Source organism: Podarcis gaigeae (genome assembly GCF_964106915.1).
Source record: "Podarcis gaigeae genome assembly, chromosome: 13".
In the NCBI taxonomy this organism is placed as follows: Eukaryota; Metazoa; Chordata; class Lepidosauria; order Squamata; family Lacertidae; genus Podarcis; species Podarcis gaigeae.
Window position 1 is genome coordinate 49333791 of NC_139689.1, and position 72089 is coordinate 49405879.

Here is a 72089-nt window from a genome sequence, read left to right on the forward strand (position 1 = left end):
GCAGAATTCGAGACCAGGGGAGAGAGACAGCGGAAGAAGATTGGAAGAAATTCAAGGACTATCTCAAGAAATATTGCAAAATTTATTAATGTTAGAATGACGTTGGTTTAGAAATTATGTGGTTTCCAGCCGTAATGGATGAGTAAAAAGAAAAGAAAGGCCAAAAATTAAATGAAAATTAAGGGAAAGGATTTGCTGAAATAATAAAATAGAAATTGGAATACAGAGAGGGGAGGTACGAGGAAGTCGGGAAAGTAAGTTATAAGAAAAAAAGGGATTGAAACTATACTTGTCTTTTATTTTTGTCTGTTTTTTATTATTGTTTTGTTTTGTTTTTATATAACTTTTGAAAAACTTAATAAAAATCTTTAAAAAAACAAAAAACAAATACAATCACTCACACGGAGGGCTACAGTGGCATACTTCCAGAAGCACTGCTATACTTCAGGAAGCTGTGGTTCTCCTTGTGCATTTGGGGCATGTGGCAGCTGGCCAGCAAGGTGTGGAACCTAAAACGTGTGTGGAACCCAAAGACATATGTTTTTTGCTTCCGCGCTCTTTTGATCCCCCTTGGCTGAAATCCTGGGACATCCTGGGATGGAATCAGTAGCCAAAGTGGGTTCTGTAATTTCAGGATGTGCCAGTAAAAATTAGACAGTTGACCACTATGATCACTTCCCCGCTGCCACCAACCCGTTTCTCTCGGGTACACACTGAGTCCAGACAGCTGTTAACATTAAAACAAATAATCAAGTTTATTTTATAAGCATGAACAAGATTATGGTTTCAGATAATTTTTCTTGTCAGTTTCTTAATCTTAGTTTCTTTTCTGACCTATACCTTCCTAATAACTCCTAACTAATCATCCCAACTGCCTATCTGACTCCTCCTCTCAGTTTCCCTAACTCTCTCACATCAAAACTAGACCAACCCACAGACTTATCCTCCCTCTTCCTTCTCCAACTCCCAACTGACTTCCCAACAACTCCAACTCTAACTCCTCCCCTTGGGTTCGCACTTGCCAATCACTTCACACTTGTTTAACCCTTTCCTTATGACCCAGCATGATGTCAGCTAGGAGGGCAAATGCCACAGAGGGTCTGCATTTTCCTCTTCAGTGCTCCCCTCTCTCTTCTCTTCTCTTCTCTTCTCTTCTCTTCTCTTCTCTTCTCTTCTCTCCTCTTCTCTTCTCCTCTCTTCTCTTCTCTTCCCAACATGGTTTAGGTAGGGGCATGGCAGGTTGCTGCCAGCAGCTCCTGGCTGGTTGCCCAGCGTATGAATTGCATGGTTTCACTGGAATATGGTGCAAACTAATGTCTTGCCATGCAATCCATTCCAAGCCAGGACTGGCCCAAGACATTTTGCTGCCTGGAGGGAATGACAACCTGATGTGCTCCCTTCATTCCATGTACACAGAAGCCAACTTGGCAGATCTGCACACTGCCTTACTGGCCCTTTCCCATCTGCACTGGGAGAGTGGAGTGCTGACTGACTCCAGCTACAAAAGCTGAGGCTGTTGAACAGATTCTTGGGCTGGAGTATTGTTTACGGGGGGGGGGGGGTTGAAAGAGCTGCTGCTGATATTGATATTATTGTTGTACAGTGGCACCTCGGGTTAAGTACTTAATTCGTTCTGGAGGTCTGTTCTTAACCTGAAACTGTTCTTAACCTGAAGCACCACATTAGCTAATGGGGCCTCCTGCTGCCACCACACGATTTCTGTTCTCATCCTGAAGCAAAGTTCTCAACCCGAGGTACTATTTCTGGGTTAGCGGAGTCTGTAACCTGAAGCGTATGAAACCCGAGGAACCACTGTATCTTTAGTTTTAGATCATGGGTAGGCAAACTAAGGCCTGGGGGCCGGATCCGGCCCAAGCACCTTCTAAATCCGGCCCGCGGATGGTCGTGTTTTTACATGAGTAGGGTGTGCCCTTTTATTTAAAATGCACCTCTGAGTTATTTGTGGAGCCTGCCTGGTGTTTTTACATGAGTAGAATGTGTGCTTTTATCTAAAATGCATCTCTGGGTTATTTGTGGGACATAGGAATTCATTCATTTTTATTTATTTTTTCAAAATATAGTCCGGCCCCCCACAAGGTCTGAGGGACAGTGGACCGGCCCCCTGCTGAAAAAGTTTGCTGACCCCTGTTTTAGATCTTATGAGTTATGTGAGAAATGTTTCCATTAGGTTGTGTACTTTTTGATGTGTTTTATTTATTGTTTTTGACTTCTGTCATGTTTGTAATTATGTAAATCTTGTCATGTTGTAAGCCGCCTTGAGCGTAGTTTCAACTATGGAACAGTAGCATACAAATAAAATGATGATGAAGAAGAAGTTGATGGCCAGCACTTGAACGTTATTTCAGATAATGGAAGTGGAATAAAGTGCAGTGGGTAGGGAGATCGTTTCACATTAAGAAGGCATCTCTTTCGCTGGCTGTGGTGATATTTAAACTGTTTCCCACAAATCAGATTGTTGCCATGTATCAGCATTGCCATCTAGTGATTCCGAAAAGCTTTTGCAACTTTAAGCTGGTTAGTGAATAGAAGAGAATCATGAGTTTGCCTACTTGGTTTCAGTTTTCCGATCATTTTTTTTTTTTTTTAATATGACCAAATGGAAAGAGATAATGCATTAAATTAATGTGATTCCTGCTTGTTGCCAGAGGTGTAGCAATAATAATATAAAATAGACCCACTACAGTGGACTAGAGTTTCTCTTGTTCCTGTGTCACCTGTTGTTGGAATAGGGAACTTCAACAATAATGTGTGACAGAATGTAAATTTCCCATATTTTTCCAGGAGGCAGGACAGCAGAAATTCCTTAAAAACCTTTTATTCCAAAGTGATTGCTTTTTTTAAAAAAAAAGGTCAGCCAGGATGTACTCCCTTACTAGTTGTTCTCCGCACACAGCCTTTGCATAAGAATCAAGCCTCATCCACTCATCTCATGTTCTTCTTACATTTTTAGAAACGCCAGATTTTCAGAAAGTATTGACCTGTTCCCTTCTCCCTGGCTCATGCAACTAGACAGCTCAGTCTGTTGGGCAATTTCCTACCCTCTGGTGCACCAGGTAACATTCCATGTGAATCATGTATTGTAAACAAGTACTCAAAGTTCCCCCTCTGTTTAGAGGAAACAGAACCTCAGAATCTGGAAACTTAGGGGCGCAAATCCACGGGTTAGGGGGCACAAATTACTTGCCTTGCCCCGGGTGCTGACAACCCACGCTACGCCACTGCATATGCTTCAGGTTACAGACTCCGCTAACCCAGAAATAGTACCTGGGGTTAAGAACCTTGCTTCAGGATGAGAACAGAAATCGTGCTCTGGTGGTGCGGCGGCAGTGGGAGGCCCCATTAGCTAAAGTGGTGCTTCAGGTTAAGAACAGTTTCAGGTTACAGTTTCCGGAACAAATTAAGTACAGTGGTACCTCAGGTTACATAAGCTTCAGGTTACAGATGCTTCAGGTTACAGACGCTTCAGGTTACAGACTCTGCTAACCCAGAAATAGTACCTCAGGTTAAGAACTTTGCTTCAGGATGAGAACAGAAATTGTGCAGTGGTAGTGGGAGGCCCCATTAGCTAAAGTGGTACCTCAGGTTAAGAACAGTTTCAGGTTAAGAACGGACCTCCAGAACGAATTAAGTTCTTAACCCGAGGTACCACTGTAATTTAATATTGTTTTCTCAAAGATCTTTTTGAAATCATGTTGGGCAATTTCCTACCCTCTGGTGCACCAGCTAACATTTCATGTGAATCATGTATTGTAAGCAAGTACTCAAAGTTCCCCTTCTCTTTTGAGGGAACAGAACCTCACAATCTGGAAAGAACCTCAGAAACTGAGTGTCGATACACAAGACAGGGACTTTGTTGAACAGCTAACATAAACCACTGTTGTTTCTTTAGAGAAACACCACACCAACCTAGGCAGAGGCTAAATCACAGTGAGCAATATTTTTGTGTTTTCATCCAGTGGTGTCCAAACGTTTTTCAAAGAGGGCCAGATTTCATGAAGTGAAGGGCCATGGGAGCTGATCAAAGGGCCGTTGTTGAGCTTTTTATTTTAGGATTTTACCCCACGGTTGTTGAGATTTTTTTAGGATTGAAGTTTAAGGTTTATAAACAGGAAATGAACTACCACAGGGGACAGATTAAACCGACCGGCGGGTCGGATTAGATTTGGACATGCCTGAAAAGTCTGTCAAAATTCCTAAATCCACAGCAGTACTGCATGGAACCTTACTAAAGTGAGTTGACTGAGTAAATCTGGAAATTGAAAGTGCATTCAAAACAAAAGTGCTTTTGTACTGAGGAGGAAATTATTATTAGAACTCTTTGGCCCGGGAAAACAATTTTTGAGGAGTCAAAATCTATTTTGTCCCTGTATTTGGCTTTTGTTCAAATTGCATGCATGTTTCACCCTTGGCAGTTCACTGAGTGTGAGCGTCCCTCATTCCTTGTCATGCCAAATCATGTAGCTTTTTAAAAAAAAAAAAAAAAAAATCTGCATCAGTGGATACGAGAATGAGTTCATGCAGTCCATTCTAAATGTAAACCAGGACTTAAGGTCATGGGCTTCAGAGATTCAATCAGCTGCCTATTTGGCGATATCTTGCAATCAGATAATTTAGTGGAAAGGGGACACACAAACAGCTTAATTGCACACGAAAGCTCATACCAAGAACTAACTTAGTTGGTCTTTAAGGTGCTACTGGAAGGAGCTTAATTGCTGTTACAGATAGGTAGCCGTGTTGGTCTGCCATAGTCAAAACAAAAAAAAATTCCTTCCAGTAGCACCTTAAAGACCAACTAAGTTAGTTCTTGGTATGAGCTTTCGTGTGCATGCACACGAAGAAGAAGTGTGCATGCACACGAAAGCTCATACCAAGAACTAACTTAGTTGGTCTTTAAGGTGCTACTGGAAGGAATTTTTTTTAGCTTAATTGCTGTCTGACAGCCTGCATGGAATAAGAAAATGGCCTCGAGTGCATTAGCATTTCAAAGACCAAAAGACAAAATATTATTACATATGAAGCCCTCCTAATGCACTAAGTGCAGCACAGCAATAAGATTTGTTTCTGTTTCTCAGTATGTGCATGTTTGCATGTTTATGCATAGAATGTGGTTAGCAGACCCCTTAATATTTGTCTGAGCCTTTGTTAACTGCATGTGAACAGAAGCAGCCCTGGGCGAAATCAGTACCTTCTGTAATATTTTCCAAGTTTAATATAGATACAGCGGTACCTTGGTTCTCAAATTTAATCCGTTCCAGAAGTCTGTTCAAAAAGCTGATGAGATGAGATTTTGTTTGCTGCAAATTGGACCTCATATAAATTAGGCTACCCAGCAAAAGCAAACTCACACCTCTCGTTGAGTTTGCATACATACTTAAGGTACATATGTAAGAAGCTTGTTTCTAATTATATTTTGAGAAAGATTCGTGTTCTTATGTAGCTGCATTGTTTTATACTTTCTGGAGGACCCCTGATTGTATTATAAAGCAGTTGTGTTCTATGGTATAAATCAAGCACTGCTAGGTATTGCTTCTTTTTGTTTTCCAGTGTATTTCTTATCAATAAGATACTGGTGTACTGGTGTGGCATGAACAAGCTTCTATTCTGAAAGATTAAAAAAAAGTTTGAGAACCACTGATCTAGAGTCTGGTAGGCTGAATTGGTTTGGTAGGTCTCAAGTTACTTCACATTACTATGTGAGATTTGCCCTTCTCTAGATTCCAAGCTCTGCAGAACCCTGGGCTCCCCCATCCCCACCATAGCTGTCGGCTTTTCCCTTTTCTTGCGAGGAATCCTATTCGGAATAAGGGAATTTCCCTTAAAAAAATGGAAATGGAGAGCACGTGTTGCGGTGGGGGCCGACAGGACGCTCCAAAGTTGTGGGGTGGGCTAATTGATCGTTGGCCACTGTTGTGATTGGGCTTCCCTTGTTGTTGAGAAGATGTTAATGTTGCCATTTGATGATTGACAGCCAGAAATGCTAAAACTCCATGCACAAGGCGTAGAGCTTCCTCTTTTCGCCCCGTGCATCAGATTGCCCGTCCCCCCTCCCTATATTTAGGGTTGTTCGCTTTGACCTTACTATGCCTGTCATGGGATCGTCTGCTCTTGGGGCAGGGGCCCGGTAGGAATTTGATTGGCTGGGGCCATTTGGTTTTTGCCTACTGCGTAGCAAATCGTCACAACTTGTAAGGTTGCGGTTAGGCATTGGTTTATGGTTTGGTTTGTTGAGGGGCATGGATTGGCTGTGCCTGCCCCTCTAATGCTGCTGCTGCAAGGGATTCTGTTAAAGGAATACAAGGGTTCACTATTGCTTTTGTCCGAACCCTGTCAAGGGGCTAGGGCCACGCAAGAGCCCCTGGTTGCATTTGGGGAAGGCTGAGGGCAGCTTCCCTGCTCTGTCACTACCCCCAAGTGCATTCCCCTTTTCTGACTTTTGCAGGCGTGCGGAATGTCAGTCTGTCCCCCATGGGGGGGGGGGGGCAGATAGTCAAAACCAATGCCTAAGCAACCGCTCACATTTTTGTATTTTAATAAAGTTGTGGCCAAAATTATGCCGAAAACACACAAAAATTATGTGCGAGCTGTGAGTTATTTTGAGGGGTGGCTTGGGGACCTCCACACACAACCACTGATCTAGGGTCTGGTAGGCTGAATTGGTTTGGTAGGTCTCAAGTTATTTCACATTACTATGTGAGATTTGCCCTTCTCTAGATTCCAAGCTCTGCAACACCCTGGGCTCCCCCATCCCCACTGGCCAACTGCAAACTTCTGGCCTTTGCTGAATCTCTTTGCAGATTCAAAAGACATCATAAACAAATCCTTCCATGTTCAGTGGAGGGTTACTGCTGCCTTACTTTTGGCAGTGTATTTACAAAGAAATAGACAGCTCTGTGCTCCTAGTTTATCGATTCTGCTTGCATAAAACAGCAGCTTTTCTCGCAAAAGCCATCTTCTTTCAGAAATTCAAAGTTACTGGGTGGGTTTGAGTTCCATGAGAGCATAATCACACAGCCTTCATTTTTCAAGCCCTATTTATTTGGGGAAATGGAACCAACCATCCAGCATTTGTGTTGCTTTGAGGCAGCAAAGAAAAGAAGAAGAACTGTCTGACTTCCAAAAGGTTCAATATTCAAACTGTCAGAGTTTACAGTAATTTTCTGCACAGGATAAACACAAGTTAATGTGCACCGTAAAATATTTTGATTTAACAATTATCACAAAAATGTTATAAAGTGATGGGAGCAGGACACCACTGTAATTTGAATGAATAAACCAATGAACCCCCCCCCCCAATGGCAGTGCTATATTGCTGTGCATGGCTGTTCTATTGGCTTTGTTTGTTTAGTGGTTTTATTTTACGATTTTGACACATATTTTAATGCAAATTATATTTGTTCGAATTGTGACATTCTTGTAACATACGCTGAGATCATTTGGTGAAGGGTGGGCTAGAAGCCCAAATAATAAAGGAAATAAATCAGTTTTGCTTAAAAGGTAAAGGTAAAGGTACCCCTGACCTTTAGGTCCAGTCACAGACGACTCTGGGATTGTGGTGCTCATCTCACTTTACTGGGTACAGCTTCCGGGTCATGTGTCCAGCATGAGTAAGCCGCTTCTGGCGAACCAGAGCAGTGCATAGAAACACCGTTTACCTTCCCGCTGGAGCGGTACTGATTTATCCACTTGCACTTTGCCGTGCTTTTGAACTGCTAGGTGGGCAGGAGCTGTGATTGAACAACGGGAGCTTACCCTGTTGTGGGGATTCGAACCACCAACCTTCCATTTGGCAAGGCCTAGGTTATGTGGTTTAGAACACAGCGCCACCCATGTCCCAAGTCGTGCAATGGAGCTGTAATCCAAAATCTGTTTTGCTTTCTCTCTTTCTTTTCTAGGGTTGTCATGCAGCGAGTTTGTGCAAATCATGTGGCCGTCTCAAATCCCTTTGAAAGTCATGTGCATTGCGGGGAGTTCTTCAGTTTCAGTTTTGAACTGTGGAGGTGGTGAGTGAGTGATAGTCAGCCACCCGAATGTTTAGAGTGATGAGTAGTCTCTATTGGCAGTGTGAGATTGCATCTATGTCCTGCCAAGTTTTCAGTCTCTCTAGCAGCCGTGGTTTGCCTTGCCACATGCCCACCCAAATCAACTAGGAGAGGCACGTCCAACTCCCAAGAGATTGTAGTCTACTCCCAGTATAAAAATTACTGGCTGTGATCTACCCACTGTCATTAGAGAGAGAAGGAGCGTGCGTGGGTTGGGTGGATTGCCCAGAGTTGTTGAGCCCATAGTTGTTGAACTTTTTGGGGTAGGATTGCCCAGAGTTCTTCAGCTTTTATTTGTTAACTTTCAGTAAACTTTATTTAATCCCACGATCGATAAGGGTCCTGCGATCTACCAGGATTAGCCGGGGATCTACCGGTAGATTGCATGGTTGCATGGTTGGACATGCCTGAACTAGGAGACTCCTTTCTCCTTTGTGTGAATGACTATCTTCTTTGCTAGATGCTTCCTCACTCTTTCAATAATACAAATTGTTTCCAGAACAAAGCTTTGTATCATAATTGTTCTGCATCCTGTAAACAGATTAAGGAAGCGGGTGGTTGGCAGACAGGCATTAATAAAGGCCAGATTTTATATTGTGCTGCCCTGGTTGTAGTATAATTTCTATATCTTTTAAAATTGCAGTATACAGTGATACCTTGGTTTTCGAACGTCTCAAAAGTTGAACGTTTTAGTTTTCGAGCGCCAAAAACCTGGAAGTAACTGCTTCGGTTTTCGAACGCTTTCTGGAAGTCGAACGTGCCATGTGGCTTCTATATTGAGTTTTCCAGAAGTAAATGCTTTGGTTTTCGAACGTTTCGGAAGTTGGACGGTCTTCCAGAACGGATTACATTCAAAAAACTGAGGTACCACTATATTGAGCTTATGCTTAAATAGATATAACAGCAGTTTGACTAATTGAATAAAAGTTATTGCTCAGGGACATATTTGCTACATATCTTCACCTATCTCTGTATATAATGTGGGTGAAATGATTACAAAGTCACCTGCTTGGGTTTTTGAATGGTGAGCATGCCACAGGCAACATTTGGCCTCAATTGCCCTCTCCTAGCCATGCTGGATAGCTCAGTCTGTAAAGCATGAGACAGTTAGGGTCATGGCTTCAAGCCCCACATTGGGAAAAAGATCCCTGCATTGCCTAGATAACACTTGTGATCCCTTCCAACTCTAGAATTCTATGATCCTGTGATTCGACACATGCTTCTCACAAGTGTGTTGCAAAGTGACACAACATCGCTCATTTAAGAAGGATTGAAGAGTGCAACACAAACTGTGCGCAACTTGTGTGACCCGCCAGGCCACAAGGCAGCCCTACAGTCATGAATGGCACATAAAGAGGCTGTGGTTGCTGTTTGTCAGGAACTGCAAAAACAGGCATGTTGTCAAGGTATTGGCAGCCCACACTACAATGGCTAATGGGACGCAGCAAAGTTGGTGGATCAAAAGGTTTCAGGCCTGGTGTAATATTATCATCAAATGTAACATATACATTGCTGGAGGCTGACCCTAACTTTTTGAATGTTCAGGAATAACTTAATGCCTTTCCACTTTCTACATGTTTCTCAGTCATAAGATTACAGTGCGGGGTGGGGAATGGCATCCAAATTTCTGACTCTTTAGAAATTCTACAATTACATTGACCTGGATTATTCCCAGACATAGCCACAGAAAATCTTGCCTCCAAACTGGGGACAAAGGTTGCATCCCTACACACACTTTCTTAGGCAACGAAACTTAACTTCCGAGTAGGGGTGCAAGAGAAATTCACCCAGCACTTTCATAAAACTTAGGGAAGTGCTGGGTGAGATCCCATGGACAGTAATACTAAAAGGAAAGGGAGTTCATGATGGCTGGGAGTTTGTTAAGAGGGAGATAGTAAAAGCACAGCTTCAGGCAATACCAATGAGATGGAAACATGGAAGGTGCCTAAAGAAGCCAGGGTGGCTATCTAAAGAACTTTTAACTGAGTTAAGATTAAAAAAGGATGTGTACAAAAAATGGAAAAGGGGGGGGGAACCACCAAAGAAGAATTCAAACAAATAGCCAGCAAGTGTCGACACAAAGTCAGAAAAGCTAAAGCACAGAATGAACTCAGGCTTGCTAGAGAGGTTAAAAGCAACAAAAAAGGCTTTTATGGGTATGTTTGTAGCAAAAGGAAGAACAAAGAAACAGTGGGGTCACTCAGAGGAGAAGATGGTGAAATGCAAACAGGGGACACAGAAAGGGCTGAACTCCTCAATGCCTTCTTTGCCTCATTCTTCTCTGATAAAGAAAACAATGCCCGACCTGAAGAATTTGGAGCAAATGATTCAGCAGAGGAAACACAGCCCAGAATAACTAAGGAGATAGTACAAGAATACTTGGCTAGTTTAGATGTATTCAAGTCTCCAGGGCCAGATGAACTGCATCCAAGAGTATTAAAAGAACTGGCAGATGTGATCTCAGAACCACTGGCAGTCATCTTTGAGAATTCCTGGAGAACAGGCGAAGTCCCAGCAGACTGGAGGAGGGCAAATGTTGTCCCTATTTTCAAAAAGGGGAAAAGAGAGGTCCCAAATAATTACCGCCCAGTCAGTCTGACATCAATACCAGGGAAGATTCTGGAGCAGATCATTAAGCAAACAGTCTGTGAGCACCTAGAAAGGAATGCTTTGATCACCAATAGTCAGCATGGATTTCTGAAAAATAAGTCATGTCAGACTAACCTGATCTCGTTTTTTTGACAGAATTACAACCCTGGTAGATGAAGGGAACGCAGTGGATGTAGCCTACCTTGATTTCAGCAAGGCATTTGACAAGGTGTCCCATGATATTCTTGTAAAGAAGCTGGTAAGATGCAGTCTTGACTATGCTACCACTCAGTGGATTTGTAACTGGCTGGCTGACCGAACCCAAAGGGTGCTCATCAATGGTTCCTCTTCATCCTGGAGAAGAGTGACTAGTGGGGTGCCACAGGGTTCTGTCTTGGGCCCGGTCTTATTCAACATCTTTATCAATGACTTGGATCATGGACTCAAGGGCATCCTGATCAAATTTGCAGATGACACCAAACTGGGAGGGGTGGCTAACATCCCAGAGGACAGGATCACACTTCAAAACGACCCCTTGACAGATTAGAGAACTGGACCAAAACAAAGAAGATGAATTTTAACAGGGAGAAATGTAAAGTATTGCACTTGGGCAAAAAAAATGAGAGGCACAAATACAAGATGGGTGACACCTGGCTTGAGAACAGTACATGTGAAAAGGATCTAGGAGTCTTGGTTGACCACAAACTTGATATGAGCCAACAGTGTTGACGCGGCAGCTAAAAAAGCCAATGCAATTCTGGGCTGCATCAATAGGAGTATAGCATCTAGATCAAGGGAAGTAATAGTGCCACTGTAGTCTGCTCTGGTCAGACCTCACCTGGAGTACTGTGTCCAGTTCTGGGCACCACAGTTCAAGAAGGACACTGACAAACTGGAACGTGTCCAGAGGAGGGCAACCAAAATGGTCAAAGGCCTGGAAACCATGCCTTATGAGGAACGGCTAAGGGAGCTGGGCATGTTTAGCCTGGAGAAGAGGAGGTTAAGGGGTGATATGATAGCCATGTTCAAATATATAAAAGGATGTCACATAGAGGAGGGAGAAAGGTTTTTTTCTGCTGCTCCAGAGAAGCGGACACGGAGCAATGGATCCAAACTACAAGAAAGAAGATTCCACCTAAACATTAGGAAGAACTTCCTGACAGTAAGAGCTGTTCGACAGTGGAATTTGCTGCCAAGGAGTGTGGTGGAGTCTCCTTCTTTGGAGGTCTTTAAGCAGAGGCTTGACAACCATATGTCAGTGTAAAGGGAATTGGGGTTGCTTGTGCATAAGTGGCCGCTGCTCTTGGCAACGTTCTCTGGCTAAACTTTTCCCTGGCTGAACAGCACTTTCTCCGTGGCTGTGTCAGTCACTGGCAGAATCCGTCAGTGGGCGTTTCCTGAACTTCTTCCAGCATAAAAGCTCTTTGACACCAAGTCGCCGCCTAGCCTCCCTGCACGGAAGTTTTCTGCGCAGAGTGGGTGTGGCCAGCGGAGGTCCTGGGCTCTCCCCGCTGGTCTCTGTGGAAGAGTCTTGGAGCCATGTCTCCGAAGTCCTTCCCGGCTCCCTTTTCTTCCTGGTGTCACGCTGATCTCCTTCCTCCGAGGAAGTGTTTCCTCTCTCCCGGCTGGGCCCTTCTCCTGCATTGCTAGGGAGCTTTACCTCCACTCTTGGCTCCGATGGCAGTTCCCTGACAGTCAGGAGTGCTCTGATGGTGTTTCCTGCTTGGCAGGGGGTTGGACTCAATGGCCCTTGTGGTCTCTTCCAACTCTATGATTCTATGATTCACTTAAGTTTGCATTTAAAAGCAAAGCACCTAATTCATGCTTTCTGAAACAGAAAACCAAAGCACAGCCATCCTTCGAAATTCGTGCTTTTCCAATTTTTTCAATGCATCTAAGTAACGTGTCACCACCTTGCCAACAAAGGTCCGTATAGTTAAAGCTATGGTTTTCCCAGTAGTGATGTATGGAAGTGAAAGCTGGACCATAAAGAAGGCTGATTGCCAAAGCATTGATGCTTTTGAATTATGGTGCTGGAGGGGACTCTGGAGAGTCCCACGGACTGCAAGAAGATCAAACCTATCCATTCTGAAGGGAATCAGCCCTGAGTGTTCACTGGAAGGACAGATCCTGAAGCTGAGGCTCAAATACTATGGCCACCTCATGAGAAGAGAAGACTCCCTGGAAAAGACTCTGATGTTGGGAAAGATGGAGGGCACAAGGAGAAGGGGACGATAGAGGACGAGATGGTTGGACAGTGTTCTCGAAGCTACCAGCATGAGTTTGACCAAACTGTGGGAGGCAGTGGAAGACAGGAGTGCCTGGTCCATGGAGTCACAAAGAGTCGGACATGACTCAACGACTAAACAACAACAACAAAAAGTAACGTGTAAGGGACTTGGGTGGTACTGTGGTTTATCACTTCAGCGAGAACTGGAGCTTCCAATCGACATCATCATGTCTTGTAATTAAGACATGCCAGAATTTATTGCTCTTAATAATCACTCACTTTTAGCAAGCCACAGTGATAGCCATATCAGCACATTATTTAAAGATCAATGGAAATGCTTCAGTAAGCTTACTCCTACTCATGCCAAAAAACAGATCTGAGGACAAGTGCATGACCCAGCTATTAAAATGCAAGAAGTAAATTCATTTCTCAAAATTATTAAACATTAGAGCTACCCTTGGGGAAAACCAGGGGGCTTGGGCATGCCTTGTGTGAATTTTGACTTTCCCTCTTCTAGTGAAAATCTTCCTGATGATACCATGGAGAGCTATTGTTTGAGAAAAAAACACAAATCCCCCTTGGAGCACATGGAACCAGTTGTGTTGTTCACTGAATCCTGCTCATGTCTTTCTTATTCCATAGGCACAATTTCTATAGCAAACGATTTGTCCCAAATGCATGATCAACAGCAGTTGCTTGGACTCCCCACCTCTGAAACTGGACATCTACTCAGGTGCCTAAATATGTCGCAAAAGTGTTTAACTGTGGACTAATCCACACTTAAACCCTGGATCAGTCATAATAGATCTATTTCCCAGCATGAGAAGGCAGCATTCATTCAGTGATTTCCTCTATCAGAGCTTCTGCACAGTAGGAAGCAATCTGTTTCCAAGAAGAAGCTTGGAATGTGTGGGGTACCTAGTGATGGGTGATGTGCCACTGACAGGAGCAGTGAATGACAAGGCAAGTCCAAAGTGCCACGGATCAAAAGCAGAACAGGCATTTCTCCTAAAAAAGGAAAGAGAGAAAGGAATTTACGCTATGCTATGCTACACAGCAGTAGGCAAAAGGAGACAGTGCTGATTGCTATCCACCCTGAGATTGCTATACAAAGAGGTGTTCGGAACTCATTTTCATATGGCACTAAACTTTTTAACATATTTTCTAGGGTGGAGTGAAAATGGCCTCTCAAAACTATCCATCTGTATTCCTGGTTAGCAAAATGGGAAGTGATGAAGTGGAGGGATTTTGCTGACTATTCTTGAGTGGGGTGTGGGGGAAAAAATTTTTAAGGGAAGGGGAGAAAAATTACCATAAAATCAACATAACTCAGGTGGTCAGAAAGGCCCAACAGAGACTCCATTTCCTCAGGGAAATGCGGCAGAATAATGTTAAACAACAAATGATGAACTCATTTTACTGGTCCAGAATAGAAAGTGTCCTTTCATATTGTATCACAATGTGGTATGCTGGCCTGACAGCCACAGACAGAAAGTCTCTACAGAGGGTGGTGAATACAACACATGATATCATGGGCTGTCCCCTGAGCCTGCTAGATGACATCGCAAAGGATCATTGCCTTAGGAGAGGGAGAAAAATTCTCAGGGATGACTCACACCCTGGCCATCACCTCTTTAATCTTCTACCCTCAGGCAGAAGATATAGAAGTATAATCAGCCATACCAACAGGCTAAAAAATAGCTTCTATCCATGAGCTGTTAGGCTGTTGAATGAAAAATAACATAGTGAAATTGACTTGCAAGGTGGTGTGTTTTTTGATAAGAGATTGAGTGTTGAGGGGGACGGAGGCTCGTTTAATTTCATTGTACACAGGTTGTACAATGACAATAAAGGTATTATTATTATTATTATTATTATTATTATTATTATTATTTTATTATTATTATTTACTACTAATAATAATTTATTATTTATACCCTGCCCATCCCCAGCCACTCTGGGTGGCTCCCAATCGAGTGTTAAAAACAATACAGAATAATAATAATAATAATAATAATAATAATAATAATTTATTTGGGGTCAATTAATAGTGAAATAAACTAATTCATTCCTATTTGCTGCAACTGCATTGATGTCAGAGTTGGAGTCCGGTGTAGGTCAGCAACAAAACAATACATCACCCAAGGACAGTGAAGTTAACTATTCACGGAACCAATCCACAGCTCAGGCCTAGTGGTCTCAACAAATCTTTTTAGGAGGTCTTGCCCCAATGAAGTGGTTGTGAGGACTGAAGGCTCCTGCCTTCCTGTGCTCATTAGGACTCCTCATCTCCAGGGTCTTTCCCACGCAGCCCCACGTTGTATGTGTCTGTGTATAACCGCCTTCTGCACTGCCTGTTCATGTCTCGTTGTGTTCTAGGAGACCAGAGGGAGGGGAGCTGGTCACAGGAGGAGGGGGGACTCCCTGGATTCTTCAGCAGGCCAGTCTCTCTGTCTCCTGGCCCCACTCCTCTCCAGCCCCATTTGCGTGTTCAGACCCAGAGACCTCCCCCCTAAATAAAGACACATTTGACTCAAATTTGAGTTTGGGTTTTTGGCAGAATTTAGGCCACAACTTTATTGATTACAGAAAGTGACTGGTTGCATAGGCTCTGGTTTGATTAGCTCCCTACATCCTTGCAGGTAGCGCTGACCCAGAGCTCTATCATAGGTCAGAGAAGGGTGAACACCTGAGGAAGGTTGAAAGCCTGGGAGCAGACTCTGTTCACTCCCCAGATGCTCCCCTGGACTCAGGCACGGGCACAACCCCCTTTCGGGGGTTGACCAAACCAAGTTGAGCTCCTGGATTCCTTTAACGGAATACCCTTCACCATAGGGATTGCAAGAGCATTCTCCCATCCCTATCACCTGAACCAGAGCCTTTCCGCAACCTTACAAGTTGTGACGAATTGCTACGCTGCAGGCGAAACCCAAATGGCAACAGCCAATCAGTCAAGTGGGAAAATTCCTGCCGTGCCCCTGTCCCAATGACAGACAACACACAACGGCATAGCAAGGTCAACCACAAAATGCCCTAAAATTAGGGAGAGGTGGGCGGGTGGGCATGAGCTGAAAGAGAAAGGTTTGGGACACGTGCATGGATTTATATAGGTCCCTTGATCCATTTGGACTGCACCCCATTGGCCAGATTAAACCCAGTAACGAGGGACCTACCAATCGGGTGTTGTGGCTATCCAATAGACCCACCCACAACCAGGAGGTCAGTCTCCAGGTCTCACTGCAACACGTGCCCTCTTTTAGGGAGGACACAATTTCTGCCTCAGAGTCTGAACTGTGCTCTGCCGCAACCTCTTCCTGTTCACTAAACCCCATTACCTCTTCAGCTTCCGACACCTCCTCCTCTCATTCTGCTCCTTCTTCTCCCTCTAACCACTCATCGTTGTCCCACCACCAATCCCCTGGCCCTGAGTCTTCTTCCGGGGTGGGGGGTGGGGGAAGATTCCCTAGGGAGTTCCCTGGCTGGTGCCTGGGAACCAGCCAGTCCGGCAATGGAGCTTTCATTTATTTGAATGTGTTCTTAATACTACTAAGGTGCTCAGGTTTGTACTGTGCTTTGGCTCGGGGAACTCTTCTCTGAACCATGTGTCAGTTCAGGGCACTGATGCCAGCAGCAAGAAGCAATAACGCCATATTCTCTGGGTCACGACCAGGCCATTACCCAAGGACAGGAATGTGACAGCCTCTAGCCTGATGTCTGAACTGGGGTGCTTAATCCTAGGTGAAATGTGTGAGAGCATGCAGGAGTCTGTGTGCATGTCTGTATCTCGATTCCTGCAAGGCTGGGAATCAGGAAGCCTTCTCTCCTTTGCTTTTGCTATCGGATGACAGCACGGCACAATTAAAAATGGAAAGCCACCACCTACACATTCCCTCATGGAACGTTTGGCAGTCATTTGACAATATTTGACCGGTTAATTGATCGGCATGCCAAGCTTAGTATAGACGTGCTCTGCATTAAGAAACATCTCCCACGCAGATGACATTTGACTTGCATTTTCATAAATGGACCTGTTTACACACCCGGCTTCTATAGATAATGATGACATTCCATTGCATATCACTTCTGGTTCCTTTATAGCTCTGGCTTTTTTTCTTTAAACGGACTGGCTTGTAATTATTAGCAAATGAAGATAAGCAACTGAACAGGACATGTTGTTTCAAACATTGTGTTTAAAATAAAATAAAAAAGGTAACACAGCACATTACAATAGCCCGCTAAATATAGTCACGGATTAGAGAGCCATTGTTTCCAATCCTGCTATATAAAACTAAGACTCTCCAAATGGAATGTCACTTGACCTTTCGTGTTCCACTGGCCTGTGCTTGTATTTAACTGATGCCGGGACAACAGATTTCTCCTCAGAGGTGTCCAGCGTTGACATGACAGGCCTTAGTGTTTTGTCCCCGCCATGTTCAGGAGACATAAGCCCAGCTCTTCCGAGCACAAGAGAGACCTTGGACCTGCACTGCCCCATAATGACATGAGAAGTTTCTTCAGCTTGTCTCAGCTTGTCCTCTCTGCTGGCCACCTGAAACCGCCTCCAGTCTTAAGGCACTCCAAAACAACTTACTTTGAAGTGGAGATCCTTGATGCCCACAGCAAAAAACAGATCTGTGTAGTGGACAAGGTGAGTCGATGTGGTGTGTATGGTTTTTCTCACATGCTACCTACCCCAGCACGCTGTGGAATGTGTGATCTTAAATGCATGACTTGCCCTGCAAGCCTAACTCCACTGACTTGGGAGTAAGCCCCACTGAATTCAATAGGACTTACTGCTGAGTAGACATGGTTAGTAGTATTCTGAGTCTTGCTTTCCTGCCTATATATATATATATATATATATATATATATATGGCTACATGCAATAATTTTTAACCTCCTTCCTGGCCAAATTGTGAATGCATTTAACTCATTCTACAGCTTGACAGGAAGAATCAAATTGTGTTATTTTTCTGTGATGTTCATATTGCAGCTTATATTTAACTTTCCATAGGAAAGGATAGATTTCCCTTTTGTTTTGTTTTTTACCCTGTGGCACTGATGAAACCCTGTAACTTTCAAACAGGGCAGAGACTCAAACAGACCTAAGTGCAGAACTAGGCTTTGGAAAATGGGATGCATTTATTTGTAAATCTCAAATTCTGCTTTTCTGCCTATTCCCCCCCACCCTCCACTATAAATGAAGGCTCTTTTAATTTTCTAGGCTAGATTTTTTTCACAGTATTTGACTCCTACTTAGCAACAGCTATAGATTCATCTGGAGGAAGACAGAACAAGTTTGCACTCGTAATGTCCTTTACTGCGGATTTCAACATTAAAATAGTGCTGAATATTCAGAGTCTTGCTGTTCAGTGCCAGTGTTTGATATCTGATGATATTTAACATTGGATATTATGGTAGCAGATTATATTTGACATGTGATAGTATTTTAATGTTTGATTTTCAGGATGTGCAATCCTATGCCTATTTACTCAGAAAGTAAATCAGTAGGACTTAGTCCCAGATAAGCCTGCATACATCTATATCTATCTATATTTGTTATATATCATCTAGATTTACTACTTTAATTTGATAGGAGGTATTCAGTTTCCATAATAGTCTGCATTTTACATTCTCATTTGAAACCAGTGTGCACCTGTGCCATTTTTGTGGTAGAGGGATAATAATAACATATTTGCATTATACTTTAGAAGGTGCAAACGTCCTTCACCTATAATCCTTAAAACAACCCTGTATTGTAGCTCGGTATGTTATAAAGGATTGACAGAATTGCTGGCCTAAAAGAATCTTGTGCCTGCATAATAGAGGTGAAATTTGAACTTACTGACTCATAGCTCAGTCATTCGGCTGCTCTGACACCAGCACATGGGTTCACAGGAACTGAACATCTATCTACATGCATGCCTTAATGTGCATGATGTTACATCATTTACATGAGCCTGCATTTGTGAGATGTGTGTCCTTTTTAAAAAATAAAAAAATAAAATGAGAACAATGGAACTTAAAGTGCTTGACTTTGGTTTAGTTGTGCCCAGGGAGTATGGCACAGTTCCGACTGAAAGGGAAATGTTTTAATCTTCTTAAATACCTCTTTGGGGTCTGTTAGAAATATAAAAGCAAAGCAGAGTGAAAAACAAACAAACAGACAAGACAAAGCCAAGTACAACATATTTTCTTCCCCTCCCATTTTCAGATACCACCATCATCAACGCTTCTTGATGTAAAACATAAGTTTCACAAAGTATGTAAGTACCTGGCGGGGCCTTTTGCATAGGGGAAAAGCTGTCTCCTATCACCAAGAACTCAGAATAAACTGTATGTGAGAGAGAGAGAGAGTGACAGGCCCAGATTGAAGAGGTAGGCAAAAGGGGGCTTGTGCCCCAGGTGGCAGACCAAGAGGCAGCAAACAACATACTGTATTTTTCTGTGTATAAGACTAGATTTCCCCCCTAAAAAATAGTGTCAAAAATTAGGGGCGTCTTATACACAGGGCCATCTACCCCCCCCATTTTCTTAAATCTGAGTCCCCCGAAATAGGGGGCGTCTTATACATGGGGGCGTCTTATAGACAGAAAAATAAGGTAATTTTTCATACTTGCCACAGCCTGAAGCAATGCAGGAACAAGCCCTTTTGGATTGGGCTTTTTTATTGGGTTTGTTCTCCACTGGTGGGGATGGAAACAGCCACTTAGGAAATGAAGGCATGGGAGAAGAGATGGATAGTGAGGGTGAAAATGGTAGGGAAGAACAGCAAAAGGAAGAGGTACCAGCAAGGTAACCAGGGAGGAACTGGTTGAAAAAGCCTGCCATCGTAAGCAGGTCTACTCAGAAGTAAAATGTAAAGATAAAGGGACGCCTGATGATTAGGTCCAGTCATGACTGACTCTGGGGTTGCAGCGCTCATCTCGCTTTACTGGCCGAGGGAGCCGGCGTACAGCTTCCAGGTCATGTGGCCAGCATGACTAAACCACTTCTGGTGAACCAGAGCAGCATGCGGAAACGCCGTTTACCTTCCTGCTGGAGGTAAACCTATTGATCTGCTTGCACTTTGACGTGCTTTCGAACTGCTACGTTGGGAGGAGCAGGGATCGAGCAACGGGAGCTCACCCCGTCGTGGGCATTCGAACCACAGACCTTCTGATCGGCAAGTCCTAGGCTCTGTGGTTTAACCCACAACGCCACCCAAGTCCCTTACTCAGAAGTACGCCCTATTAAATTCAATGGAGCTTACTGCCAGGTGGATGGAGTTAGTAACGGAGGCATTTGGTCTCCTCTTTTTGTGTGGTGGTAGGGAATGGTCTGTAATATGGTGCTTCGCTGCATTGTGCGCAAGCTCAAGGCAAGTTATATGAACTGTTGAAATTTGCTGCAATTTATTATGTGGGATTGTCAAGCGGGCACATACCTGTAGGAGATAAATTCTGCCTGATGAGCAACATAGATATTTAGAGACAGCTGAGTGTCTTCTAGTGCTGGTGTTCATTCTATCTAGAGCTCATCCACATGGGAATTCAGAGACAAAAAAGCCCTCATGTGACTTATGAAGATGCAGAATGTTTATTCTCTGAATCAGAAAGTGCTCCCACTGCAGGGCAATCAGTCATAGATACTATTAGACTGGCAAGTTTTTAGAGAAATCCCAGTTGTAAAAGTATTGCATTTAGGGACTTAGTGCTTAATGCAATTGCCTTAAAAATATCTCTTTTTTAATTTAAGTGTTTAATTATATAGCTGTCAGTTTAATTCTGGAACTAAAAGGAACCGAGTTTTAATTTACATCTAGGGCAAAATGAAAAGTGGAACTGGAGATCTTATGTTTGCTTAAAAAAAAAAGTTAATACAGTGGTACCTCAGGTTACATACGCTTCAGGTTACAGACTTTGCTAACCCAGAAATAGTACCTTGGGTTAAGAACTTTGCTTCAGGATGAGAACAGAAATCGTGCTCCGGTGGCACAGTGGCAGCAGGAGGCCCCATTAGCTGGTCTTCAGGTTAAGTGGTGCTTCAGGTTAAGAATAGTTTCAGGTTAAGCACAGACCTCCGGAATGAATTAAGTACTTAACCCGAGGTACCACTGTACCGTCAGCAGCAGACCTGAATCAGGTCAGGAGACCCACCCCACTTTCTGCCCCCTTAAAAAAAAAAAAGCCAAGCACATAAAACTGAATGTTAAATTCTTGTAAATTGCGGGTCTATTGTATTTGCTAAACTTTAACCAGCCTATGGGACGCGGGTGGTGCTGTGGGTAAAACCTCAGTGCCTAGGACTTGCCAATCGTATGGTCGGCGGTTCGAATCCCCACGGCGGGGTGAGCTCCCATCTTTTGGTCCCAGCTCCTGCCCACCTAGCAGTTTGAGAGCACCCCTAAGTGCAAGTAGATAAATAGGGACCACTTTATAGCGGGAAGGTAAACGGCGTTTCCGTGTGCTGTGCTGGTGCTGGCTCACCAGAGCAGCTTCGTCACGCTGGCCAAGTGACCCAGAAGTGTCTGCGGACAGCACTGATTCCCAGCCTCTTAAGTGAGATGAGCGCACAACCCTAGAGTCTGTCAAGACTCGCCCATACGGGCAGGGCTACCTTTACCTTTAGCTTTTTAACCAGCCTTTCTTCAAAGGAAGCTTGGGCTAGGTTTTCCTGCAAACCTCTCCTCTATGTATTTGATGCAGACTTGTTTAATTTGATTAAAAGGGTGTAGGATAACCCACCCTGTTCATGGCTGTTCTTTAAAACTGGTTAAAGTGAATCCAACTACTGTAAAAGGCTTTCTGTAGGAATATTTACTTTACTATAAGAAAGCAAGCTTCCCGCTTGAAGTTCACAACTGGGGAGAGCGGAGTAGCAGCAGTGCAGATTCCCTGCGACAGCAGCGCGGGAGAAACACATTGGCATATTGCGTGAGCACTTTAGGCAGAAAGTGCAAATATTGGAACATAAGGACATGCTGGTCCATTCTCCCCATCAGCGGTGATATACTTGCATCAGCATAATCCAGTGTCACACGATTTATTAATCAGGGAAAATGTGGCTTAATCAGCTATATGCAATGTTGAAATAGAAATGTGTGCAGCTGCTATCCCAATATTATGGAGGTGGTGCGGATAAAATAGCTTTAATCACCACTCTTTCATACATAAAGCTCAGCCTTGATTGATTCCTGATTTGGTTGATAACTAAGAGGGAGCTAAAAATAAGCCACCACAATGCTGTGGAAAGTGGTCTTCAGCGTTACAGCCAACCAGCCACGCCACCTTTCAGGAGTGCCATTCCCCTGCCCAGGGGGGTAGGAAGGGGGGTGCAGGGGGTGTAGTCCGCCCCGGGTGCCATCCTGGAGGGGGGGGGTGACAAAATGGCAAACCGCGGGGGCAGCACTTACCGTGGTGCCTGGTCTTCAGCGTGCCCGAGCCACACATCTCTCCTGGGAGTAACACGGTGACTTGGGACCCCATGCTGTCTGAAATGGCTGTGTGGGACTTGCGTCCCCCAGGTGGACTCCGTGCGCAGATCACCATGCCGTCCCGTTGCATGGATTGCTGCCCCACCCTCTGGGTGGATCGCCCCACCCCTGCCGCTCTGGGTGCTGGAGCAGCTAGCTACGCCCCTGCCCCTGCCCTCCTGGTTTTCATTCTCCCACCCCCATAACAGACACCCAACATTATTCTGCACATACTGAGCATGCTTAGTCTGCATTAGTCTGGGGTGTGTGGTTTTGGGTTGCTTTTTTTTGCTTAGAAAATTTATTTCTTTACAGTGGTGCCTCTAGTTACGAACTAAATTCGTTCTGGAGGTATGTTCTTAACCTGAAACTGTTCTTAACTAGAGGTGTGCTTCTGCTAATGGGGCCTCTTGCTGCCGCTGTGCCGCCGGCACACAATTTCCGTTCTCATCCTGGGGCAAAGTTCTCAACTCGAGGGAACTCTTTCAGGTTAGCGGAGTTTGTAAGCTGAAGCGTTTGTAACCTGAGGCGTTTGTAACTTAAGGTACCACTGTATATATATTTATTAGAGAAAGAGAGACTTGAAATACTTTATTGTCACTTGTACAACTTGTATACAGTGAGATTACACAAGTACCCCCCACTCAGCTCTCTTAGTCTTAATTCCCCTCGTTTGCTGACGCACACCCACCAAACCCGAAAGTCAGTTGCCCTGTTGTTATCTTTTCATTCAGCAGCCTAACAGCCCACAGATAGAAGCTGTTCTTTACCCTGTTGGTGCCACTAATCATGCTTCTATATCTTCTGCCTGAGGGCAGGAGATCAATAAAGTGCCAGCCAGGGTGTGAATCATCCCTGAGAATTTTCCTCACTCTCCTGAGGCAACGTTCTTCCACTATTTCATCCAGCGGATTCACGGAACAGCCCATAATATCTTGTGCTGTATTCACCACCCTCTGTAGGCACTTCCTATCAGTTGATGTCAAATCAGCGTACCACACCATGATGCAGTATGAAAGGACACTTTCTATTGTGGACCAGTAGAAGGAGATCACCAAATGTTGGTTGACATCGTTCTTTTGCAATACTCTGAGGAGATGGAGTATATATTTGTACTTCTTTAAACATTTGGGTTTCCTCAAGCCTGTTGACATCTCGTCTTGTGTTTTGGCTATGTAAGGATTAACACTCAGAGAACGGATGCCACAATTAGGATCATACATGGGGCCTGCAACAAAATATTACAGTAAGAAGCTTCTTCTGTTCAGGGATTCAGCTAGTCACTATATCCATCCACACAGCCCTATCCCAGATTCCCTTCCTGAATTCCTTCTTAAATGAGCATGCTTAGTTGGAAGAGGGACTTCCCCTTGGAGAGGTGTTTATTATTATTATTGCTAAAGCGCTAAAGCTCTCTATCTCTTTGTATTTCTGCAAACCTGAGTGTAATGGGGTTTGGGGTTGCTTGTGCATAAGGCTCAAACTGCTCCAAGCTGAGTAGTTTGGTTAAAACTTTCCCCTGGCTGGACAGTCAGTACTCCGTGACTGTCTCAATCACTGGCAGAATCCGTCAGTGGGCGTTTCCTGAATTTCTTCCAACATAAAAGTTCTTTGACACCAAGTCGCCGCCTAGCTTCCCTGCGTGGAAGCTTTCTGCGCAGAGTGGGCGTCCCAACGGGAGGTCCTGTGCTCTCCCCTCTGGTCTCGCTGGAACAGTCCCGGAGCCTTCCCTCCGAAGCTCCCTCAGCCTCCTCTTTCTCCCTGGCGTCATGTGTATTTCCTTCCCCAGCGGAAGCTCTCCCCCTCTCCTTGCTGGTTCCCTCTCCAGCGTCATTGGGGAGCCTTAACACCACCCTTGGCTCCGATGGCAGTTCCCTGACACTGAGATTTTCCTCCAGCCTGCCGAGAACACAATGTCAGTTGGATCTTCTCTGTTTATATACGGTACTTGCTGACATTCTCAAAGAACTCTAAATCTTATGGGAGACAGTACTTACCCTTGCAGAAGCTATGCTGGTTCTGCCTCAGCAAGACTTGTTTTTCTATATGCTTGGTAATTACATATTTAACAAAGCTTTCCACCAGGTTCCATGGGACAGATGTTAAGCTATCCAGCCTATAATTTTCAGCATCCTCCCACATAGCCAAACCAAAGTAGCCTCAGTATATAAATAGGTGTGTATTTCATCCTTACCCCATCAGTTAAAATTGGTTGAGGTCAATCAACTAAATTTTCAGTTGATTAATCTACCAATTTATAAGCTAGAACTCCTAGTTATTAAAATACTAAATGAATTTGTGGTATTCCATTGCAGTGGGGCCAGATAATTTCTGGGGAGAAAACAAATATGTTTTCCTTTTGCTTTCACATCTAAACTCCCTGGTTTCTTGTTCATATTTTTTCATATTTTATAAACTTTTAACAGTGGCAGTACTTCAGTTCCTCTACCACGAGCAGCACAAATTTTAACAGGACCATCCAGCCAAAGTGAAGCAAGCTCCCGATATTTATATATTTATTTTCAGACAGAAAGTCTTCTAGGTGGTATAGCTTTTTTCCAGGAGCGTTTTCCAGTCTGGGGGAGAATGAAACACAGGGTTGTCAAAATGATACCGTTATCTCTCTGCAGTTACACCGAAGTGTTCTTGAGAATTCTCAGACACTTGATTCCCATTCACCTTAAATGACATTTATGATGACCTTTGCTATTTAAGGCCTGGACAACCTAGATATCAAAATTGATGCATTTCACATTCACAGAAAATATGTGCCCTGGTTGATATGAAAGACACATAAAGGAGGGGATTTAAACATCTTTCTGTTATGTTAGCTGAGCTCTTTAAATCTCTACTCTGTTTTTGCACTGTGCTCTCATTTTTTTGCCACACTGTTCTTTCTAAGAGCAACCTTCTTATTCTTTTTTTTAAAATGTTTCGGAGTGAAAGGTACATTTTTCACTTATTCGAATGCAGGTCCCCAATGGTCACCATCTCGCATAGGCCTGCGACTTGAACGCAGTAAGTACTCGTTTTTTCTGCCAAGGTACTCCCGAGCTGGGTCTTCCAAACTTGGGTCTCCAGCTGCTTATGGACTACAACTCCCATCATCCATAACTAGCAGGACCAGTGGTCATGGATGATGGGGATTGTAGTCCTCAAACAGCTATAGGCCCAAGTTTGAGAAGCCCTGCTCCAGAGCTTGTATTCTGAATGAATTTCCACATTACCTTTTGTACATGAGAATGAGCTTCCCAATGTTTATAGTATGGATAGACAAACCAAGAAATAAATGTTTTGCTATATTGACCGTGCCACTTTAGATTTCCCCCAATATTTTCACAGATTTGCAAATGTGAATATTGTCTTATATTTTATGTACGCATTGCCATCTTCAGTTGCTAGTCTTGCCAGAAGATCTTTGGGAAGCAAAGAAGGGGTGGTAGCCCCAAAGGTCAACTTCCTTTCTGACCAGCACGAACATGGTGTGTGTCGCTAGCACTGATCCATCTTTGTTGTTCTGTTCCTTTCATGCTGGCCAGAAAGGAAATTGCTTGCCTGTCCTCGTTACCAGCTAGAACAGGGGTCTCCAAACTAAGGCCCACGGGCTGGATAAGGTCTGAGGGACTCGTTTATCTGGCCCACGGCGACACCCACTACCGACGCCCACTCTTACCGGTGCTGCGCGGCTGCACCTCCAGGTTGGAGGAGGCCCGTGAACATGCGCACAAGCTATTTCCAGTGCTCTTCTGACCTGGAAGTGCGCTGGAGATAGCGTGTGCGCATGCGTATGGGCACGTGCTCCCCTACCCTCTGGCCCACCACGTGATCGGCGCTGGAGACACCGGCCCGAGGCACGGTAAGTTTGCTGACCCCTGGGCTAGAAGCGTGAATTTGAGCCATGAGGAACTCACCCTTGGCAAGTCCACCATTTGAACAACATGAGCAAATAAATAAGACTTGGGACAATGTTCTCATGCTGCATCCTTAAATCAATGTCAAGTGATTTCTCTGTGAAGGTATTGCATCAAATGCTGACCACGTAATGTTTGGTCACTGTGGTATATACTCCAGTGACTTGTCCTGTAGCTGTTGCAGACTTGGTGTAATCCTGTGCTCCCATTCAAAAGTGATTTGTGGACTGGCAGGAAGCAAATGTGGTATGAGGCCATTTGAATGCTACCTAAACAGATTTGGCATTTCAATTGGTATTTGGTTGGACATCTCATGGAACTGGGCCGAGCATGTAACACTTAAGCAGTGTTTGAGTTCAGATTGCATGTCACCTCCTTCTTTTTCTTTGTTATCATAGATGGGTCTTACTTGAGAGACTCCGTCAACATAAAGGCCCTTGCAGCTTCTTCTATCATTACGTTGTATTTCACGGACATGGGTCAGCAAGTCACCTGGACAACAGTAAGTTTAACTTTTGGTAAAATGCACACAGCAGAGTTGTACAGTAGCTTGGGAAGTGCTTCTTGTTTTGTTGGTTTTTATCATTTTCTTTTTTTATATCATTTTTATTTATTTTCCATTTAATGCTATACATTCACATCATCATTGTCCACTATACCACCCTTGGCTCTTTGGAGCCTATTGACTTCCTTCCCTCCCACTTCATGGTTTTCGAAATTAATCTTTATATCATTGTAATTTATATGTTTTCCAGTTCTAATTAGACATGTTACAGAATGTCTCAAACTTTAAATAAATATAGAAAGATAGAAAATTTCTCATTACAAGTCATCGGACAACCCTGCTAGTGATGTTAATTGCTTACAACAATCTTTCAATTATCATATAAATTTACTCCAATCCTTTTGGAATACTCGATCTGCTGGTTTTGGATTTTCCTGTCAGCTTCTCCAGTTCTGCAAAGGCCATCATCTTCATCAGCCACTCTTCTTTCATTGGTACTTCTTGCTGTTTCCATTTTATGGGCTAAAAGAATTCTTGTCGCGGTTGTTGCATACATAAACACTCTTTTAACTTCCCTTGGTATCTCGTCACCCACTATGCCTAGTAAAAAGGGTTCTGGTTTTTTAATAGAAGTATTAAACATTTTCTTTAACTCATTATATACCATTTCCCAGAAAGCCTTTACCTCTTTACATGTCCACCACATGTGGTAAAAGATACCTTCCCTTTCTTTACATTTCCAGCATTCATTAGTTCTTGTCTTGTACATTTTAGCCAATTTAGCTGGTGTTAAATACCATCTGTACACCATTTTCATAACATTTTCTTTAAGTGCACTGCATGCAGTAAAATTAATACCTTCCTTCCACAACCTGTCTTTATCATTTTCTAATGAAACTTCCACAAGTGCTTCCACCATGCTAGGCCATATTGTACATCCTTGAAGCTCATTTGGACAGAGGTTTCGGTAGATTGGAACTGGCTTATCAAAAGAACCCATAATAGCTATAAACCTGACTACAAGTCAAGAAGCACCTATTTCAAATTTCAACTCTGCAATGACCTTACTAGGCAACTCACTTTCCCTCAGCAATATGGGGAGAATTCTACTGCTCTTCCTTATAAGGTTGTTGTGAGGATTACAGCAATTCTCTGTTTCGTGCTGCGTTTTGAATATACAAAAGTGCAACATGATCCACCTCGTACTCAGTGCATGCAGCACAGTCCCTGGTCTGCTGCAGCTCAGCCGCTGCAAAAAGCTACATGATTCATCTCTGTCCACCATGGTGAAACATTATGTAATTAATTATTATGCCACACCATTTCAGTGCAGAGGAAACATAATGCAAATTGGAAAAAGAACGTCTTCAATTATGTATCATTGCACATCGTTCTCAGACTGAAAACAACAGCAAATGCCAATTGTATTTGCTGGATTAATTCCCATTCCAAACATGGGACAAATAAGTGAGCACCAGCAATTTTCTGCTGCCATTTTCATTGGAATTCTCTGACATCCCTAACCTGAGAAATGCAAATTTGGTCAGTTCATGGAAAAATACATCCGACAACCTCTCTACCTACCACCCAGGAAGTAAGAATTGGTGTATGACACACATGGTAAGAAGCTTTCAAACATTACTCCTACCATGTTGAGCAGTACCATGCTGAAAAGGTATTTGTTGATCTGAATGCAGAGCTTTCATGCTGAAACTGACAAATGGAGGGAACCGCATTAGCCTTGCTAATGTGCATAGATATTACTAGCCTGTGAAAAACTTTACTGGCCCATTTGTTTCGTGTATCTGTGTGGCTCAATAGCCTGGGAGGAAATGAAAAAAACAACTGTTTGCAAATGCTTCCTAGCCAGGTCACCTAGACCAGCTGATCAATTTTTTTATCACCAACAGTATCACCAAGTAGCAAGAGAGAGATTCTATAAGAAAGGTGAAGAAAGAGCTATTCTTGATTAGTTAACCAGAACACAGGATGTGCCTTTAAAATATGGTGGTGACTCAGAAATGCTGGGTCACAACCATCACTGTAAGGTGAGTTTCTCAAATTAATGATCTAGGCAGATGATGCTTATGGTCTGAATTGAAAATTCTCTCTGGCATTCATGGAATCAGGAATTAACAGAAACATCCACCCCTTCTCTTCTTCTGCCACATATAAATAGATGACACACAGAAGCATACTAAGCATTCAGTACATTTTGTATCAGTTGGTCTGGACTCTTTTGTGAATACGCATCCTGCTCCAATTTCAGCAGGCAAGAAACTAAAGCCAGTGCTTTAGATAATCTATAGTGCAGCTGCTTTTATCATTGTTGCTACTAATTTCTCCCCTCAATGTATTCTCCTCCTCCCCCAAAGTCAATAAGCAACTTTAATAGTTTTCTGTTCTTGACATCCCAGTGCCTCGACTGTGCAGCTGACTGATGCCACAGATGCCCAGTGACATTGCCAAGCTTGACTAATTCATGCTTTCTTAGAAAAGGCTAAGGAATAAACCCCACACAAGTCCCTAAGAAGGTTGGATAGCATCTTGTATGTCTCCTTCTGGCAACTCCTGTGGCCAACCTGGTGCAAATGTATGGCTCTGCTTTCCTTTGGACCACACCAGCAAGGCGGAGAAGGGGGTCTTGTTGTCTGGGTAGCCCAGGTCCTCCACACACACTGCCCAGGCTTGTGCCCCAGAAAGGTCATTTGGGTACTTCTAATGCAGCAAAAACAACACAGGAGGCAGCAATTATGACAGTTCGACTTCACCCCCCAAAGGTGTACTCTCCCATTGTATTCCAAGATAGACAGATGCCAACTGCAACAGCATGTTCTTATTGAGTATAATAGAGGGTGAAATACCCAAGGAAGCACTCAGTGTCTTTCTCAATGCAACGGCACTGGCCAGAATAATTTATGCTCAAAGGTGGAAGGACTAGGGCCATCTCTACCCAGGGGTGCAAGGGGTGCGTCGCACCCGGGTGCCAAATTCTGGGGGGCGCCCACTGTTGAAGCTGCCTAAGCTCTTATCTACCTCTTATGAAATAATACAGTGGTGCCTCGCAAGACGAAAAGAATCCGTTCCGTGAGTCTCTTCGTCTAGCGGTTTTTTCATCTTGCGAAGCAAGCCCATTAGCGGCTTAGCGGCTTAGCGCTATTAGCGGCTTAGCGGCTTTTAGCGGATAAGCGGATAAGCGTCTTAGCGTCTTAGAAAAAGGGGGGGGAAGGGAAAAAAGTAGGAAAAACTCGCAAGACGTTTTCGTCTTGCGAAGCAAGCCCATAGGGAAATTCGTCTTGCGAAGCACCTCCAAAACGGAAAACCCTTTCGTCTAGTGGGTTTTTCGTCTTGCGAGGCATTCGTCTTGCGGGGCACCACTGTATATCATTTTGATCAAGCTAGAAAAACAAAATACATATATACCTAGGTATTACCTAAATGTATACCTACTGTTTCACTAAAGGACTTTCAACTTTGTGCTCTCATTTACCTAAGACTTGTCATCCACAACGGCGCCGTGCACGCGAAATTAACTCTTACATCAAAATATTATGTTACGTATTGTATTGAGGTGCTATGCGGCAGCTGGGTCAGCAGCACCTTTGACACGACTGATGTTTCTCCTAAGTAGGTGCCTAAGCAATACTTATAAGTTTAAGTGTGGTAATGTTGTATACTTAAGTAGAAGTGTATTGTAAATAAATGAGCAAATAAAAAAAAATAATTCTTTTCCCTCCCTTCTTTCATAAACAAGAGATAAGGCGTAAGAGTGGTGTCTGGCATAAGCATAATAAAAGTTAATTTATGGGGGCCTAAACTAAATTTGGGGGCACTAGGCAGATCTTTGCACCCCGGCAGCGCATATGCTAAAGACTGTGCTGGGAAAGACCAAAATAGTCCTATGAAAGTAGACTGGCAGAATAAGCTAATAGAATATGTGGAATTAGCCATGTTGACTGCATAGATAAAGAAATCAGGATGAGTCTGCTATAGAAGAGGATTGGGAATACTTTGGAGAATACTTAAAGAAAGAAATAACCATATAAATTTCCAGGTATGGCCAGATAAGTGAGCAGTAGGGCAAATCAGGAAAGGGGGGACGTAATCAAGGAGATGCAGCTCAGCAAGGGTTAAATCAGATCCCATGGAGGAATGTGTGGAGAAGCCAAAGAGTGTAGGATAAAGGATGATAACTGTATAATGGATGTATTGTTATGTATAATGCATCAATAAACAAACATGTGTACTTACTACAGTATTTATTTTTATTTATATATTTGACAAAATTCAATTATGACTTAATCAGCAAAACTCTGTAAGCAATTTATATATAACACTACTTTTAATATTAATTAAAATAGCAATAAAATAAACTGTTTCAAACTGATTGACATGAAAATAGAAATAAATGCCGTTTTAAAAACAGATATGTGTCAATCCCTGGGATAGCTCAGTCAGTAAAGCAAGAGACTCTTAATCTCAGGGTTGTGGGTTTGAACCCCACATTGGGCAAAAAATTCCAGTATTGCAAGGGGTTGATCTAGATGACCCTCGTTGTCCCTTCCAACTTTACAGTCCTATGATTCTATATAATTCCATGTTAAAATTCCATGTTAAAACCATGTATCTGGGTAGGCTTGCCTAAACAAAAAAGGTTATTAGCAGACCCTGGAAACTGAAGAGTTTCAAAGAGGACTGATTCCTTGTAAATATGGAATGGAGGGGGCACTATTCATTCTGAATAATATCAGCACAAACTGAAGCGGTTGATTGGGTACATAAGGAGTAAGGCAATGAGTAAGGAGTAAGGCCGACTCACAGGTGCTTATAATATCAGTGGAAACAGTTGGTAACCGCCTTTAATTTTAACCTGAAGATTGCCATTTGTCCAGTTTTAATTTTAATTTGTTTGAATTAATTGTGGGATGTATCTTAATTTATTGATCACTTGTTTTTATGCATTGTCTTACTTGCATGAGGTTAGCCGCTTTGAGCCTGGCTTTGGCCGAGGAGGCTGGGATATAAATAATAATAATGATAATAATAATAATAATAATAATAATAATAATTAATAATAATAATAATAATAATAAACTGGTTCAAGGGCTTTATATACTAATAGCAACACCTTGAATTTACCCAACTAAAGGTGAACTTAAACAGACTTGTTGATTTTGCATGCATGCATACCTTCCAATGAAAATAGGGACACCCCATTCAATAATAATAATAATAATAATAATAATAATAATGCTATTATTTATACCCTAGCCATTTGGCATTTACCAGATGCTATTAAGGCTGCACAGGGAAATATCACTCTATGATCGCATTAGCTTCAGATGCCCTTTTTTCTATCTTCTTCTTCCAGGTTTTCCTAACCGAATATACTGGGCCTCTTCTAATCTATCTGCTCTTTTACCTTCGCCTCTCAAGTATTTACGATGCAAAGGAGAGCGCAAGAAGTCTACGCCATCCTGTAGTTCAGTGAGTAAGAATGGTCTGTGCTCAAGGATGATATGATGTGATGATGCCCTCTTAGAGCAAAGACAGACAAAAATGTGAGTTAATTAAGTTTAGTGGAGGTGGTCTGCCATGGTTGCCTCAATCTGATTCATCCAGTGCTTTTTTCCTGGGGGGACGCAGGGGTATGCATACCCCTCAACATTTTGTGAATCTAATGGGTAAAGGTAAAAGGACCTCTGACCATTAGGTCCAGTCATGGCCGACTCTGGGGTTGCGGCACTCATCTCGCTTTATTGGCCAAGGGAGCTTCCGGGTCATGTGGCCAGCATGACTAAGCCGCTTCTGGCAAACCAGAGCAGCGCACGGAAACACCATTTACCTTCCCTCCGGAGTGGTATCTATTTATCTACTTGCACTTTGACATGCTTTTGAACTTCTAGGTTGGCAGGAGCAGGGACCGAGCAACGGGAGCTCACCCCGGCACGGGGATTCGAACCGCCGACCTTCTGATCGGCAAGTCCTAGGCTCTGTGGTTTAACAGAGAAGAAACTAAAAAAAATAATTAATTAATTTCTTCTTTAGCATGGTGAATCATCAGTTGTGTTGAAGAGCACGGTGATTCATCAGCTCCGTTGCTGCAACCCCCGATGGCGGCCTCATTTCCTGACAGGTGTACGCTGAGTCTCAGAATGAGAGTACCCCTAAACATTTTTTTAAAAGAAAAAGAGCACTGGATTCATGGATGGGTTAGCCATGTCATTCACAAACACACGCACCCTTCAAATCTGTATTTATTTATGAATTTTATGCTGGGTAATATTTGTAAAGGAAAAACCTGAGCCCATAAGCTTATGCAGGCTTTTTAGACCCACCCACCTCCCACTTTTTAAACATAGGCATATAATTACAAGCAAACATCAAGCTAAAAGTAATCACAAAAGCAGTCATAAAAGCAAGAAGAATAAAAACTACAAGACCATGAAAATATATTCCATGGTGGAAAACAAGGTTCGCATTTATACCAAACAAATCAAATAATCATGAATGTTGGCAAATGAACACATATTTAGTGGGAATGTACCAACGATGAGATTGCTGGGTCATATAAATCATAAATGTCCCCCAAGCAGAAGCAAAGTCTGAGGGGTCCCCATCGTCCATGGCAACATGTATGAATCAGTTTTTTGGAAATGGCAATGAACATGACTTTCTATGGATCTACAGAATAACAAGATGCAGCCTTCTACCCTGGAAGAATCCCATAAGCCAATATGTTCCCCGTACAGTGGTACCCCGCAAGATGGACGCCTCGCAAGACGGAAAACCCGCTAGACAAAAGGGTTTTCCGTTTTGGAGGTGCTTCGCAAAACAAATTTCCCTATGGGCTTGCTTTGCAAGACGAAAATGTCTTGCGAGTTCCTGCAGGGTTTTTTCCCTTCCCCCCCCTTTTCCTAAGCCGCTTATCAGCTGATCCGCTAAAAGCCGCTAAACCGCTAATAGCGCTTATCCGCTAAGCTGTCAATGGGCTTGCTTCGCAAGACGAAAAAACCGCTATACAAAGAGCCTCACGGAACGGATTAATTTCGTCTTGCGAGGCACCACAGTACATGCCTTACAACCGTAACACTGTAAGGGGGAACCAGACTTTACAATATGAGGTTTCTAGTGCATACTCTTTCCCTTTTAGAAAGGTTCAAGGAGGGTGAGGTCTTGATTGGTGGGCTTTTTAGATCTTGAGGAATATTTAACCTATACAGTGGTACCTCTGGTTGCGAACAGGATCCATTCCAGAGCCTCGTTCGCAACTTAAAAGGAACACAACCCGTGTCTGCACGTCTGTGCATGTGTGGGTCGTGATTCACTGCATCTGCAGATGTACGAGTGGTGAAACCTGGAAGTAACCCTTCTGGGTCGCTGCGGGACGCAACCTGAAAAAAACATATCATGAAGCAAACGTAACAAGAGGTATGACTGTACCAGGCGTGTCCAACAGGTCGATTGCGATCTACCGGTCGATCACGGGGCGTCAGTGGTAGGTCATGGTCGATTGCAGGACCGTTTGCAAAAGTCCCGCCACCCCCAAAAAAGAAAAACGTCCACAACTGATTTGTCTCCCCTTAAAAAAAGTTCAACAACTTTGGCTGGCAATGACAATCAGTAGATCGCCGCCAGTATTTTAATACTTTGAGTAGATCGCTGTCTCTTGAGAGTTGGACGTCCCTGACCTATACAGTGCAGATTGTGGATGGCTTCCCTAAGATAACCTATTGAGTTAATGGGAGAAGCAAGCCTCTTAACCAGTTCAGGGTAGTAGGTGAGATTTAAAGATGGCTACATCAAACATTGCAATGAATTTTTTGGTTGGATTTTTTTAACCTTTACTTCCTTCTCTTTCTAATTTCTGCAGCCTGGCTTGCTTCTGTCATTGTTTACACTATGCCAGGCATCTACTGGAGACACTCTTTGTGCATAAGATTTCGGAAGGGCACACTCCCCTGAAAAATATGATCAAGGTGATTTTCATACGTAACATATTATACCGTAGAACTGATTGAGAAAAGCCACACTGAGAACTTTGTTGCAGAGCAGCCTATACAGTAAATATTGCAGACAAATGAATAAATGGATAAGTGAATATGTGCTACGACTAATGTCACTCACCTGGTTGTCGGGGCCGGGTAGGAATTTTTCCGCTTGGCAAATTGGCACCAGCCTTTCGGTTTTCGCCTACTCAGCAGCAATCGTCACAACTTTGTAAGGTTAGGCATTGGGTAAGCCTTGTCATGGGAGGGGTATCCCGTTAAAGGGATCCGGGGGGGGGGGGTTCCTGTCTGAAGGCTGGGTGTGGGCTAGGGCCATGCCATAACCCCAACGGTGATCCTGGGGGTGCTCTTAATTGATGTACAGTGGTGCCTCGCAAGACGAAATTAATTTGTTCCGCGAGTTGCTTCGTCTTGCGATTTTTTCGTCTTGCGGAGCGCGCATTCCCTGGGTATTAACGGCTTTAAGAAACAGGAAGCAAACCCGCAAGACGTTTTCGTCTTGTGAAGCAAGCCCATAGGGAAAATCGTCTTGCGAAGCAACTCAAGAAATGAAAAACCCTTTCGTCTTGCGCGTTTTTCTTCTAGCGAGGCATTCGTCTTGCGAGGTACCACTGTATATCATAGGGCTCCCCCTATTGTGGTTGACTCTTGAGACTTCCTGCAGACAGGCAGGAGTCAGGATATAGTCTTGCTTCATCCAGTTGCCTAAGCCAACCCTCTCACATCTATAATCGTTAAAGTTGTGGCCTAATTTATCCCATTAACCCAACATATTTGTGTCTGTGCGTTTGTTTCTGGGGAAACTGTGCGGCCCGGCCAGTGGCATAGTGTGGGTTGTCAGCACCCAGGGCAAGGCAAGTAATTTGCGCCCCCTAACCCGTGGATTTGCGCCCCCTAGCCCATGGATTTGCACCCCCTAACCCTAACTCCCAGATGTTGCGCCCGGTGCAGCCGGCCCCCCCGCACCCCCCACGCTACGCCACTGGGCCCGGCACCTTGCCACGCAACTCACCTGCCTGGTGTTGATGCCCTCAGGCCTCTCTCTTCTTTCCCAGTCAGTCTGCTGCCACTCCACTGCTTTAGGAACATTATCTCGGTGATGGTTACAACAACCCCAAAAGTCAGGCCACTACTCCTATTCCCATATTACGGTTGGGAGAGATGATTCTGAAAAAGTTGCCTTTCCTTCACCGGTAACTGCAACCACTCTCCAGACACTTATAAGAGCAGGGATTCCAGGGTAGGAGACGTTTTCCATTGGGGGGCAGGCGTTTTCCATTGGGGGGTGAGAATCACTAGCTTTTCTTTCTTTCTTTTTGGTAAATTCAATATCTTTTGTGCTGGGCACCTTTAATTATTATTTTTTTAAAAATAGTTTTTCGGGTTTTAAAATTTTACAATCAATTATCCAACAATCAACATAAAAACAAGATTCCAAGGAATCTCCTGAACTTATTTCCTCCCCTTTGTGGGTCCTTATATTAACCCTTTCCTCCTGCATCTTTTATATCAATCCAAATCTTTTACATCTCCATTATATCCAAAATTCAACATTAAACCACAAGTGTTATTCCAATCCTACCAATGATTTTAGTTATTTATAATGGTTTTTAAGGTAAATTATGTATTTTCCCCATTCCTTATTAAATTTTTGAACTTCCAGGGTTCTGATTCTTCCAGTCATTTTTGCTATTTCGGCATAGTCCATCAACTCAATCTGCCCTTCTTCTTTGGTAGGGACTTTATCTTCTTTCCATCTCTGGGCCAATAATATCCAAGACATAAATAGTCTTTCCCTGCCAGATAAATCTGGTAATATCCTTTTGCCATTCTCTGAAGTGACCTGCATCAAGGGTATAGATTCGAACAAAAACAACATTTTTGGCAATACATTAATTATAATGACCGATATCCTTCCCAAGAATGATAGTTCATTCCTCCCCACACCTCTATTTTTTTCTTTATTGTATAGTTATCCTTGGAAATATTTCACTAGCTAAATTGATGTAGTGCTTGAGGCTTGTCTGGTACCTTCCTGGGTCCCAGCTGAAGTGCCCTCCGAGAGGATGTTTTCTCCCATTAGGGTTGAGCCAGCAAATGAAACGAGCTTCAATCCATACTCTGAGGAGTACATAGATGCCTTCATGTCCTCCTCCTGTATATCCTTGCCTTCCAGCCCAGGGAGTTTCCTCCTACAATATAGGATGCACTCTAGACTACATACCTTCCAAGGCCTCTCCTTTCACTCAGATCTAGGGACCCCTCTCCTTGGATGCTGTGCTCTGTGCTCTTCACCACTTCATCCCCTTTTGAGGCAGCCTGGAAGATGGAGAAAGATGCCGTCTCCATTCCCCACCAAAACGAGGACTGCAAGCTTCTCACCCTCAAAAGGTCTGCTGTGCCAGCTGTCATAGCAAGGTTGTTATGGCTTGCAGAAAAGTGACAGGTGACTTGATAAGGAGTGATATAGTGAAAGCCCAGCTCAGTAACAGTGGTAGGAGAAACAGAGCCTTCATTTTCCTCTCATCTGTAAAAGGCATTATCTTGTTCACTTGAAGAGCCTGGTGGGGTTTTGTGGCACAACAGGTGACAGCAGCGTTATCAAAGAGATTGCACATCCAACTGAATAGCTGGGATCAGCAGAGACTGAGTTGGCTGCAAAGCATTATGACATCACAATGGGGACTGTTTCTCAGCCTCTGCTGTTGCTAGGCAAACTTTAAAAGTGCATTTTCTTGAAAAGGAGAATAGTTACAACAATTCTTGCTCCTCTGTTGAGTATTTTATCTACTTGGCAAAAATTTAAATACTACCAGATTATAATAAAACTTCTGAGTGGTTAACAAAACCACAACATTAAAATTATCAATATGACCATTAAAAACATGTAAAAAGATTAAAACCAATAGTATATGATGATGATGATGATGATGATGATTTTTATACCCCACCTTTTCCCCTGACAGGGACTTAAGGCAGTTTAAAGATTAAAACAAAAACAGCTAAAAACTTAGGGGGGAAACCAATGACTAAAAAACAATTAAACATGGATACAATTAAAACTGTATATATGCACATAATATATATATTAAGACCAAACAAATAATTATAATAAAAACAGCATGGCGCCTGCCCCTTCATTAAAAGCAGGGAGTTCTCAAAATCCTGGTGGTGGAACAAGAAAGTCTTCACCTTCCATCAGAAAGACAGCAGTCTAACTTCTCTAGTGACTGAGTTTCAAAGTCTGGGAGTATCCACAGAGAAGGCCCTCTTTCACCTAAACTAAAAAGCCTAAAAAGATTAAAACACATGCCAACCTTCGACGTGCCCGGGCAGCCTTTTACTAAACCAAAAGTGTAGGTGCTGCCATACTAAAATATTGATTTCTTACAAGTGCGGAACAAGTATTATGTGGCACATGTAACAGGGAAAGTTCTGGGGATCAAAGTGGTCAAGTGAGCATATATGGGGTATGGACCTTAATGGGAATTATGGGACAGAGTCTGGAATCTGAGAGTTCAGAGAGCAGCCCATACTGGAGAAGACCCCAGGGGTTTATGTCTGATATTGCTTGAGGGAGCCAAAGAAGAACAGGAAAACCTGAGGGGAATCTCAGCAGCAACGTGATGGAGTAGAGGAAAAATTCAGGGAGATTTGGGTTGAGTAAGAATAAGGCAGGTTTCCCCAACCTGGTGCCCTCCAGGTGTTGTTGGGCTACAGCTCCCAATTGGCCATGCTGGGTGGTGCTGATGAGATTTGCTGTCCAAAACGTTTGGAGCACTGTAGGTTAGGGAGGACTAAACTAGTGAATAGGCAGGTGCTAGGAGTGCTCACTGGAAGGACAGATCCTGAAGCTGAGGCTCCAATACTTTGGCCACCTCATGAGAAGAGAAGACTCTCTGGAGAAAAGTCTGATGTTGGGAAAGATGGAGGGCACAAGGAGAAGGGGACGACAGAGGACAAGATGGCTGGACGGTGTTCTCGAAGCTACTAATATGAGTTTGACCAAACTGTGGGAGGCAGTGGAAGACAGGAGTGCCTGGCGTGCTCTGGTCCATGGGGTCATGAAGAGTCGGACACGACTAAATGACTAGACAACAAGGAGCCAGGAGAAGCCCTCTCTACTGGAAAGGACTTGTCACAAAGTCAGGGCAGCAGAGTGAGGAGGGACTCCAGTGTCAGGTTTCAGGGAATCTGCTCTCCCTCCTTCATGGCAGGCTGCCAGTAACGGAAAGACAAGAAGCTCTTACCAAGGTCTTTTATTCCATATTCCCACAGAGAGACGTAGAAATATCATCTCTTGGATAATGGCATCACTCCAAGTAATCTCCTCCTCCCTTCACTTCTCAGTCATCAACAGCCCTTACGGTGTCTGCTTAGGGACAATTGCGTCTGGGCTCTCTGCTCTCCTACTTTCATTGACCACCTGGTTCTGGGTGAAGGGAGGTTTGGAATGCTCTCTAGTGATAATGTGTCAGCCAGCTGTTCCTGCTCTCCTTTTCCCATTATTTCCCAGCTTTGCCCCTCTTCTATCTCTGAGCTGTGACCCTCTGCAAACCACCATTGTAAATCTATACCAGGCTTCCTCAACCTCAACCCTCCAGATGTTTTGAGACTACAATTCCCATCATCCCTGACCACTGGTCCTGCTAGCTAGGGATCATGGGAGTTGTAGGCCAAAAACATCTGGAGGGCTGCGGTTGAGGAAGCCTGATCTATACTGTCCTCCTCTTCTCAGGAAGATTCAGGAGAAGGGGGGGGTCTCCACAATTCCTCCTTTGATGTCCAGTCCCTGACAACCAGTTACCAGAGCATCAGCATCCAAAAAACAGATGTGTGTATCTGGTCGGGATCTGTTGTCCCCATTGTGCCAACTACTGTGGAGACAGTAGTTCATTTTGGTATATCCTTTCATTATCTCTATGTTCTCATTACAGGGTTGCACTTTTTACTGGGGGTTCACGTCTTGGCTTGCTTACTACATCAATCACCCGCAGTACACTCCTCCATGTAAGTAATGCAAAGGGCACGTGTTGCACTAGAAACTTGTCTCACGCTACAAGAATTGGCCTATAGAGTTTGAGGCCTAGGACCCTCGTACTTATGGGACCGCCTCTCCTGGTATGTCATGCAGAGGACCCTAAGGTCCATGAATAATAATAGCTTAAAGGTCCCAGGCCCTAAGGAAGCCCGGCTATCCTCTACCAGGGCCAGGGCTTTTTCAGTGTCGGCTCCAACCTGGTGGAATGCTCTGACCCACAAGACTAGGGCCCTGCAGGACTTGATCTCCTTCCGCAGGGCCTGTAAGACAGAGCTATTCCGCCTGGCCTTCAGTTTGAATTAGCCTGATACTCTATTCCCTTTTCCCTTTCCTCTTCTATGAAGAATCCCTTTCTGGGACTACACGTTTAAATTCTTCCCTGGTCTCCTTGCTGGCCCTAAGAGGATTTGGCCAGTTAGCCCTGGTGATCATTAGATGTCTAGTGACTGGGTTCTCTCCCCCCCCCCCCAAAAAAAATGACCCCCTGAATTTTTGAATTTTATTGATATTGATGCTGCATTTTATGTTATATTTTATGCTGTTTTTAAGTCACATTTTAATCAATGTTTTATATTTGCTGTTAGCCACCCTGAGCCCAGTTTTTAAAGCGGGAAGGGCAGGGTATAAATAAAATTATTATTATTATTATTATTATTATTATTATTATTATTATTAGGGGCTGTTTTTCCTTTTTTCAAATCAGGATTTCAGAATCCCACACCAAAACAGGATGGAAATTTCTAGCAACATTTCAGATATTAGATGGGAAAGGAGGGAAGGAATGCAGAGGTCTAGCTTTAGAGTCCAACCCAGTGAAGGGTCAGTAAAAAATACTGTCCCCATGCTGAGGAGAGAATCGGAGTGGATAAAATTCCCCACTCTAGAGAATTGACAGAGGATGATTTCAGACCATATTGTAGTTGGGCTGTAACTTTCCCTCATCCCAACAAGCCCCCAAGGGTAAAATTAGTTGTGAATTGGGAGACCTTATACATGGAAATCAATATATTTTCATAAGATGCTGACAGCATTTTCTGTCTCTTGGAGGAAAACATGCAGGAGCCATGCAGAGACATGGAGAGAGATTGCATTGATATCCCACAAATTCTGGATTGTACCACTTTATTATAAAAGCGGGAGGCTGTTCATATGCCTTGCATATTATAATAAACTAATACACGGGGGGGGGGGGGGGAGGAGGTTAAACTAGCCCCCTCTCTGACATTCTAGTTTTAAAACTAATCAGATTCTCAGTCAGATCCAGATTAGACCCTCCTTAGATGTGCTAAGGACAGTATTTCACCACAGCTTCTGAGGAAACTAGAAATGAAGAGAACTCAGCTCTGCTAAAAACTGCATTGAGTGTATACCATTGCCTTCAGAGCTTTGTTGTAGCATCTCAGACTTCAGTCTCTGTCATGGAATTGTTTGGACCCCTCTCCATTTCTTAAGTTGCATGATTGAGGAGGGGCAGTTTTGGTGAGGGTTCAAAGGCACCGCCAGGCCCTGGCATGTTATTAATAATAATAATAATAATAATAATAATAATAATAATTTATTTATACCCCACCTATCTGGCTGGGTTTCCCCAGCCACTCTGGGCGGCTTCCAACAAAACACAAAAATACAATAACTTATTAAACATTAAAAGCTTCCCTAAACAGGGCTGCCTTCAGATGTCTTCTAAAAGTCTGGTAGTTATTTTTTACTTTGACATCTGGTGGGAGGGCGTTCCACAGGGCGGGTGCCACTACCAAGAAGGCCCTCTGCCTGGTTCCCTGTAACTTGGGCTTCTCGAAGTGAGAGAACCACCAGAAGGCCCTTGGCACTGAACCTCAGTGTCCGGGCAGAACGATGGGGATGGAGACGCTTCTTCAGGTATACTGGACCAATGTCATCACTATGGGATGCTATAGGGATGCCATCACTGTGATTCAGGGTCTGCGGGACTTGATCCAATCTGGAGTTTAATTTAAATTCTGGGGTGACTGTCAGATTTCTAACAAATTAATATTTTTGCTCCAAAATAGTTTTTCTGAAATATGCAACCTTCTTTTGGAAACCCGTGGCAGTATAATAGTCTTCTCTATAAAGAGACGTAGCAATAGAAGTTTCATAGTCAGGCAACATGTAAAATGAATTTGGTTCTGTGATGGTTATAGGGGTTGCTCGTGCGTAAGTTGCCACCACTCCTGGCTAGGTTGCCTTGTTAAACCTTTTCTCTCTGGACAGCCCTTCACTTCGTGGCTGTTTCAGTCGCTAGCAGAATCCGTCAGTGGGCGTTTCTTGAACCTCTTCCAGCAAAGAAGTTCTTTGACGCCAAGTCTCCGCCTACTCTCCCTGCGCGGAAGTCTTCTGCCCAGGGTGGGTGTGGGCAGCGGAGGACCCGTGCTCTCCCCGCTGGTCTCCGGCAAGGAGTCCTGGAGCCCCCTCGCCGATTCCCCCATCTGCCTCCCTTTATCCCTGGTGTTACGCTGATTTCCTTCCCCAGCCGATGAGCTGCCTCTCTCCCTGCTGGGCCCTTCTCCAGCATCGTTTGGGAGCCTTGCCTCCGCCTCTGGCTCCGATGGCAGTTCCCTGACAGGTTCCTGCCTGTGTTTGCGAGGCATTGCTTCATAAGGAGAGGCACACATGAAAAAACTCCAGAGATGTCTAAAGATGAGGCTTCTAAGGCGAACAAGGCCTATTCACTACACAGTTTTACCTATACTTATGTATCCCTCCGGATACGTAAACTTTGGGCTGCGAACACAGCAAACCGGAAGTGTATACTTCCGGGTTTCGCCACATGCGCAAGAGCAGAAGCACCCTGCACACCTCACGCGTACATAGAAGCAGTGCCTCCAGATACGGACTTTTCAGGTTGCAGACAGACCCCTGGAACGAATTAAGTTTGTATCCGGAGGGTCGACTGTATAACCAAAGAAAGGCTTAAGTGGACTTCACATTACAGTGGTACCTCTGGTTGCGAACGGGATCCGTTCCGGAGCTCCAGTCAGATCCCGAGGAATTCATAACTGGAAGGTACCGCTTCTGTGCATGCATGAGGTGCATAGACTGCTTCTGTGCATGTGTGCGCAGCGAAACCCGGAAAAATACCACGTACGAATTTGGGTTTGCCACGTACGAATCCCAAAGATACGTAACCAGAGATGAACGTAAGTAGAGGTAGCTCTGTATATGTAAGACTAAGGTGGGATCTAGACACATAGAAAACGTAGTGAAAATGCTTTTTTTAAAAAAAAAAAACTTTGAAAAATATATTGAATTTGCCATAGCTCACCATTGCCATCTTGTATAATGCACCTTACAACACACTTGAAAGGTTTTAATTGCCGCTGTATATCTGAGTCCTAATTATGTTTTCATTCTGTTTTCTAGCATTTGGGAACAAGCAAGTTACTATTTCTGCCCTTGTGTTTCTGGTATGTATGGGCAGGAAGTTGAATGTGGAACACACACATGCACACACACACACACACACACACACACACACACACACACACAGAGAGAGAGAGAGAGAGAGAGAGAGAGACTTTTACATATACTCTCCCAAGACAGGTGAACTAAGAAGGGAGACACTTTCATTTTTTGTGCTGTTTCCTTGGTGAATATGTATTTGCACTAGCAAAAGCAGCCTGATGCTCCTTTGTTAGTGCATGTACAGAATCTCCTTTTGCATTGCGAGCCAAATCAGAACTTTCTTCTTCTTTTTACCCTTTTTCATTTTGCCATTCTGACTTTTATTAATTAAATTCATTAATGTCATTACAGATTTAACTTCACACACACACACACACACATTCTTAAATTAGTTTAACTTAGAATGTAAAGGTAAAGGTAAAGGTACCCCTGCCCGTACGGGCCAGTCTTGACAGACTCTGGGGTTGTGCGCCCATCTCACTTAAGAGGCCGGGGGCCAGCGCTGTCTGGAGATACTTCCGGGTCACGTGGCCAGCGTGACATCGCTGCTCTGGCGAGCCAGAGCCGCACACGGAAACGCCGTTTACCTTCCCGCTGGTAAGCGGTCCCTATTTATCTACTTGTACCCGGAGGTGCTTTCGAACTGCTAGGTTGGCAGGCGCTGGGACCGAGCAGCGGGAGCGCACCCCGCCGCAGGGATTCGAACCGCCGACCTTTCGATCGGCAAGTCCTAGGCGCTGAGGCTTTAACCCACAGCGCCACCTGCGTCCCAACTTAGAATGTAAATTTGACCTAATTCTACTCAGATTTCAGCTAAGCTAAAATCATATATCACTTATAATTATTACCTTTAATATACTTTCTAATACTTTCTTACAACCTAGCGTACCAATTTTCCTTTATTTCTTAATATTTTATGTACACAAGGGGACATTCCAAATGAGACAATTGTGAACCTGGGCAACAAGTCTGCCTGCAAAAAGATGACAAAACTCTCCGTACCTTCACTATTAAAATACATATTCCATGATTCCTCTCTGGATCAGGCCTGCACAATGTATGACCATCAAAGCCAAATATAGTCCGCTAGTGATGGATAGCAGTGTATTCAAGACTTCGTAAATCTCTTGGCTCTGCTGCCTGCCTAGGACTGTAAAAATTGTGTATGTGTGTGAAGCATCTGGCAGGGAACAAATATTGGCTGGTGGCTTGTACATAGGCTGGGTGGTCCGACATTCATGAAAGTAAATGCCATTGATATCTAAGGGTTATACTTCAAAGTAAATTCTCTGAGGACTGGGACATCGATTCAAGAAATGGATGAGGTCATTTGCGCAAGTCACCTTGTTGTTGATGTTACCAGGGCTCTGCGATGTGTGAGCAGTATATTTTCCTTTCTTGATGCCCATGTTCTTTCAAATCGTGAAAGCTCTGTGAGGGACCCCCTATCTCTCCCAGTGGGTGTGGATGGAAAATTTGATGTGATTCTCCCTGGCTGATCTTATTTTGTATTTAGCCATTCCTCTAGACTGCCTTTCTTCTCAAGGGATCTCAGAGTGGTGTATAAAGCACCTTCATCTTCCCCATCATTGTGGGGACAAGCTAAATTTTATGATTCTACAGTTAAAGCCTGAAAATCTAATGCTTTTTTATTTTTGCATTATTATTTTTTTCAGTTGTGTGAAGCTGGGAATCATTTTATCAATGTTGCATTAGTCCATCAAAACCAATCAGGTCTGTAGTCTGTTTCCAATTGCTTACCTATGATAATCCTCCTAACGTTCTGTCCCTCTGGGGTAGAACTTCAAGTGACCATATCCAGGGGTGAACTTTGTTAATTTGGCACCCTGAGCAAGGACAAAATTTGGTGCCCCTTAAATATTTCCTAATTTTCACAATAATTCATTTGGGGGCAAATCTGTGAACACTCATCATGTGTCCTTATCTACATATGTATACGATTACATAAGAACACTCAAAGTACGCATGTCCCAATACAATGGCCTTTAACCTAGTGTCATACTTTGGCCCAGTAGAAATTTAAATTTCCAGGAAAGGGAATAGGCAGCAAGAGGACAAGCCAGAGTTTAGCATACTTGGAAACATAATTTATTACAGATATATAGGAATGGAGGACAAATGTGATTCACTACTCATTTAAAACAAAATCTATCAAATTCATACTTTCCAAAATGGTATGTGAACCGAAACACATCTATTTTTGAAATTTTCACCAGTCTGAATTTTGTTTTGAAGTTCTTTAACCACACAATGTTTACAAAAAACCATTATATTAAGGGAAATTGCTTGCAAAAAACAAACAAACAGCATATTAAAATGTGTTTATTCGGAGAAATTCATGCAAAAATGTTGATTGATTCTTTTTTTTTAATTGCAAATTGCTGCAAAATATTGACAACAGAATTTAACATTGGGACACTGAGAAACTGTGAGAGATTTGACAGGTCCCTCGATCCCTATATTCAACTACGTTCAGCTCAAAGCAGACCCATTGAAATCAATGGACCTAAGTTAATAGTGTCTATTAATTTCAGTGGGTCTACTCTGATTTAGAATTCCCACATCAGATTTGTCAAGCTCTTACAGCAGCAATACCATGTGCTGCTCTTTAGTAGGAAAGACGGTATGCTAGAATTATTTTGCTGCCAGTTCCCTATGGTGGGAGTACTGCCGCACTATTGTGCATTCTGCATCTACGCCATACGATTTAAAACACTTTGCAATTTGTATAAAATCACACTTCAAAACGACCTTGACAGATTAGAGAACTGGGCCAAAACAAACAAGATGAATTTTAACAGGGAGAAATGTAAAGTATTGCACTTGGGCAAAAAAAATGAGAGGCACAAATACAAGATGGGTGACACCTGGCTTGAGAGCAGTACATGTGAAAAGGATCTAGGAGTCTTGGTTGACCACAAACTTGACATGAGCCAACAGTGTGATGCAGCAGCTAAAAAAGCCAATGCAATTCTGGGCTGCATCAATAGGAGTATAGCATCTAGATCAAGGGAAGCAATAGTGCCACTGTATTCTGCCCTGGTCAGACCTCACCTGGAGTACTGTGTCCAGTTCTGGGCACCACAGTTCAAGAAGGACACTGACAAACTGGAACGTGTCCAGAGGAGGGCAACCAAAATGTTCAGAGGCCTGGAAACGATGTCTTATGAGGAACGGCTAAGGGAGCTGGGCATGGTTAGCCTGGAGAAGAGGAGGTTAAGGGGTGATATGATAGCCATGTTCAAATATATAAAAGGATGTCACATAGAGGAGGGAGAAAGGTTGTTTTCTGCTGCTCCAGAGAAGCGGACACGGAGCAATGGATCCAAACTACAAGAAAGAAGATTCCAGCTAAACATTAGGAAGAACTTCCTGACAGTAAGAGCTGTTTGACAGTGGAATTTGCTGCCAAGGAGTGTGGTGGAGTCTCCTTCTTTGGAGGTCTTTAAGCAGAGGCTTGACAACCATATGTCAGGAGTGCTCTGATGGTGTTTCCTGCTTGGCAGGGGGTTGGACTCGATGGCCCTTGTGGTCTCTTCCAACTCTATGATTCTATGATTCTATGAAAATAGTCCTTCCCCCAAGCACTCAAATCCTGGTAACTAAGATTGTGAATGTGAGAAGAATCCTTTTGCTGGTCCTTTCCATATCACTTGTTCTCAGGAATCCTTGGTTCAGAAGCTGTCACAGTTAAAATGTGTTTGAAGCTGATTTCTATCTGTAGTGTGGTCAGTAGGCGATAGAAATTCATAGGCTGGAATTGACTTCTCATTCCTCAAACTGTTATAATGAAATATTGGTCTTTTTTCTTTTCCTTATAGGCAATAAAGGCTCTTTCCCAAGCCCATCAATCAACCCATTCACATGGTTGTTTCTGTTTGTTTCCTGCCCAAACTATACATATGAGGTAATATTATTATTATTATTATTATTATTATTATTATTATTATTATTATTATTTCCCCCTTCTTCCCTTGCATCTGTGCCAGCTAGCTAAGCAAAAACTGTAAGTACTTTTAATTCACTTACAGATATCTCACTAGAATACCTAACTGTGAAGATACATAGAATTAAAAGGTTTAAGTTCAGTGAGAAAGAGGAGAATTGGTTTGAGAAGATATTGAATCATTTGGGCAGGTTTGAACAATTTGGGGCAATTAAAATGTTAAAAGTTAAATAAATAGGTATATAGAAGTGTCATATGGTTGATTTGAATATTTTATTATTGAATATTATTGAATATGTATATTATTGAATATGTATACTCAATGTATCAGCCGCCTGGAGGGTTTCACTGTTTGTGTTTTGGTGGTTGGTAAAAATAAAATATTTAAAAAACTAAAAAAAAACCACCTTACAGATATCTCACAGTGAGTTCTGCTTTGATCCAGGTCGCTCACGGCTTCCAGAGGAGCTGTCTTTGAAAAAGGTGTTGGCTTATAAAATGAGCTTGTTTTACAAAAAAATAAAAATGGTGTGGCGATCACCCTGGACGTTTCACCATCTATTGATCCCTGTGCCACCACTTTATTTCTCGCTGCAACTACTCAGGCCCTATCTGGTAAAATACTGAGTCCAGTCAGGGTTAAATTAGAAGATAAACCTCTGTTTATTTATTGCAGTTTAACAAGCATGTGGTTTCATAAACGGTATCGGTCAATTACAATCATGGGGTGCCTATCCAGACCTATAACTTCCGCTACCTGCTCTCACTTACTAAACCACCTCTCAGATATTTACTTGTCTTCCTAGCTCCTAACTGTTTAAGCAGAGGCTTGACAACCATATGTCAGGAGTGCTCTGATGGTGTTTCCTGCTTGGCAGGGGGTTGGATTCGATGACCCTTGTGGTCTCTTCCAACTCTATGATTCTATGATTCTATGATTCCTCGCTGGCCCAAGTAGGACCAATTCAGTCAGCTAGCCCTGGGGATTATCTACCATATTTTTCGCTCTATAGGACGCAGCGGACCATAGGAGGGGGAGGAGAGAGAAAATTCTCCCCCTCTCTGCTCAGCGCCCCTTCAGTGAAGCAGCAAGAGAAACAGAGCCCCTTCCATTTCTCCTCCTGCTTTGCTGAAGGGGCGCTGCGCAGAGAGGGAAAACTGTGCAGCGCTTCTCCAGCGAAGTGAAGCTTGGAGAACAAGAGGGATCGGTGTGCACCGACCCCTATCACTCTCCAGGCTTCAGGCAGCTATCCGCAAGCCTTCGGAGAACAGCAGGAACTCCTGCTGCGCTCCAAAGGCTTGCGGATAGCTGCCTGAAGCCTCTGGAGCTCAGCGGGAGTTCCCGCTGCACTCTGCGGGCTTCAGGTGGCTTCAGCGAAAGCAACGTGAAGCCTCTGGAGCACGGAGGGAGATCTTCCTCTGCGCTTCGGAGGCTTCCCGTAGCTATCGCTGAAGACAAGGAGCCTGCATTCGCTCCATAAGATGCAGACACATTTCCCCTTAATTTTTGAAGGGGGGAAAGTGTGTCTTATAGAGCGAAAAATACGGCAATTGATTTTTTATTTTTGAATTTTGTTGTTATTCATTTTTTATACTGTATTTCATGCTGGTTTTATAATTATGTGTTTTAAAGTGTTTTAAATATGTTGTTAGCCGCCCTGAGCCCTGTTTTTGAACCGGGAAGGGCGGGGTATAAATAAAATATTATTATTATTATTATTATTATTATTATTACTGTATTATATGGGTCATTGGCCTGATCCAGCCAGCTCTGTTGAAGCTCTTTGGTAATGTGCATGGTTTGCCTTCATAAGGCCACAGCTAATTTGTGATTCCAGCAAGGATGCTAAGGAGAACAGCAACCTGGTTTCTTGAGTGAAGCTTTGAAATCCATTTTCACAAACTGGACCCTTAACCTTCCTGGGTCTGCCTTTGTAACAATAGTTCTAGTAGAATCCAGCTCCACTCCAAGTCTCCTCCCACCTATGATGCATATTTTGTCACCTTTTGTCTACTCACCTACCAGTGCTTTGCTACTTGGGGGAAATTGCTACTTGGGACGCGGGTGGCGCAGTGGTCTAAACCACTGAGCCTCTTAGGCTTGCCGATCAGAAGGTTGGCAATTCGAATCCCCATGACAAGGTGAGCTCCCGTTGCTCTGTCCCAGCTTCTGCCAACCGAGCAATTCGAAAGCACACCAGTGCAAGTAGATAAATATGTACCGCTGCGGCAGGAAGGTAAACGGCATTTCTGTGTGCCTTGGTTTCCATCACATGTTCCATTGTGCCATAAGTGGTTTAATCATGCTGGCCACATGACCTGGAAAGCTGTCTGTGGACAAACGCTGGCTCCCTTGGCCTGAAAGCGAGATGAGCTCCGCAACCCCATAGTCGCCTTTGACTGGACTTAACGATCCAGGGGTCATTTACCTTTTTACCTTTATATATATATATATATATTACTTGGGGGAATTACCTATGTATTCAAAATGGAAGGGCTGGCACTGCTGGAGTCAAGGGTTGGCAAGACTTTGTATAAGAGAGACAGCTGTTTATCGTTAAGTGAACTGTGATTTTTTTTTTTTCATTTGCAACAGATTGGCTCTTGGATGAGCTTTACAGTGATGACACAAACATTGCCAGGTAAGAGCAGAAATAGTTTCCAGCTGGGATCTTTGAATAAGCTTGTTCACCATCACCCAGAAAACATTCTAGATGAGAAAAATGATCAGCGTGGCTTAGAATTAACGTCTGCAATTGAAGTAGAAATTATAAGTATTACATATCCTAACTGAGTCAACTATTTGTGGTTGATCATCTTTTCAATAATGAATTTAAATATACCTGTATATTATCAATATATATTTAAGTGTGATGGAAATGCACTGCATTTAAGCACATTTGTTTACAGGCTTGGTGTGTGTCCACCTCACTTCTACCATGCTTAAAAAAGCATGTCTCTGTTTAACCTTTGAGACACTGGAAGGATAACCTTTGAGACACTGGAAGGACACTGGAAGTTATGCACTGCAGCATAACTTGAACTGTAATGGACAGAAGTTTTCAAATGTTGTATTGAGGCAAGGAAGAAGGGCTACCCCTATGCTATCCATATAATCAGTTTTCAGTAAATATATTCATATATGCTCACACATAATCAGGGTTTACAGTATTTTATAATCCATTTTGAATCAAAGGGAAGCTGTGCCTTGGCTAACTGCATATTGCTTGAAACAGCAAATTTAGGAGCCGACCTTTCCCCTACAAACATCTGTGTACCCTGGACAAGGGGAAGACGTGAATCAGAGATTCTGGTACAAAATCCCCTCAGATACAGGCTAAATTAATCCACAGAACAGGAAGAGCAAAACCGCAAAATCTCCAAACTCCCTGTCCTGTCATAACTAGGGGAGAGGTTAGACAGAGCGTCACTGTGAGCATCGGAAAGCAGAACTAGAACTCTGTGCTTGACCAGTGCTTGACCAGGAGCTGATAACATGGCAAGAAGCTTGCTAATTGGCTAATTTTTGCTGACAATATCGTGACTGCCTCATGGTTGTCTCATGATCTATGATTTGCTGTGATCTGCTCAGGTATAAGACCTCTGGATTTCTGTCAATCGGGGTCCCAGTTCCTTTTGGAAGAGATTCCAAACTGGGTCCTTACTGCCTGGCAATAAACTTCACCTTCTTATTCTCCATTGCTGAGTCTGCCTGATCCTTATTTAACACCAAGCAAGTACCTGCTTACGTTCATGTGCTTCAGTATGTAGGAATGGAAATGTGTAATATTTTCTTTTTCTTTCCCTACCATGATTGTGAAACAGAAAGCAAAAGAAACAGATAGGGTAGATAGGGTAGGTTCAGGTAGGGGGCTGTGTTGGTCTGACGCAGCCGAAATAAATTAAAAAATTAAAATATTGTCCAGTAACCCCTTAGAGACCAACTAAGTTTGTTCTGGGTATAAGCTCAATCTTTTCCAACATCAGGGTCTTTTCCAGGGAGTCTTCTCTTCTCATGAGCTGGCCAAAGTATTGGAGCCACAGCTTCAGGATTTGTCCTTCCAGTGAGCACTCAGGGCTGATTTCCTTCAGAATGGATGGGTTGGATCTTGTTGCAGTCCATGGGACTCTCAATAATCTCCTCCAGCACCATAATTCAAAAGCATAATAAAGCATTAAACATTTTTTAAAATCCCTATACAGAGCTGCCTTCAGATGTCTTCTTCACCCAAGCTGTTCCTTCACATGCCCAGGTTCAGCATTTCCCCTAATGTCTCAACCAGGAAGTTGTGCTTAAGGACTCCCCTCAAACTAGGATATGACCTGAATTGAATCCCAAACAGAACAAGGGAGATCATGTCTGGCAGCAGGAGTCTTACCCCCATCTCTAAACCTCACTCATGAGGAAGAAGGAAGATAAGCTGCAGCTGCTGGACTCAATTTAAAAAAGAAGAAGTTTTACACCCCCTCCAGAAGCTATTCCTGCACAGATAAAGAAGGGCAAGACTTGGTCATATGCTTAAAACAAATTTGTTATGTTTTGTGTCTTCGTCATTATGTGGTTAGGTAGGAAATGATTCTTCTGACATGCCACTGTCAATACCTGGAGATCAGTAGTCTTTTTCTTCCCTCTCTCTTCAGTTGGAGTTTTTGCGTTACTAATGGCTATCCAGATGGCTCAATGGGCCCGAAAGAAGCATCAACTTTACCTAAAGAAGTGTGCTACGTACAGGTGGAGAAAAAGAGCCATGATTCCATTTATACTGTAAATGCAAGCAAAAACGGCCTGTGAAGATCCAGCATGAAAAGTAAAACAACAACAACAGAAATTTGATTTGTTTAGTTATGGAATAGGATGCTTTCAGACACACCTACATTTAAGTTTTTTGTTTAAGTGAAATGCAAATATTGGGTCCAGGATCCAAATCACTATTTTAAGTTAACAGAGAGCATGTGCTATACATACAAAATGTCACGTGGTCCGTCTTTGCCATCTCCAGCTCCAAAGAGTCGTCGGGAGCAGGTTAGGCGGTTTCTGCCCCTGGAGCCACTGCTAGTAGGAATTTATAACACTGGACACAATGTGCCAATGGCATGACACTGTGGGCTTCTTTGTGTGTCACATTAATTGTAAAAAAAGGACCCTGGTCCCCCGGTGGATCCCTCCCCCATCTGAAGGTGCCACGTTGGACTAATAATAATAATAATAATAATAATAATAATAATACCTTCCCATCTGGCTGGGTTTCTCCAGCCACTCTGGGTGGCTCCCAACAGATTAAAACAGAATAAAACACCAAACATTAAAAACTTCCTTAAACAGGGCTGCCTTCAGATGTCTTCTAAAAGTCAGATAGTTGTTTATTTCCTTGACATCTGATGGGAGGGCATTCCACAGAGTGGGCACCACTACCAAGAAGGCCCTCTCCCTGGTTCCCTGTAGCTTCACTTCTCGCAGGTTAGGGAACCGCCAGAAAGCCCTCAGAGCTGGACCTCAGTGTCCGGGTTGAACAATGGGGGTGGAGATGCTCCTTCAGGTATACTGGGCCAAGGCCATTTAGGAATCATAGAATCATAGAGTTGGAATAGACCACAAGGGCCATCGAGTTCAACCCCCTGCCAGGCAGGAAACACCATCAGAGCACTCCTGACATATGGTTGTCAAGCCTCTGCTTAAAGATCTCCAAAGAAGGAGACTCCACCACACTCCTTGGCAGCAAATTCCACTGTCAAACAGCTCTTACTGTCAGGAAGTTCTTCCTAATGTTTAGGTGGAATCTTCTTTCTTGTAGTTTGGATCCATTGCTCCGTGTCCGCTTCTCTGGAGCAGCAGAAAACAACCTTTCTCCCTCCTCTATATGACATCCTTCTATATATTTGAACATGGCTATCATATCTTTTTTTTAAATAAAATTTTTATTGGGTTTTTACATTTTATAAAGACACACACACACACAAAGACAAAGACAACACATATACAATTTCATACCCTTACTTTCTTTACCCTCTTTCCTTGGCTTCCCCCCACCCCCTCTTCATACATCCCAATTCCAATAATTATTTCAGCAAGTTCTTGTCTATCATCTTAAACATATTGTTATTATTTTTAAGACTTAACTCTTTTTACTTATTTAACTTTTCCATTTCCAATTCTCTTATAAACATTAAATCCTTTTTCTAAGGTCGACCTAACTTCCCTTCCACGAATTTCTCCCTTTATTATATTAATTATAGGTCACATTGGCCAAATACAAAAGTCATAAAATTTTGAAATTCTATTCTCCCCTCCCTCCCTACCCCGGTTTCCATCCCTTCCCAAGCAAATGTCCAAAAACAGTTCCTAGCCCGGATTCCTCACATCCGAGGCCTTCAATTCTCTATCAGTCTCTCTCTGCCAATTTTGTTGGTAGTCCTTTTTGTTGGTCCTCAGGTCTCGAAGATGTTCTGTCACAGTCACATCAAATTTTCTTCCATCCAAAATGTTTAAAAGCAATTGCTGCAAAAGATCAGCTGCTCTCCCATACTCAAAAAGGAAATCTCGATCATATTTCTTTATTCTTTGGAATTCCAGTGTTCCAAGTACTCCAGGGACTTCCTTCTTCATCTTTCTCATCTTTCGCAGATTTGTAATCCAAAGATCTTCTTCCTTATTTTCTGACAATATAGACTTTTGGTTGGTATTTATTTGGTTGGTATTTTCCACCTGAGCTATCTCCACTCCTTCTTTCCTCTCCATCCATTCCAAAAATATCTCTTCTGGTTCAGCTGCAGATTTTTTGTCAGTCGAATCCTTTGTGCACTCAGCAGAGTTGTTTGTTTTAGAATTCAAGGTCATAAGCTCTTTGTTCATAGCTGTACTCTGCTCTTGCAGAATTCCCACGAGAAAGAACATTTTTTCTATTTCTGCCAGTAATTTTCCCTCTGCAGCCATTGTAATGTCTCTAGTTCCCCCTAGGGGGATTCCAATTGCTTAATAGTCCTTTTCCAACAATCCGTTACTTTATTATTTATTACTACTTTGTTTCCAACCACCTCAATTCAAATGTATCACCTTTAGTTCAGAGAGTTATTAAATAGCAAAATTCTTAACTTTAACTGCCCGTTTGACAGCTCCTTTGACAGCTGTCAAACTCCTTATTCTTTTTCCTCCGGCACCCACACAGGACGCTCCCGGGTTCGGGGGGGGGGGGTTTAAACAAAAAGTTCCAAAATTCCTCACTTTCTCTCCAGCACAAAGACTTCTCCTGTCAAATTCATGGAAAGATCTTTTATCTGACAAAACAACAATCTCTCCACCTTAGTTCTCCGATCCTTGCTTTAGATCGTTTGTAGATGGGGGGGGGGTGCGGACTTCCCTTTAGCACATCCCCCGGTCGTGCCGAATTCAAAGGTGAAAATTTTACAGTCCAAATTCCATTCTACTCACGGGTTGTTTATTTTCCAGTCCAAATTTTGGGAAGAAAGTCATCGCTCTCCGGCCATGGCTCGCGGCTTCACTCCACTGAAGTAGCGGTCTACTCACAGCACCACGCCACTCTCCGTACCCTCTCCGTAGCCTTTAAAAAGGCTCTTCGTGGGTCAGGGAGGGCGCTTAAGGTGCCCACCGAGTCACCAAGTCCGCAGGCTTCTGCGCCTGCGGTTTCTAAGGGTCCCCGCGTCGCCGACGCGGCAGGACCCGTCCTCAGCAGAGCCGATTCCCTCCGGAGCTCGGAGGGAATCCGCCATTCACCGATCGCGCTAACCCGGAAGTGAACATGGCTATCATATCATCCCTTAACCTCCTCTTCTCCAGGCTAAACATGCCCAGCTCCCTTAGCCATTCCTCATAAGGCATTGTTTCCAGGCCTTTGACCCTTTTGGTTGCCCTCCTCTGGACACGTTCCAGTTTGTCAGCGTCCTTCTTGAACTGTGGTGCCCAGAACTGGACACATTACTCCAGGTGAGGTCTGACCAGAGCAGAATACAGTTGCACTATTACTTCCCTTGATCTAGATGCTATACTCCTATTGATGCAGCCCAGAATTGCATTGGCTTTTTTAGCTGCCGCATCACACTGTTGGCTCATGTGAAGTTTGTGGTCAACCAAGACTCCTAGATCCTTTTCACATGTAATGCTCTCAAGCCAGGTGTCACCCATCTTGTATTTGTGCCTTTCATTTTTCTTGCCCAAGTGCAATACTTTACATTTCTCCCTGTTAAAATTCATCTTGTTTGTTTTGGCCCAGTTCTCTAATCTGTCAAGGGGTCGTTTTGAAGTGTGATCCTGTCCTCTGGGGTGTTAGCCACCCCTCCCAGTTTGGTGTCATCTGCAAATTTGATCAGGATGCCCTTGAGTCCATCATCCAAGTCGTTGATAAAGATGTTGAATAAGACCGGGCCCAAGACAGAACCCTGTGGCACCCCACTAGTCACTCTTCTCCAGGATGAAGAGGAACCATTGATGAGCACCCTTTGGGTTCGGTCAGTCAGCCAGTTACAAATCCACTGAGTGGTAGCATAGTCAAGACCGCATTTTACCAGCTTCTTTACAAGAATATCATGGGGCACCTTGTCGAAGGGCACCTTGTTTAGGGCTTTAAAGGTCAGCACCAACACTTTGAATTGTTCTTGGAAACGCACTGGAAGCTAATGTAGGTTTTTCAAGTCCGGTGTTATGTGGATAGAATCTCACATGCAGACCAGGTTCTAGTTTTTTGTTTCAAACAAATCATAGGCACAAATCTAGAAATAAACCAAGAACACAGGCAGATTTGTATGACACACACAAAATCAGGTTTTAGTTTGCTTGTGTAGTGCATGGCACTAGGCCTGCACAGGGCTTTTTGATACCCAGTGTCATAACTCTTCAGCTTAAACCAACAAAGCTAAGGGTAGAATTTGATATCACCCTGCTTAGGAGATAAATCCCATTGCACACTCTTGAACTTACTTGTAACATGCTTTAGGTCAGGATACATGTTGCTTTAAAACATAGTCACTGAGCTTCACAGCTGCAAATACATATTTTTTTCATGTTCTAAACACGGCAATGCGTCCATGCAATTATTTTGTTTACTGTCCACCAGAAACAAGCTAAGGTTCATATAAGATAAGAACCTTCCTTGAATAGATTACAAGCTTCTTATTCTTTCGGGGTTTGGAATTAATTTGCCTCTTCTGATTAGGTAATTCTTGAATGAATGAGCAGATACAAAAGCCATTGTCAGAATTAGTAATTAAATGGTAATTGTGATTAAATATGCTTCTGTTCCTAGGTTATTACGGAATTAGAGGACAGGAAATGGATGGATTAAATTAGTTTAAACTTAGCAGACTAAGTAAAACTTTTTATTTTCAAATGTATCGAGACTCGATCTAATATAGTTCAATTGTATCAATAACATATTCATTATTTTCTTTATTACAGTACTTATTCTTTAAATTGTACGGGAGTTTTAAATAAAAAATGCTATTTTTTGAAAGCCGTGTGCAACATGCATTCTTAAATATTTTGACATGCATGGAAGACATCCATCAGTATCTGCGTTCCTCTCCCAAAAGTGTTACGCATGACGAGTTGTCAAAATGACTTCAACTGGATACAAGTCAATGTTCATGCTTATGGAAAATGTTATTTCTAGAGTTGTTGTTATTATTATTAGTAGTAGTATTTGTCAGGGAACTGCCATCGGAGAGTCAGGTGGTGGAAGGGCTCAAGGAGGCTAGGAGAGCCTCGGATGCGGAGGAAGGAACCAGTAGGGGGAGAGGGAGAGTTCCTGCAGAAACTCAATCGGAGGAAGGGCTCCAAGATGTTTTCAGTGAGAATAGCGGGGAGGGCTCAGGACCTCCGCTGGGGACGCCCACTACGCGGAGGAAACTGTCACGCAGAGAATCCAGAAGAAGAGTTTCCGTCAAGGAACTCTTATGTTGGAGTAAATTCCGGAAACGCCCACTGATGGATTCTGCCAGCGATTGAGGTAGCCACGCACCCATGGCTCCTCGGACTGGGAAAGTTTAGGAACTGATGGTAAAGCTTGGAGGCTTTAAACGCTTATGCATGAGCAGCCCCCTTTTCCCATTACAGTATTAGTATTTTATACCCTGCCCATCTGGCTGAGTTTCCCCAGCCATTCTGGCGGCTCCCAATCAAGTGTTAAAAACAATACAGCATTAAATATTAAAAACTTCCCTAAACAGTGACCTCCTAGACTGAATAGCTGAGAAAACATTTGTAGTTATGGAGAGATGTCATACGAGTCAAGAGGTTTGGCTTTCAGCACCCGAAAGCAGCAGCAAACGGTTCTCTATGAAGAGAACAACAGACTGCCAGCCTCTTAGATCATCCTATTGGAGGGCAGGAGAGATCATGCAGTTCCCAGACCTTCTGAGATCTAGAAATGCTGCTGCTGTCTGAGTTCATTATTTTAATCTGTTCTGCTGTTATTGCACTTTTTAAAAAAAGGAAGGAAGGAAGGAAGGAAGGAAGGAAGGAAGGAAGGTAACAACAGTTTTAAAACCTAAATAACTAACTTCCATTCCAACTTAAAGACAAGTAAGGTAACAGTACCCTCTAGTGGCTATAATTTATAAACCACACACACACACACACACACACACACATACACAAACAAACAAACAAACAAACAAACAAAAAACCACTCTTACAGTGGTACCTCGAGTTAATTCGTTCCGGAGCTCCGTTCTTAACCTGAAACTGTTCTTAACCTGAAGCACTACTTTAGCTAATGAGGCCTCCTGCTGCTGCGGTGCTGCCATAGCATGATTTCTGTTCTCATCCTGAAGCAAAGTTCTTAACCTGAAGCACTATTTCTGGGTTAGCGGAGTCTGTAACCTGAGGCGTATGTAACCTGAAGCATATGTAACCTGAGGTACCACTGTATTTCAATGGATAGGATGAACAAAATCTGTTTACAAAAACTAATTCCTTCCTAACCTTGTGCACAATGTGAATCCACACAGATCTGTATTACATTGCACACCTCCCTGATATTTCATGTTATAGTACTATTGATATGCTTTTGTAAATAATAAACAAACAGATAACACTGCAACTGATCCACCTGTCTGTCTGTCTACCTGCCTCACACCTGACAGTACATTGTGACATCAGGTGTGTGTGTGGAAAGGCAGCTGAGCGTGGTTTCTGGAAAACGGCCTCGTGGGCCCAATTGAAACCGGTGCCAAAAGTCCAATATATTTCCAGTATAAAATGGCATACAATCTGACATAACATAAGTCTGTTAGTGGTGGATTTGTACTGGATCAGCTGCACACACTTTATTAATTAATTAAATCCATCTATTTCATAAAATAAATACACTGCTTGAATGTAAAACACCGTGAGGAAACCCGATCTTTACCGTTGAATCAGAACAAACGTCAGACAGGTTTTCTCTGGATTGACTTTTGCTCTGATTTATCACTGAAGAGCGGATTTTCCCAGGGAAAGCCGAGGGGCAAGGATCAGACTGCTTGGACCCATGTCTAGAAATTGAGAGACAAGCAGGAAACCACCTGTGAAGCGCAAGTCTGGGTGAGCTCTTAGTTTAAAGATCCCAACCCAACTCTCTCCTTTTAGTGATATACACATATAGACCAGGGGCAGAGGAAGGGGTGTGTGATGGGGCCGGGCCTCCCCAGGTGTCACCACTGAGGGGAGTGTGGTGTAGTGATTAAGAGAAATGGACTTGTAATCTGGTGAACCAGGTTCGCTTCCCCATTCCTCCACATGCAGCTACTGGGTGACCTTGGGCCAGTCACACTTCTTTGAAGTCTCTCAGTCCCACTCACCTCACAGAGTGTCTGTTGTGGAGGAGGAAGAGAAAGGAGATTGTTAGAAGAGAAGAAGAAGAGAAGAGTTTGGATTTGATACCCCGCTTTATCACTACCCAAAGGAGTCTCAAAGCGGCTAACAATCTCCTTTCTCTTCCTCCCCCACAACAAACACTCTGTGAGGTGAGTGGGGCTGAGAGACTTCAGAGAAGTGTGACTAGCCCAAGGTCACCCAGCAGCTGCATGTGGAGGAGTGGAGACGTGAACCCGGTTCACCAGATTACGAGTCTACCACTCTTAACCACTACACCACACTGGCTTTGAGACTCCTTGGGGTAGTGATAAAGCAGGATATCAAATACAAACTCTTCTTCTTCTTCTTCTTCTTCTTCTGAGCCACACGTCTCTCGTGGGACTGATGGAGTGGCTTGGGCACCCGCAAGCTCCACGCTGCCCCAAACGATCTGCCTGCTGCCTCCCCCCCCCCATCTGTAGGGCATCTGAGTGGGAGGAGGCAGGCAGACACCTCGGAAGCCCTGTGGAACATCCTGCCCCGGCTTGCCCAGCCCCGCCAGTGACTGGCCCCACCCCTGCGGGTAGCTGGTCGCGCCCCTGGGCACAGGGCACATATGCCGCCCCAGGCGCCCTATCAGCTTGCTCCACTGCTAATATAGACAACAGGGTTGCAGCCCCTTTAAAGTTATTTTCATAGAGCAGGAGTGACCATAGGCTCAAGATGTTTCTATGGAGTGGCCTATTTTTGCTTTGGTAACATTTACTTGGGCTATGTTGCATATTGGGTAACCTTTGGACACTGTTCAAAAACTATATTAACAACTTTTGTTAAAAAAAAAACCCATGAAGACTTTTTTACTAATTTTTTTGTTTAGTCATTTAGTCGTGTCTGACTCTTCGTGACCCCATGGACCAGAGAACGCCAGGCACCTCTGTCCTCCACTGCCTCCCGCAGTTTGGTCAAACTCATGCTGGTAACCTCGAAAACACTATCCAACCATCTCGTCCTCTGTCGCCCCCTTCTCCTTGTGCCCTCCATCTTTCCCAACATCAGGGTCTTCTCCAGGGAGTCTTCTCTTCTCATGAGGTGGCCAAAGTACTGGAGCCTCAGCTTCACAATCTGTCCTTCCAGTGAGCACTCAGGGTTGATTTCCTTCAGTATGGAGAGGTTTGATCTTCTTGCAGTCCATGGGACTCTCAAGAGTCTCCTCCAGCACCATAATTCAAAAGCATCAATTCTTCAGCGATCAGCCTTCTTTATGGTCCAGCTCTCACTTCCATACATCACTACTGGTTATTACAGATATACGGATGCTATTAGCCCAGAGACAGAAGGAAGAAATAACCCCAGCCAGAGAAGAATGGCAAACCAGGTTGATGGACTACGCTGAAATGGCAAAATTAACTGGGAAGCTCGGAAATCAAGAAGACAAGAACTTTAAAAAAAGAATGGGGAAAGTTGATAATTTATTTACAAGACCATTGTAAGCAGGTTAAAACATCAGCAGGATTTTAATCACACTTGTAAAGCAATGGAAAGCGTAGATAATTTGGAAGGATAAACATTGATACAGTGATACCTCAGGTTAAGAACTTAGTAATTCATTCTGGAGGTCCGTTCTTAATCTGAAACTGTTCTTAACCTGACGTACCACTTTAGCTAATGGGGCCTCCCGCTGCCACCACCGCACGATTTCTGTTTTCATCCTGAAGCAAGGTTCTTAAACTGAGGTACTATTTCTGGGTTAGTGGAGTCTGTAACCTGAAGCGCCTGTAACCTGAAGTGTCTGTAACCTGAGGTACCACTTGTATGCAGTTGTAATTATTATCAGTAGGACCCATGGAAGGGATGCGGGGGGGGGTGGAGTCAGGAGATTCAGAGTAATTTCAATATTTGCATTTTGGATTGCTTTTTGTTGTATGTTTATTATTATTTTTCAAATAAAAAAAAGACACAAACTACATTTAGCTCAAACTACAGCTGGCAGGCTGTTAACTGGGACCATAGAATCATAGAATAGAATCATAGAATCATAGAGTTGGAAGAGACCACAAGGGCCATCGAGTCCAACCCCCTGCCAAGCAGGAAACACCATCAGAGCACTCCTGACATATGGTTGTCAAGCCTCTGCTTAAAGACCTCCAAAGAAGGAGACTCCACCACACTCCTTGGCAGCAAATTCCACTGTCGAACAGCTCTTACTATCAGGAGGTTCTTCCTCATGTTTAGGTGGAATCTTCTTTCTTGTAGTTTGGATCCATTGCTCCGTGTCCGCTTCTCTGGGGCAGCAGAAAACAACCTTTCTCCCTCCTCTATGTGACATCCTTTTATATATTTGAACATGGCTATCATATCACCCCTTCACCTCCTCTTCTCCAGGCTAAACATGCCCAGCTCCCTTAGCCGTTCCTCATAAGGCATCGTTTCCAGGCCTTTGACCATTTTGGTTGCCCTCCTCTGGACACGTTCCAGTTTGTCAGTGTCCTTCTTGAACCAGTCACCAGGACACCTGCTACCTTCATAGCCCTGTATGGCTGGGGACCTGGTCACCTGAAGGAATGCCTCATTCCATTCCAATGTCAGTTCAGGTGAGTTTTGGCATGCCTTCTCCAGGTGCCCTCACCATCTGTGGTGAAGCAGGTAACAACTGCAGGGTGTAGTTTCTTGGCTGTCATGCTGGTTTATGAATGCCCTGCTCAAGGAAAGTTACCTGGTGCCAGGTGCAGCAATAAAAACTGCCAGCACATTTGCAAAGCTAAGCAGGGTCCACTATGGTTTCAAACTGGAGGGGGAGCCATTTATTGAGATTCCTGCATTGCAGGGGGTTGGAATAGATGACACTCAGAGTTCCTTCTACAATTCTATGATTCTGTGAGGTCGTGCCCTCTCAAGCACCAGGTGAAGAACTTTCTTCCTCCTATTTTTAAAACAATTTTAACTCCTATTGTGTTTTTATGCTGCTATCTGCTGTTTTATTCTCTGTTGTCTAGTTATTATTTTGCTGTTCGGTTTTATTGCTTTATTCCAACGGTCTGGGATATAGATGGCTTGACAGGTAAAATATAAAAGTGTAAAACACTATATAATAATTAAATGACAGAATGGAGGTACTATTCCCCCTGGCAAGTCCTATATGTTGCAATTACATGCGATATTAATGATGACAAACATTTAGCTAGGTTGCCTTGAGAGGAAAATGGATGCATTAAGATGGAGCTCCATAAATTAGATCTATGTTTAAGTGTCATAGAAGCTGGCAGCCACTGGATGTCACTCTCTGAACATAGTTGTGGTAGAGAAAAACCTTGCAAGATTTTAAAAGGGGAGGGAGTAACTGATGACATTCCTGTATAAGTTCTCTCCTGGAAATACTGATGTACAGATCAATGAAGGTACTTATTTATTATGCTAATGCCAAGTAGGCAAAAAAGAAAAAAGAAAAAAGTTGGGGTCAGGAGGACAAACTGAAAGAAGATATTTTATCGCAATCGTATAACATCTTTGGGAGTGCATTTAATTTGCTGGTATGTTTTAAAATGGGACGTGGGTGGCGCTGTGGGTTAAACCACAGAGCCTAGGATTTGCCGATCAGAAGGTCAGCGGTTCAAATCCCCGCAACGGGGTGAGCTCCCATTGTTCGGTCCCTGCTCCTGCCAACCTAGCAGTTTGAAAGCACATCAAAGTACAAGTAGATAAACAGGTACCGCTCCGGCAGGAAGGTAAATGGTGTTTCCGTGCACTGCTCTGGTTGGCCAGAAGCTGCTTAGTCATGCTGGCCACATGACCCGGAAAAACGGTCTGGGGACAAACGTCAGCTCCCTTGGCCAGTAAAGCGAGATGGGCACCACAGCCCCAGAGTCGTTCCAACTGGACTTAACTGTCAGGGGTCCCTTTACCTTTACCTATGTTTTAAGATAAACAGTATAAATATTTGGCAGAACCAAGTATCCCCTAAAAGCACTTGTAATCTATATGTCATGAAGCCATCAGAGGAGGGTTGAACTTGATCTTGCTCAGAACATTGTGGCTGTTGGCATCTGTGTGTCTCAGGAGACAATAGAGGACAGCACGTTTTGGGGGGAAGTCAAAATGCTAGAAGCTTGCAGTGTTGGCTGTGGCTGTAGAGACTGATACAGGTGAGATGTGTTTGGGGGCAGGTGAAGGCGTCCAGTTGTGCTGCAGCAGATGCACCATGACATTTATTCTCTCTGCATTCCTCCCAGCAATGACACTGGAGCCAGTGTGGTGTAGTGGTTAAGAGCGGTAGTCACGTAATCTGGGGAACCGGGTTCGCGTCTCCGCTCCTCCACATGCAGCTGCTGGTGACCTTGGGCCAGTCACACTTCTCTGAAGTCTCTCAGCCCCACTTACCTCACAGAGTGTTTGTTGTGGGGGAGGAAGGGAAAGGAGATTGTTAGCCGCTTTGAGACTCCTGAAGGGGAGTGAAATGCGGGATATCAAATCCAAACTCTTCTTCTTCTTCTTCTTCTCTGGTCACTGCTATTTCTGCACAACCTGTCTGTGTCTGTCTCCAGGCATTGCTGTCATCTGCAAGGGATTCCCACACGGCAGGGTTATTGTTGCCAGCCTTCATGTCTCAATAATAATAATAATAATAATAATAATAATAATAATAATAATTTATTATTTATACCCCGCCCATCACGGAGATGAGTGTCCTAGTTTTGCCACCTTGTCAATTTTCTCATCATCACCCTATGTGGATGGGAGGATATCTCTGAAGGGAGAGGGCCCCTGAACTCCTGGAGGGGGGGGGCGTCATTTGTCACAAAGGGCAAATGAAGCCTGTGAAGATCAAGAAAAGGCAACAATATTCGCCCTCCCTTCCCCACAGGTGGGCGGGGTTTACGGCACCGAGCGGGGCTCACCTGGGCAGGTGCCACCCACCTGCTTGAGCTGACCTTTAACCTGCCCTCGGCCAGGGAGGACAATGGATGGCCGGCTGGGAGTGGGCCTAAGGCCAAAAGAAAAGAGGATGACTCTGTTGCTCAAGCCTCTATTGCTGTTCTTCCTTCCAGGATCACCCACCCACCGTCCCTCAAATTAATAATTTCTTGCCTCCATAATTTCATCCTAGGTCAGCGATCTTCAATTTAATGATTCTTTCCTTACAGGCTAATATTTTACATTCCAGGTCAACAGGCGCTGCTGCGGTCGTAAGATGGTTGCTGTATTCAGAACCGGGAGGGATTTTTCCTTACATTGGCAGGTTTCGCCTTCCCCGTAGCATTTCATCACAACTTTGGCAGTTTTTAGGTATTGGCAAGGTATCCTTTAGTCTAACATCAAGTTGGGGGGGATGCATTCATGCTCCCTCCCCATGCGGCGGCGCTTGGTGGGCCCATTACAGGGCAAAAACCAGGAGTTCTTGGCCCTAGAGCAGTGGCATGTAGGTCAAACTCCCGGGACGAGGTCAGTGGAAGGGCATGCTGTGTAAGTTTGCGCTTTGCAGTCCCATCTCACCAGGCCTCATCTGCCTGCATATCCTCAGCCAGGCGGGCTGAGAGGGTTACCTGCCAAGGCCTGTGCCAAGTTTCCCACTTCTGAAGTTCAATAAAGTTGTGGCCAATTTGAACCCATACTCTGGTCTCGTCTCATCATTTGAGGTAAAGGGGTTGGCACCACAGACAGGGTTTATAGCACATGTCCCCGCAATGCATATTTATTCAGGCATTGCTAAAGAATCACTGAAAGGGAGAGAACTTTCAGCTCATCTTTAGTTCCTTTTCTTTGACTTTATAAGAAGTTTGTTGGCACAGTCCTCACCTTCACCCCTCAACCCTCCCATGTCTGATCTTCCTTTTAAATCTGCTTGTTGATTGCCAAAGCTGTAACCCCAGACTTTGCTTCCTGAAGAGTAGAAGTGTGAATCTGTATCCTTTTTGCTACCTGCTGCGCTTAGCACATCTCCAGACTTAATGATTGCTATTTTTGCTCAATTGCTTTTTGCTTGTGTACTTCGTGGAAATAGTTGCAAAGTGATTTTAAATATTTAAAGAAGCAGAATAGCAGCATGTTGCTCTCAACAAAATTACTGTGTCTGCTGGAACAGCTGCAATTTCATTACACCGGAAACTGCAAACACTGGAGAATCCCATGTTCAGGGGTTGTTGTTTTTTCAAAGCATTTGGAAAGCTTACATTTACATTATAATTAATGATTTTTCCCTTTTTCTTTTTAAAACCCCCAGAAGATTAAAAGCAATATATAATTGGAAAGTGCCGTAGGCTCTGAGAAACAAAAAAACCCATTAGGTTAGAGATTAAAAGTCAGTTTACAGAAAAGAAGGTAATGAAAGAGAAATTGAAACAACATTAATAAATCAGGGGAAGGCTTGGTAATGAAACAATGAACTATCCCCAGAGAGAAAGCAGAGATCAGAAAGTAAAAGAAAATCAGCAGGTCAAAGACAGAAGCCACAATTCACTTTTTAAAACACACACACACACACACAAAAACACAACACAACAAATAGTACCATTGGCAACTTTGGGAGTGCATAAAAGTAACTTGGAATGAAAGAATTATAGCGTAGAATTGGAAGTCCAACCCAATGCAATGGGGACATCTACACTAGCCAGGAAAGAAAACCAATTGCAAATGGATTGATTTGGAATCCTCAGTTCATGGTCCTCTCTGAACCCTTGGATTTTGATCTAAAGATGATGAAGAAGACCCAGAGGGTGCTTCTTCTCAACCTGTGGAAGATGAGGAAGGGGCTTGGGTTGCAGCCTGCTGTGACAGAGCAAAGGATTTCTGAGAAGGAGGCAGGCCTTGCAAACTCCTCCAGGGAGAGGTGGTGGAACCAGGGAAGGCAGAAGACATGTCCTCTTTGAAGCAGTGAGAGCCCCTGGGCCACAAATGCTCACAAGAACAGGAATTTTCCTGGGTAGTTGAGCCTTGTCTGAACCCAACCCCAGACCAAATTGAAAATGGAGCAAGACTGGCTTTTCCTAGAAATGGCCACATTTCAAGATGAAACTGGAGAAAAACATTATTGGCCGTAGCTGCCACCTATGTATCCAGGAACAAACCTGGGTCCAGGTACAATCCCAAATTCTTCAAGGAGAACACAGTGGAACCTTGGTTCTCGAACTTAATCTGTTCGACTTCCGAAACCATTCGAAAACCAAGGTGCGGCTTCTGATTGGCTGCAGGAGCTTCCTGCACTCCATTGGAAGCCACATTGGATGTTCAGCTACTGAAAAACATTCAAAAACCGGAACAATTACTTCCAGTCAAAGCGTTTGGGAGCCGATTTGTTTGTCAACTAAGCCGTTTGAGAACCAAGCTTTGACTGTACAATCCACTGAGAACAGCTTGAACACCACTGTTCAGATCTGCCTTCTCTGTTTTCCTCACTACTTCTATCTTGTCGGCGTGATTCTTCATTTTGTCTTTGCCAACACATTCATCCTCCTGAGTCACTTGACTATGTAAGTTTACCCACGAAAGCAGTCCTTACAGCAGCTTTTTGTCATTTGAGTTTATAACAAAAAGCACACGCAAGGGGTTAATTCTGTAGTGTTATTGTATCGCAAATTCTCCCAGCAGAATGAACAGATGGTTGCAGAGTTAGGCTTGTCCTTTTATTGTGTCTTTCTAATGTCTCACAATTGATTTGAGCTGGCATTCGATAATGACAACAATGCATGTGAGAAGGACTTCTTGTGTCTTATCTGTCATGAGACAGAGAAAGCTTGCCAGCCTTTAGTGCCAAAGAAATTTGTGCCAAGATGAATAAGATAAATATGGTGTCCTTCACATCTGTCCACCCGGCTGAAATCCATACTGCAGTTCTGGTGCTGTTCATGGAGAAGGTGTTTCAAAAAATAACCACCCAGAGTAATGTAAGATACGTGCTATCATCTTTGTTGCAGCAAAGGCATCCAAGATGAGGTCCTTGCATGGCCTGGAAATGTTCCTCAGTCACTAAGGACACAGCCGCACCTTATGAATTAACATTTCTATACTGCTTGGTTGGGAGGGGCGGGAACACTCTCAAAGTGGTGTTCAAATGGAATAAGACAATGAAATTATCAGCAAAAACTGTTGTCAGGACTGCCGCTAGGTCCCAGCTCACAGAGGACCAACGCCCAGTGGATATTATATACAAAAGTCTTTATTGAAGTTTAGTTTCCATTTCCAAGCTCTGGGCGCGCAGGCCCACGTCTTAACGCTAGACCGGCTAAGTCCCCTCTGACTCACTGCTCCACCCACACCAGTTTAAGATTCTAGCCCGGCTCCACCTCTTGCGCTGCTCTTTCCTGCGTTGGGTCCTTCTGCCCTCTGGGGTTCCCTCCTTCCTGGACTCCTCTGACGCGGAGCCTCCTGAGTCTTGCCCCTCCCTCCGGCGGGCTTTAGGACCTGGCTCCCTTCCCGGGCTCCCCGCTGTGCCGCGCTCCTGTACATTTGAACTTGGCGCGCGCGCCCAGCCGGTGACTTTCCTTCTGACCGTTTCCCCGCTTCCTGATGTGGGTGTTGCCAAACCTGACTCCTCTCCTCCCTCTGGTGGTGAGGACACTGGTCCCGACTCCTGGGACTCCCCCTCCCCACTGCGCTCTGGTGGAGACGCTGGCCCTGATCTCCAGCTGCTGTTCAGGGACTCCCCGCTGGCCCCTCCCTCTTGAGGTTTCTCCCTTGGAATCTCCCTTGCTCTGGCCACCGGCGCTCCCTTCTGTGAGTCCTCCGATTCGCTAGAGAGGCTTGTGGAATAACTCTGGCCACTGTCACTGCCTGCGCCCCCCTCGTACTCCTCCTCCTCACTCTCCATTTGCTCCCCCTCCTGTGTCTCTCCTTCTGAACCCCTGACAACTGTTAAAAAGATCTATTTAAAAGTTTAAAATAATAGCTGAAATCAAGCATAAGCGGGAAAAACAACACCCAGATTAAAACACATGACAACATTCCTCACATCTGATAGGCTTGCCCGAACAAAATGGTTTTTTGCAGGCACTGAAAGGTGTACAGTGAACACACTTGTCAGATGTCAATAAGCAGGGAGTTCCAAAGTTGTGGGTGCTACCACATGAAAAGATTGATTTCCTGTGTATGTGGAACAAGAATTATGTGGCACCTGTAACAGCAACAGTTCCACAGATTGACGTGGCCAAGTGGGCACATACAGGTTAAGGCGATCTCTCAGGTAACCTGCTCCCATGTTGATAGAAGCTTTGTATACTAATAAAAACACACCATTTAACTTCGGTCCTAAAAGACCTGCATTAGCTCCCAGTGCGTTTCCAAGCACAGTTCAAAGTGTTGGTGCTGATCTTTAAAGTCCTAAATGGCCGCAGTCCGGTATACCTGAAGGAGCGTCTCCACTCCCATCGTTCTGCCCGGACACTGAGGTCCAGCTCTGAGGGCCTTCTGGTGGTTCCCTCACTGCGAGAAGTGAAGCTACAGGGAACCAGGCAGAGGGCCTTCTCAGTAGTGGCGCCCACCCTGTGGAATGCCCTCCCATTAGGGAAATAAGGAAATAAACAACTATCTGACTTTTAGAAGACATCTGAAGGCAGCCCTTTTTAGGGAAGTTTTTAATGTTTGATGTTTTCTTGTGTTTTTAATATTCTGTTGGGAGCCGCCCAGAGTGGATGGGGAAACCCAGCCAGATGGGTGGGGTATAAATAATGAAATTATTATTATTTATTATTATTAATAGTGCACCACCATCTTGGCCTGGGTGCAAATCTACAACCAGTACAGGTCTCTGAACAAAGGCATTATATCATACCCTCCAACATCCCAGTGGTGCAAATCCGGACACGACTCGGACCCCCAACACACTTAAAATCTCCCTCTCACCAACACTTCCCCACTCCCTGTGCATTCTACCATGTTGCCTCTTGCACACCTCTTATCCAGGCTGAGTTGGCAGTGGCAGCAACAACAGCTTTGCCCCAGGCTTCCTTCGGCACCACCCGCAGAGTGCAGCCAGCGGAAGCTTGTCCCACGTGCCTCCAGTTGCAATTGACCAATATCTCAGCTACAGAAACCAATTCACCCACAGTCTTGCCAGGAATCAAGTTCAGCTTATTCCCCCCACCCCATTCATCTCATCACTGCATCCAAGCAGCGGTTCGTGGACTGCATGGCCTCTCCCAGGTCAGATGTTATGGAGAAATCGAACAGAGTGCCATCTGTGTACTGATGACAGCTTGCCCCCAAACTCCTGATGACTGCTCCTAGCAGCTTCATATCATTCAGGGGTCAGCAACCTTTTTCAGCTGTGGGCTGTCCCTCAGACCATGTGGATTATATTTTGAAAAAAACAACAATGAACAAATTCCTTTTTTTTAAATAGATATTTATTAAATTTTCAAAAATTATATTAAAAACAAAACATAACAACAATACAAACACAAACAAAAAACAAGTATCATTTCATTCCCTTATTTTCTTGTACCTTACTTCCCCGACTTCCTTATACCTCCCCTTTCTGTATTCCAATTACTAGTTATTAATTCAGCAAATCCTCACCCTTATTTTTCATCTAGTTTTTAACCTTTCTTTTCTATTTACTTAAACCATTAAAGCTGGAAACCACATAATTTCTAGACCAACGTCATTCTAGCATTCATTAATTTTGCAATGTTTCCTAAGATAGTCCTTAAATTTCTTCCAATCTTCTTCTGCTGTCTCTCTTCCCTGGTCTTGGATTCTGTCAGTCATTTCTGCCAGTCCCATATAGTCTATCACCTTCATCTGCCATTCTTCCAAGGTGGGTAGATCTTGTGTCTTCCAATACTTTGCGATGAGTATTCTTGCTGCTGTTGTAGCGTACATACAACAACAACAAATTCGTTTATTGTGAGGACCATGCCTGTGCACAAAAATCAACACTACAGTAGTTAAAAATTGTTAAAATTCATTACATACTATGCCGACAAAACCTTCTTCCCACAAAATAGAAAAGGAGGGAAAACGAGCAGCGAGTCAAACAGACGATGGAGGGGTCTTTACATTGTCGTTCATAAATCTTTCCCTGGCTTTCATGGCCTTCATCACAAAGACCGCTACCACATGGGTAATGCGTGGGTTTGCATCAACTAACAAAAATTTTACTCTATCTTCAGGACTGGTTATAGAGTTGGGTATAATTTGCAGCAATGCATCTCTAAAGCCCGAATAAATGGGGCAATAGAGGAAATAATGTGTAAGGTCCTCTTTAATTCTCATAAGGCAAGGACATAGACGATGTTCTACTGGGGTTTTTGTGTATCTACCGGTCAGGTAGGCAGTTGGCAATGTTTGAAACCGTGCCATAGTAAAAGCTCTCCGAAGGGTGGGGTCAGTGATCTCGACCAAGTAGTTGGCACAGATTTTGACTGCTTTTACTTGGGGGAGCCAGTAGGAAAACCCAGAGTTCTTTATCTTGGTGGAGTCCATAAAGGCGTCTTTTTCAAAGATCCATTCCCGAACTTTATCAGCGTTCCACAATTTGAGAGTATTTAACTCAGGTAGGTTGTATCTGGATAGAATGTCTGATAGACTTTTATGCCAAGTAGTGTTATTTTGTAATGATACAAAGGCTTGTTTAGCCAATAAGGTGTTCGGGGCATCTATGAGGTTGGTAAAAAAACGCAGGAATCTTAAGTGTGCCCTGGCAGACACAGAAGGTAATCCTACTTCCACTCTTAGGAGAGCTGCCGGAGTACTCTGAGGGAGGCCTAGAATTCTTCTGAGATAAAAATTTTGGAAGATTTCAAGCCGTTCTAACAGCTTCTGATTCCAACCCCAGAGTTCTACTCCGTATAACATCTGTGGAATCACTTTTCCAACAAAAATTTTTAGTGCCGGGATCACCAGTTGCCCTCCCCTCGAATAAAAAAAGCTGAGCAGAGCACCAGTTGTCCTACGTGTTAGAAGGGCTACAGTCTTGAAGTGGGCAAGCCAGCTAGATGTGGCTTGGAAGGTGATACCAAGATATTTAAAGAGGAGACATTGTTCAATTTTGTGTTCATCTAGAGACCATCTAAATGTATGTCGAGCTCTAGTAAACACCACAATTTTTGTTTTATCATAGTTTATCTTTAGAGAGTTTTGAGAACAATAAGCTGCGAGCCCCTCCAGCATGCTGAGTAGGCCCCTTCGAGTGAGTGCCATGACCGCCATGTCATCAGCATATAGCAGTATGTTCAGGTGTTCGCCTTCCAGGGCAGGAGCTGATGACTTATACTTTGCCATATGTTGAACAATGTCATTTATATAAAAATTAAAAAGGAACGGTGCTAACAAACAGCCCTGTTTAACCCCTTTCCCCAGTGGCAGAGGGTCAGTATAGTTGCCTGACATCCCAGTTCTAATTTTAACTGTGGTGTCTGAATGTAACTCTCTAAGTATTTTGAGGAGTCGTCTATCAATATCTGTGCCATATAGTTTTTGCCATAATTTGTCCCTACAGATTGAGTCAAAAGCGGATGTGAGATCTACGAAAGCCACAAAAAGTTTGCTCTTATATGTCTTTGTATACTTATCTATCATTGTCTGTAATACCAAACAGTGGCCTATTGTACTATGGCCCTTTCTAAACCCTGCCTGTTCCGGATTAAACAAGTTAGAGTGGTCAGCCCAATCAACCAATTTGTTTAGCAGGTGGCGAGTATAAAGTTTATACACAATGTCCAGGAGACTTATGGGGCGATAATTTGAGGGGTCTTGGGGGTCTCCCTTCTTATAGATGGGGGCTACCAGGCTCAGTTTCCAATTTTCTGGGATTTTGCATGTATCATTTATTGCCGTGAAAAGTTGGGCCAAAAAAGCAGCCCACCACTGGGCATTTAGTTTAAGCACCTCAGGAGGAATCATATCTTCACCGGGAGCTTTGCCATTCTTGAGTGTATTAATTAGCTGTAAGCATTCTGATTCGGTAACAGGATCCCAGCCCATTAATAGATCGTTTTTAATAGGAGGAAACTGGCTCGGTTTAGCAATGTTTGGAGCTGTGTATAGCCGGGAAAAGTGTTGGTACCATAAGTTAGATGAGATACTATTGGTTACAATTTTCCCTTTGGGTGAGACTCCCTGAGCAATTATTTCCCAGAACTTTTTATCGTCCTGCGATTTGATCGCCTTGTCGAGAGCCTCCCATT

The 72089-nt window shown here is 43.7% G+C and overlaps 1 protein-coding gene across 1 annotated transcript; it reads left to right on the forward strand.

The window, feature by feature from the left end:
* Positions 1 to 17183: 17183 nt before the first annotated feature.
* TECRL (trans-2,3-enoyl-CoA reductase like) lies at positions 17184 to 52642 on the forward strand. The gene is made up of 12 exons (XM_083709769.1): positions 17184 to 17527; positions 19094 to 19145; positions 25307 to 25351; positions 26643 to 26746; positions 32121 to 32236; positions 34623 to 34728; positions 39696 to 39768; positions 43181 to 43224; positions 44899 to 44956; positions 47065 to 47150; positions 49786 to 49831; positions 51831 to 52642. Exons 1-12 carry the CDS (start codon positions 17309 to 17311, stop codon positions 51956 to 51958), a joined length of 1077 nt encoding a protein of 358 aa, XP_083565895.1. The 5' UTR covers positions 17184 to 17308; the 3' UTR covers positions 51959 to 52642.
* Positions 52643 to 72089: the final 19447 nt, after the last annotated feature.

Coding starts and splice junctions, on each gene's coding strand:
- TECRL (XM_083709769.1), top strand. CDS start 17,309: ATGTTCAGGAGACATAAGCCCAGCTCTTCCGAGCACAAGAGAGACCTT. Junction 26,747..32,120: donor AGCAAGTCACCTGGACAACA/GTAAGTTTAACT, acceptor TTCTTCTTCCAG/GTTTTCCTAACCGAATATAC. Junction 39,769..43,180: donor CCCGCAGTACACTCCTCCAT/GTAAGTAATGCA, acceptor TCTGTTTTCTAG/CATTTGGGAACAAGCAAGTT.